The sequence below is a fragment of the Equus quagga genome, chromosome 7, assembly GCF_021613505.1.
Source record: "Equus quagga isolate Etosha38 chromosome 7, UCLA_HA_Equagga_1.0, whole genome shotgun sequence".
NCBI lineage: Eukaryota > Metazoa > Chordata > Mammalia > Perissodactyla > Equidae > Equus > Equus quagga.
Window position 1 is genome coordinate 6887948 of NC_060273.1, and position 72089 is coordinate 6960036.

A 72089-nucleotide genomic window follows, 5' to 3' on the forward strand; every position below is an offset into this window, starting at 1 on the left:
CCTTTGGTTCTTTGTAAAAGTCCTATTGATTTGCCCTCTAGGAAATCTGCATGTCACCCCCGAAGTCCCCTGAACTCCTTCCCCAGGAAGCCTAGAGAGATTCTGTGGATGATTTGTCCAGACGTCCCCACCACGCCGATGAGGCCCCCACTGTGACCCTCATTATAGCAATCATAGTACTTAATGCTCCCACGTCATTGCATTTTTAGTTCACTCATTCTTTCAATAATTATTTATTGAGTGCTTCCCAAGCAAGGCGTTGCCTTGGCAATGGGGAATAAGCAATGAAAACAAACCAACAGACGTGGAGTCATGGGCTCCCCTACTGTTATGAACTGGTTTGAAGCCCTCGGTCGGGAAGCATCTCTTAGCGAGCCGCATCCTGACTCAATCTGCCGGCCAAAGCAGATTCTTTGAGCTGATGTGCAGCTATATAAACAAAGCTCTGTGCTTGCACTCTAGTTCCCTCCACTCTGGTTAATTTCCCCACTCCATCTAGACTGGCCCCATGACCCGGCTTTACCATTACATTTAACGGTGATAGTGCCAGTGAGAAGAGACCAAATATCGAAGCAATTACTACATTATTTCACTGTAATTAAGTAATGAGTAGTGCATTTTATTTTTAAATTCTTGCGTTCTCTGCTTGAGGGCAGAAACCAACCGCATCTGTCTTATCTACCATCAGAGCCTAATATTGCAGGGTAAAGACGTATTGAATAAATAAATAAGCAAAGGAATGAATCCCCGTGTTCTGGGGCCCTCAGCCCTCCCCTGACTCTGATGCATCTCTTCTCAGCTAGGGTTTATTCCATTTTGACCCTGACAGCGAAGATCCCCAGAACCTTATTCATTGCATAGGGAGCGACAGGGCTGGTGCAAGCAACAGCGGCCTGTGTGTTGGCAATGCCACTACACACCGATGGACTTCCATATTAATTCAACATTATTATGTGTCAAATATAATTTATGGTTTAATACAAGGCCAGTTTTATAACTGCGTTATTGCTATATATTTACATCCGGAAAAAAAAATAAATCACAGCGAAATTTTCCACTTTGAAGGACTTCATCTGGGATGAAGTGCAGAACCAACCAAGGCTGTGTTTTCTCAAACTGAAACCAGGGGCAGCTCCGGGCCTCAAACGCAACCCAAACCAGTTAATTGCTTTCTGATTGTACCCATTTTTGCAACCCATTTGCCATCCTTTTATCTTAAATTTCCCGAGTGTGCCCGGGCATCTACCCTCTGCCTTTGGGAATTCGGGAGCCCTGGGAAAGCCCACAGCTCTTCCCAGAGATAGACACCATCCCTCTTGATACTATAAAATGATGAAGAAATGCCCAAACATTATCTAGAGGGTCTCATACCACTCACTCTTCTGTTAGTTGTGGTCTTGTGTTATTTTTTGTGGTGGTTATTTATTTGCTTATTTTTCAGCCAAAAACTTATCAGCGTAATTTTTCTATTGCAATAAATGTGGATGTATATCATTTTAACATAGGTGTTTGATTTATGGGCACACTATAATTTATATAATTCTCTGCCCCATTTGCAGGCATTTTAGAGTGTTTCTAATTTCTCGATAGAAACAACGCCGCAAAGAACATCTTTGGACAACGGTTTGCACACTTGTGCAATTTTTATTTCATTGAGGAAAATTCCTAAATAATAAGTAAATAAATTTCAAGGTCAAAGAGTCAAAAATAAAATAAAATAAATTAAAGAAAGAACCTACCCTCCAGCAGTCTTGATTGACACAAAAACTTCAATTCAACTTCTGACACCCACTCAGATGTCACCTCCTCTGTAAAGCCCTCCTTGATTTCCCAACTGCCATACCATTGGCTTGCTATGTGCTCATATAGTGGAGAGCAGAGAGACAGCAAGGAACCTCTCACATCTCTTCTTACAAGGGCACTAATCCTATTAATGAGGGCTCCACTCTCATAACCTAATCATATCCCAAAATCTCTACGTCCTAATACTATATCATTGAAGGCAAGAATTTCAACATATGAATTTTAGGGGGACACAAACATGCAGTCCATAACAGGCACTTAGCCAAAGGCCAAATATAAAAATATACTAAGATATAAAATATAATGCTCTAAACAAAGCTCTAGTTTCCCTTTATTGATCTCAACTATTAAAAACCATACCACATCTTTGGGAAGGTATCTGACGGCTGACCCTCCTTACAATGACCATTAAGACAGTCTTTCTTCTCTATCCCAAACTCCCCATGCCATGCTTTAAACATGTTTTATTATTTATTATGTCCATAAATTGGATGCCATTCAAATACATCACCTCATTTTGAAACAATATAAAAAATCATCTTCCCTGGGGAGGAATGCAGGGTTTGATCATTTTCATAGTGTCTTTTCTTCAATGTCACAAATGAATTTCACTCCGGATCCTGGAATTTGAAAGTTAGAAAAGACTTGAGAAAGTATCTGGCGCAGCATCATCCTTTTTCCAAGAAGGAAACAGGATCAGAGAGGGAGAAGGGGAAGTTTAGGGACACACAGCATCCACACAACAAAGACTCTAATCCAAGTCCCCCCAAAGAGCACAGCGCTGCTCCCCCCCGCTTTGTCTTGCCCCTCTGATAGACATATAATTGCCATCACTAATTGGAAGAGACATCAGTCTCATTTTATGATGAAAAAGGACAGAAAGGAGACTCGTTGTCACTGCACAATTTATGAGGTCGTTGTTAGATTCATTACTGGGAGATCAGTGGGTGTAATTAGTGACCCAAATCCGAGTAGATAAAACAGTTTGGCCTTTGTTTAAAATCTTGTCTTAAAATTGAGTAATTTCCCTACTCCAGACACAGTGCCTTTGAGGGTCATATTTAATGATCATACATCCCAGTGTGAAGTGACCCCGGGAGAACAAGAGAGGACTTTGTAAATGGCATTCTAACTAATTTGCCCATTAGTTGGCATTTTCTCCTCCACCTTGCACATTATTTTATGTTCTGTTAATAATGACTCCTGTATTTAAACAGCATTTTGCACTATCCAAAATGCTTCTCGATATACAACTCGTGCCTGGGACACAGCGCTTGATCAACCAATGTTTGTTGAGACCATTTGAATGAAACTCTGAATACTATCTCATTTAATCATAACAGCAGCTTCGAGTGGTAGTAAATAGAGCAAGTGTTAAATTCTCTATTTTGCATCAAAACAGGGATTGAAGAGTCCTTGGATTCTTAAACCTTGATTTTCAGATTTTTATCTCTGGTTTCTAGTCCCTTTTTCCTTGTTTTCTCCTGGGTAGTGAGGTTGAGCTCAGGCTATTGAATTTCAGAAGAAAAAATGTGAAGCAATACTTTCTCCGAAGAAAGAACATATAACCCCTGCTTCCAATGTCCTTCTACACGACGGAAAACTTTTCAAAATAATTTTGAGGGTCAAGCCGTCTATAAGAGAAGCGCCTGACGTGTTCTCTCGCCAAAACAATCTACAGGCAAGACTGAAAACAGATTTCTCAGAGATGATGAGAAGACCCTGAGGGCAGTCACTAATTCATAACATTTTAGAACTGGGAGAGAATGGAAGATCTAGAAGGTGCTCCGGTCTTCTTGGGTGATAGGTGAGAACTTCGAGGTCCAGAGAAGTTCAGTGACTTAGAAAGCCACGTGAGTTAGAGTCAGGGTTGGACTAGAACCCGATCTCGGGACATGCTTTCTTTGAAACACCTTCTCCCCTTCCCCAGATATATGTCTCGATCAGGGTTTCTCAACCTTGGCACTACTGACATTTGAGGCTGGATAATTCTTTCTTGAGAGGGACTGTCCTGTGCATTGTAGGAGGTCTAGCAGCATCCTTGGCCTCTACCAACTAGATGCCAGTAGCACCCCTCCCCCCAGGTGTGACAGCAAAAAATGTCTCCAGACATTGCCAAGTGTCCTTGAGGAGGTGTGGCAAAATTGAAAACCCCTGGGAAAGCTCTAGATGGAACACTCCCTGGTGTATTTCCCTGTGTGTTGGCCACCACCATTTCTTGAGTCTATTCTTCTATGAGATTCCCAACAGTGGTTCTTCCTTGAGTAACACAGTCGCTCCTTCAGAGTTGCAGAATAAATCTGTTATGGTTAGTTCCACTGGAATGGCATAGAAATAACAGAGCCAGAGTATAATGGAGAAACAGCCTGACTACTCGCCTAGACAGAACCTAGTGTTTTTAGTTCCCAAACTCACCTGTGAGGGCACCCAAAGGCGCCCTGTCTCCTCAGGACCAGATTTTCGAGAGTTTGATGTAGACGCCAGATGTCAACGTCTTCTTGTACAAGGAGAAATAAAACTTTCCACACCTCATCACTGAATGCTAATTAAGCAATAAGATTACAAATCAAAAAGTTATTTAAGAAACATGGAATTCATGAGGGGCCGATTTTTTAAGTCATCTTAATTGCTTGTGCTACTGAACTATGACAGCTTGATATCTCCATCTCCAATCTAAAGATCCACCAGTTCATGATCCCAATAGTCATTCTTTCATTCATTTACTGTATATGAATTGAACTCAGTGGATGCAGAAAAGGAATGTGGTAATCAAAAGGACAGCCATGGTCTCTGACGTCATGACGTCGATCAAGTTCAGTCAATTTTGCCAGCAGAATCTCTCAAATCCTCCCGTCTTCCCCATCCCCATTGTCTTTATCTATACCCATATCATCTCCCACCTATAATAGATGCCTCTCTGATCCTCTCTCCTCTCCCTCTCCAGTCTTCCCCTAAGCCAGTCCCTAAATAACCAACACAATGAGTTTTCTACAGTATGAAATCTGATCATGGAACACCACTGTTTTAAACCATCCAATGTCTTTTCTTTGCCTCTGTAAAAACCAGGCTCACAAGCTTTTGTACGCACTGCCCCACCTTCCTCAAACACCCTCCCCTGCTCTCTACGGCTTACAAACCTCTAGTCTTCAATATTGATCCAGCATCTCTTGCCGCCCCAGTAGTTTTGCTACCCCCTCTGGCTTGTTTATATGTCCCTCTTCTATCTTTCTGAATACAGCACCCGGGGCTTACCTCTACGATACCATGTATCAGACTGTCCTGTAGTCATCAACCCAACTCAACAAACGGCTCTTTCCAAGAAAGCAGATCTACACAAAATCTTTGATGAAGAGCCAAGAGCTAGTCATTTAAAATAAAGCCTGGGAAATACAGACTTGTTATAGATGCTTCTACACCCACCTTTCTGTTTCTCCTTTAGTGGGCCCAAGATTTCTCTTTGTTAGGAGACCCTACCACTGATGAGACCCTTTCCAAAAGTTGATGTGGCAGAAGCAGTAAGAAGACTTAGGCACTTATTACTACCACTGCTCTCATCAGGAATTCACTCTACCTTTGAGTCAGGTAGTCACCTGTGAGCTGCGGAAACCAGACAACCTAAGAATAGGAAAAGAGAAACCAACTCAAGTTCAGGAGTAAGAACAGGCGCTTAAACAAGAATCTCCTGGGCGTCCATTTAGAACAACAGGGTAGACAATGTTCCAATTATCTAGACTGGGAAAACAAGAAGGGGCAGAAGGTTTGGGACGGGGAATGAGTCTCTATATACTTAACTTTATAGCTCCATTTTATGTATATTTTAACTGTATTGTGTTAAATTGCTCATGTATGCCTTTGCTGGCTGCCCAATGCCCTCTGACCTCACAGAGGGTGGAGGTCCATTCTCCATCCTCACATCCATCCCAGTGTTATGTACATAGTACTGAGATATGTATTGAGGTTTGGAAGTAAATTCATTAGCGATGCCATGTTCACACATGTCTAGTCAACTGTAACTGGGTGTCGGTTTGCTTGCAGGGGTCTTTTATTTATTGCAGTTATTATTTTGTTTCTGTCTGTGAAATGTCAGCCTGGAATTCCTCTTGCAATTTCCTCTTCATAGACTGGCAATCTTCATCAGGGGTCACACTGGGTCAGGTGATGATTCTTATAGGAACTCTCCTAAACGCTATGCCTCATAGTCTTTGCCTGAGCACAGATGTCTGACAGATGTTAACTTTTTATCCACACTGAGGGAATGGGGGTAAATGATGAGGGTCCTCACACAGCACCCTCCTTGAGAGTCACTCCTATTTTTGGACATCAGGAATGAGATGCTCAGGAGACAGGAGGAGGAGAAGGAAAAAGGCTATACAGCATGGCAGTTCTGGAGCCTGGCTTGAATTCTGAATCTGCCGCTTGCTAGCTATAGGGTATAGAACAAACTTCTGAGCCTCAGTTTTCTTATCTGTGAACTGGGGACAACAGTAGTACTTAGCACACAGTAAGTACTCAAATTCTAGTTTCATTTTTCCTTAGAAGATGCAGATTGTGATTGAAGACACTGAATCTCCTCTTGACACTTTCGGAAGTGAAAATTTTATATGTTTCCCATTTCTGACTTGTAGCATGAAGTGGAGGGAGAGAAAGCACCAAAGAGAAATGGCTAATGAAGCAGGCCTTTTATGGAAAAGCATTAAAATTGGTACAATATCCTCCTCCCTCAAAAAAAGAAAAAGAAATGGTGAATTCTAGCCACTCTGTTTAGTAGCTGTGTGGTCTTAGGAAGCGTATGGCACCTCTCTTACCTCCAGGGTTCTCACTTTTCAAAGGAGGGTAAAAATGTCTACTTCACAGGCATGAGATGGGGCTCCAACAAGGGCTCACGTTGGAGGCACAGTACAGAGTGTCAGGTAAATAGCAGAGTCTGAACCAAGAATAGTCCTGCCTGCTATGTGATGCTCTCAGCAAGTCACTCAGTTCTCTGAGCCTCAGTTTTGGTAAAAGGGGAAGCATCCGTATTTGTCAAGGAGATAGATCAATAGATAGATAGGATAGATAGATAGATGGATAGACAGGAAGACAGATAGAAAGACAGATAATAGATAGATAGACAGACAGATGGGGAAAGATAGATAGATAGACAGATGGGGAAAGATAGATAGATAGATAGATAGATAGATAGATAGATAGATAGATAATAGATATAGATGTTATCTAGATCTTATCTGTATAACAAATTATCCCAAAAACGCAGTGGCTTCAACAGCAATCGTTTGTTGTCTCTGCCTCTGTCGGGCAGGAATCTGAGCGCAGTTTACTGGGTGTCTTGGCCTCAAGATCTCTCCCAAGGCTTCAATCAAGGTGTTGGTCTGGGCTGCAATCTCATCTGTCGGAAGTGGGAGGATCCACTTCCAAACTCTCTAACATGGTTGTTGCCAGGATTCAGCCCCTTGTGGAGTGTTGGCCTGAGGTCATCCGCTCCTTGTTGCCTATTAACAAGAGCCCGCCCTCAGTTCCTAGCCACATGGGCCTCTCCATAGGGCAGCTCACAACATGGAAGGTTGCTTCCATCACGGTGGACAAGGAAGAGATTCTGAAAGAGTGCTCAAGAGAGAAGCCACAGTCTCTGCGTAACCTATTCTTAGAAGTAAGATCTCATCATTTCTGCCATATCCTAGTGATTAGAAGTGAGTCGCGGGGCCAGCTCCGTGGCCGAGTGGTTAAGTTCGCGCACTCCACTGCGGCAGCCCTGGGTTCGGATCCTGCGCACGGATGTGGTACCGCTCGTCAGGCCATGTTGAGGCGGCGTCCCACATCCCACAACTAGAAGGACCTCCAACTAAGATATACAACTGTGTACAGGAGGGGGTTGGGGAGATAAAGCAGAAAAAAAAAAAGTAAAAAAAGAAGTGAGTCGCTAGGTGATGTCCACACTCAAGGGGAGGAGATTACCCAAGGACATGAATACCAAGAGGCAGAGATGGTTGGGGAACTTAAAGGCTGCCTACCACAATACCAGGGAATATGAAAAAGGCTTGTTACTCTATCAAATTCATTGGACCCATCTTTTAACAGCCCATTCTTCTATGTCTTCCATTTTAATTGCATATTTGATTTTTATTCCCATCCACACCCATTTCCTATGGCTTTGGGGTGAGGCAGGTGAGGTAGGATTGGGAAAGTGTGCACAGCAGGAAATAAAGGAGAGCAGTGAGCTTTGGATGATTAAGAAGGGAGAGGTAAGCCCTTAGTGGTCCTCCTATTACTTCAGCATTTCACACTGCATATTTTCTCCAAGCGTAGGTGCAAGATGGAGTCACCACTTTGGAAAATTAAATTTCATAGAAAGTTGGCCATGGTTCCACTTCCCTCTCCCTACGGAAGCAGAAGATGGAAAGATCTCTGACTTGTCACAACTGTTGAATCATTTTCAGACAAGATTTTGGAGGACCCCGAGGCCCTTCTCTAGAGAAACTCCCAAATGCAAGGCCTTAAAAGCAGCCGAAATGAGGTTAAAAGCTTTTGAGAGTAGAGTGATAAAATATCCACGTGATTTGTATAAAGTGCAGATAAAGACACACACAGAGAGACACAAGCAAACAGACAGAAATGAGATGCTTTCCAGAAATTATGGGGCAATACTTTCCAGAGGGAACTCTCTCCCAGTGAAGAGCGGATTTAGTACCTTGACCCTGCCATCAGCCCTCTTGGATGGATTCCTCCATTACTTTATTGAAATGCTCATAAAATAAAGGTTAGTTCCATCCTAAGGACATCTTCCACCTTTTCCAAACCATACTATTAAGTTGTATTAGCTCCTTGGGGTTAGGCCACCATAACGGGGAGAATGTGTGCTAATGTGGCTCACCTGGAGTTCAGCTCATTTAAAAATCTAGAATACCGTGGAGAAATTTCCCCAGGCTAAGATAAGTTTAACGAATCGGAATCTCAGCAATGAATTCACCTCCAAAGTTTCAGAAATAATTAGCCCGAGGAAGGGCGTTTGTCCATTCAGTGCCTTGGGTCCAGGCCCCACCCCCATCTCAGTAATCTGGATGCTTGAGAATTGAAAGAATGGAGAATTTGTATTAACCTCCTCATTTCTGTACAGTTGAAAGGCAAGTCTCCACATACACTCAAAGGTTTTTATACAGCCGTTTTGCCCAATGCAGAGGGATAAAGAGCTTTATCTTCAGGCTTTGTGTATAGTCAATGTTCTGGTCAGCCCAATATCTCTCCCTCCTTTTAGTAGCAATGCCCAACTCTTCTTTTAGGACCCACACCTTGGCGATTCCACATCGTCCCAGGAAACTGTTTGTCATGGTGTCCCTCTCTGCCCTTCCCCCACTAGAAGATGGTCATGCAGCTCAGGCTGACCAACCAGAGGACTCCTTCCTTGAGAAAGAGTTTGGATCCAGAAAGGACATAACTCAGGCCAGTTCGGGTCTTCCTTCAATGTTGACAGATGAATACTGTCGGGAAAATTTCTCCTTTCCTTTTGGATTTTGAGCCGTGAGGATGTAAGAGTATGGCTGCCAGTGGCCCTTTTTACCACCAGGTGAGGCGAGGCTGCCTGAGAATACAAGCACAGAGCATTCAAATGAGTAAAACAGGGCCCTGAGTGTATTGTGTAAGCCCATGTATCCAGTTGCAGACTCCCCAGTTAACAGTCAAGTTCTTTTGCTTTCTTAAGCTGGTTTGTGTTGGCTTTCTGTCACTGGCAATCAAAAGCATCCTGACCAGGACTGTGATAAATACTGGAGCCATTATTAAGTGCCAAGCACTGGGGTTACCAAGACAAAGGCCATAATCCCTGCCCTCAAAGGGCTCTCCTTCAAGGATTTATGGGTAGTTTAAAACATGAACATTGGCGTCAAACAGACCTAAACAGTTTCACCATTTCCTACTTGTGTGTCTTTGGGAGGCAGAATTGTAAGATGGCCTGAAGAATTACCCCACACCTACCCAAGTATATACTCTGGATTATTCCCTCCTCTTGAAGGTGGGCAGGACCTGTGAAAATGATGAAGTGTCACTCCCATGATTAGGTTACATTATATGGCAAAAGTGAAGGGATTTTAAAGATCTAAATAAGATCCTAAGTCAGTTGGTTTTGAATTCATCAAATGGGATAAGTATCCTGGTGGGCCGGGCCTAATCATGTGAAGGCCTTTAAAAGAGGGACTGGGCCCTTTCTGGAGAGAAAGGTACTCTCCTGTTGGCCTTGAAAAATCAAAGAGACTTGTTGTGAATGCTTAGAGGGAGGGGCTGCCTCTGGGAGCTGAGGGCTTCTGCCCTACAACCACAAGAAACTAGATTCTGCCAACATCTTGGGGAAGCTTCGAAGGGGACCTTGAGTCACAAATTAGAATGGAGCCCTGACTGACACTTTGATCAGAGACTTTTAAAACCCTGAGCAGAAGACCCAGCTAAGCCATGCCCAGATTCCTGAGCCGTAGGAACTGTGAGATGATAAATGTGTGTTGTTCTAAACCACTAAATCTGTGGTAATGTGTTATGCGGCAATAGAAAACTAACACAGTGTTCCTGATCCAAATTAAACTCTGAGCCTGAATTTCCTGGTCTAGTAAGTGGTAATAGTAGAAACAACTACTTTTATTGGTTCTTGTGAAGATTAATGGGTAGTTCCTATATATTTCAGTGTCTGACCTCCTGTGTAGTTCAGCACCTCTTAATTGCCAGCTTAATTCTTCACTTTATAAGTGTGTGTGCACATGTATGCATGTGTACCCATGTGGGGTACCAGGTATTTGTTACATCCACCACCAAACAACCAAGCATCAGGGAAAGAACTCTGCATCCTCAAGGTCATCTTGTCTAACTTCTTGCTCTCATAGCAAAGGAAAACAAAGTCTATAAGGGAAAGTGACTTACCTCAGGCCACAAAACTTGTCAGTGGCCATAATGTCTTCCCTCCCAACCAGGTCCTGCCTCAGTCTCCACCCTCCAGACAATGGGGCTCTTCTTGCCAGACGTTACAGACATTCATACAAGGCCAAACTGTTTGAAGGATCCAATACTTTGTCTGTTATCTATCGCTGTGTAATGAGTTATCCCAAAACTTAGAACTGAAGAAAACAAACCTTATTATCTCATAGTTTCTGACAGTTAAGAATCTGGGTGCAGCTTCTCTGTCTGCCTCTCCTTTGAGATGTCTCATGCAATTGCCCTTAAGCTGTTGACTGGGGCTACAGTCTTCTGAAGGCTTGACTGGGGCTGGGATCCATGTGCAAGCTCACTCATCTGGCTGATGGAAAGAGGCTCCAGTTTCTTACCACATGGGTCTCTCCATAAAGATGCTCACAACCCAGAAGCCAGTTTCTCCCTGCATGAGTGAACCAAGAGAGGGCTTGACCAAGATGAAGATTGTAATATCTTCTGCTTTAACCTCGGCAATAACGTAACATCGCCTCTGCTGAATGCTATTGGTCACGCAGATCAACCCTGGGACAAGGTGAGAAGGCACTCGGAAATGTGTGAATAGCAGGAGGGGCGATCATCAGGGGCCATCTCGGAGGCTGGCTTCACATCTCTCTTTATTGCCTAAGTAGCCACACTGCTGACAATCTGAAATGGAGGCTTGCCAGCAAGAAGATAGAATGACTTTGTCCCAGCCCTTGCGGTTAATAGAAATAGGAAGACCGTGACTGTGGTATTCGTGCCAAATAGCAAATGAAAATGGCATTTGAAAACTGCAATTAGTACTCCTTTCACTGAGCAGGTCTGTTCTGCTTAATGATCTGCATATCAGTGCATTCCAAGTGGACGTATTAAGTGGCTTAGGCTACGCAGACACTCTGCAATGTTATAGCATCTTCAAAAGATATCAGCGAAATGATCGTTATTCAAATTGGCTATAAGCAAAGCTTCAGAAGGTCCAGGTGGCCTTGAAATGCGGAGCCTCGTGGTGGCAAGAGGGAAGGGCTGTGGTTTCTAGAAGTCTGCGTCCCTTATTAGGAACAGGCTCTGCACTCTCCGGCCCCAACCCAGCTCTCCAGCCTCAGCACCCACCTTTCCCCACTGGAAGCTTGTGCCAGGCACAACTGAAACCCAGCTTCCCAAGAAAAGAATCATCTCCAGCAAAGTGCCTTCACAGTGAGTGGACAGCCTTGCCTCTGTGCGGTGACCTTGGGCGTGAACATTTCATCACATCCCTGACTTTGCTGATGAGGTTGGCAAAAAAAAAAAAAAAAGAGAGAGAGAGAATAAAAGGAGAGTTTGTGTTATACCCAAATTGATAAAGTACTGCAGGAACCTTCTATCTGGTCGTCTTGGATTTATGATTGCCCCCTGTCTGTTCTCCAAACTGTGGACAGATAAATGGTTCCGAAACCTAAATCTACTGAGGTCCCTCTCCTGCTTTAAAACACTTTGGAGACTTCTCATTCCTTCTGGGGGAAAATATAAAATGCTTAGCTAGAAGCACCAAATTCTGCATCTGACACTTCTCTCCCTCCTCCGGGTGCCAGTTCCCGAGTCTCTTGATGCGTCAGCTTCCTTTCGCCTCAAGACCCTCCCTGAGTCCTCCTGCTGCCCCATGCCACCCTATTCCCACCTCTTCACCTGCACGTCTCCAAACCCCCGTGTCTCCTGCGACTCACTCCCATGGCAGCTTGCGCTTCTCCTTCAGAGCGCTTGCAACAATAGCAATTAAGCATCTGATGGTATTACTGGTTACTTATTATCTGTTCCCCACTATTAAACTATTAAACTAGGGTCCATGAGAGCAGGGACCGTGTCTACCCCATTGCTGTACCCCCAGAGCCCAGGACGGTGCCTGGTACAAGGAGATGCTCAACAAATATTTGTTCAGTGAATAAAGATGGATAACGATGGACCAGACCAGGTGTTACAAACTACAGCCTGTGGACCAAATCCAGTCCACCACCTGTTTTTGTAAATAAAGTTTTCTTGGAACACAGCCACACCCACTTTTCTTTACCCATTGTCTATTTCTATGTTCATGCTACAAAGGCAGAGTTGAGTCCTTTCCACAGAGAACATCTGGCCCACAAAGCCTAAAATAAATATAAAATATTTACTCCCTGGCCCTTTACAGAAAAGCTTATTAATCCCCGGAGTAGATTTCAGTGTTTCTCAAGAGGGAAGACAGGTAACCTGAAAACAGGAAAGTTTACTGATCTAAATGCATTTTCCTTCTGTACCCATCCTATGTCCAGCAGGAGAATGCAGATGGGAAAGGAGGCTGTGTTTTGGAAGCTCCAGGAACTTGAGGTTTGAGGGTGTTGAGGGGGAGGCACCGTTGACCAAGCTGCAGTTAGCACTACGTATAATGAGCCAATACATTGATTGAGGCGTTTAAGTGACTAGAAATGAGAATGTGATGACTTACGGTGACCGCGTTCAAGGTCAAAGTCAGAGGCTGAACTCCGGCCTCATCACAGGCATCACGGATGAGGCAGGGCCTTGACTACTTGTCATTCTTGGTCTTAATGCACTGTAATGGATCTGTCACCTTCCAGGGCTAGGTGGACCCACGGCAGGCTGTGATTGATCGTCTGTGTCATCTCAGGGTTTCTCAGCAACATCAGCCCATTTGTTTTGCACTAAATGGACAAGTGCTCATTGACGTCCATGAATGAATTCATCAATGTGCAGAGCAATGGGGCGAGGTACACCAGGAGGCAGTTGGATTTGAGAGCTCAGCTAAGCAGCAGGGTTCTGGGAGGTGGCAATGAGGGTCCAGCCTGGGCTGGAAGGAGCTGGCAGGGACTATCCTGCACATAAGCACACAGAGCACAGAGCCTCGAAGACAGCGAGAACAGTGCTGGGGAACAGTCAGTCTCTGAACCTGGGGCAACATCTCTAAAAATAAGGTCTGTGGATCGCCAGCCTTCTGCTCACAGAGCTTATAAAAAACTTGGACTTCTGGGGCCATCCCATAGCCAGTGAACCCGAATCTCTTGGGGGAATCTGGAAATCTACATTTTTAACAAAGACCCCGAGTGGTCTCCGTGCCCCTGAGAATTTGAGATCTACTAAACTAAGACCACGCTATTTCTCTCTACCTGAGTTTACACTGCCCATACTCACAGGCTAAATGGCTGAGGAAGGAGGAAGATGTACGTAAACAATTCTCTTTGGAACAAGAGGCAAAATGCTGGGACAACTCACATAAGAGAAGACAGGTTTTCTTATGGACTTCACTGGGAAGACCATGGTGTGTTTGAATGAGCTGTTCTGGCCGCATGCTAGGTCCACTCGAAAGCATTGCCTTACTTACTTATTGCACCAGCCTTGAGTCAGTGATAGTCTTTACCAAGAGGAAGTTGAGACCCAAGTCGGGGAAGTAATATGTCCAAGATTAAACAGCTGGAAAGTGGCAGAACTGGAATTCAAATGCAGGTTTGCTGATCTGAAATCAAAGATGCTTCCCATTGTCCCTCAATTGTCTTCCTACAAAGAAAGCATTTACTCCTTCCATCCTCCCTTCTTTCCTTCCTTCCTCCCTCTCTCCTTTCCTTCCTTCCTTCCTTTATCAGGGTGGGTCAATAGAGTGTCTTAGATGGGTCACTCAGAAGCAGACCCTGAACCAAGGATTCAGTACAAGTGATCCTTAAGGAAAGGATCCAGGAGAAACCAATAAAGGAGTGGAGAAATTAGAACCAAGAAGGGGAAGAAGCTAACCAAGGTTGTCGTTGTAGGTGAAGTTCCAAATTCAGCTTGAACTCATGGCTGTCTCTGGACCAAATTATCCCCAGGCCTTGAGGCAAAGGCACTAGCCTTGTGTACTTTCCCACCAGCCATTGGCAGCAGCAGTTGGGTTGAGGGGTGAAATCCCCAGATGTTTCCAGCTTTCAAGATGGAATCTTGGGAAAGTTCCATATCCAAGGGCATTTCTCAGAAAGTCCAAAAATTTGGAGATATTCCACAATTCCTAGTCTGATGCCCTTGTTCTAGCCTTTGCCTGTGTTCATGCTGGTGTCCAGGACCCCAGAATGTTGATGTACATTATAGGACTTACGATTATAGTAAAGTAGAGGAAACTTATGGGCCAACAAGGGCGTCTTTTATTTTACTCCGCATCCTTTCTATTCCCTTGGCCAAGAGTGTGATGCTCGCCTTAAAGCAGAAAGGTTTGAATATCCATCCATTTGCATACAAATTTTCTTTTTGTTCCTTCCTCAGCCTAGCTCTGCCTCATTTTTTTAAGGACTTTCCTGCTGATTCCCCATAACCTTCTTGCTTCTAGTTGTTTACAGCCTTGATGGGGACCTGAATTTCCCTCTGGTCTGGAAAAATTATTGGACTTGGGATTGTCAAAGACAAAATGCACCAGACAATTAGAGAGGTGATTTTACTCAGGCTATAGCAAGAGGGAGAACATACGCTAATGAGAATGTCTCAATGGAAAGGAAAGGGCTCTGGGATTTCGTAGAGTCAGCTAGGCAAGGAAGTTGTTTGCAAGTCTTACGGCAACCATGAAAAGGATGAACACCAATTGTATCTGGGTCACTGAGGAAAGTGGAGGTAGGTCTTATCTTGCAATATGTGAGAGTAAGGTGGTCCTTTGTGGTTAGCCATTTCTCTAGATAATGAAAGGATGAGGGTATTTCTTAAGCATCGCTGTTCTCCGAGGTGTACAGGCTCAGGTGAAGTTCAACCTTGTCAGGATCTTCATAAACACGACACAGGAATTAGCTCCAGAAAGTTGGAAGTGATTCCAAGAGAACTTTTGCCACAGATATTCAAGCTGGAAAATATTAACATCCTCACCTGCAAAGCAGTGCTGTGCATTGAAGAGAAGGGGCTGCTGGAATCCATACAGACCTGAGCCAAAACTCTGTCCTTTGAGAAGAGTTGGCATCATCACTTGATCTTCCCCTGGAGACTCCTGCCTTGGTGAGGATGACCTCTCAAGTTTCCATAGCTTTGGGTTTGGCTTTTATTGGTCTGCCTGGGAGTAATTGAAGACGATCACTAAACAGAAAGAAGCCCAGGGCTATAAGGGAGAAACCATATGTGGAAGACCAGGGGCCAGAACACAAAACACCCACTGATTGCAGCCACCATGAACAAGGACTCCTACTTCTATAAGCAGAAACCTTGGACCTCTTTTTTATGGCAGGCCAGTAACCTCTTATAACTACTCAGAAGTCTAGACAAGGAGGGCAGTGTCTGAACCATGGATAGAGTAAAACTTCTCAAGGAAAGAAACTAAACCCAAACCTAGCTTGAAACAATAGGCATACAGCCAGCCCTCGACCTCCCAGAAAGTAGGTGCCATCAACCTGCATCTCCAGGCTGGCCTTTGTCACCTGTTCTTTGTCCTCACTCTAATTGCTGGCTCTTTCTCTTGCCCCTTCAGGACCGTAGACTCAGTTTCTTAATTACGGAGGCATATATTTATATCACATTCCAGAGTTTTCCCAGCATTCCATCACGCTCGATCCTCATAATGAGGGAAAGAATGTCTATTTCACTATGCCTATTTGTAAGGAAGAAGCCAGGAATGGGAAGTGAATTGCCCAGGGTCACACTGCTGGTAAGTTGCAGAACTGGAGAAACCCAGGTCTCCTGGGTGACGTTCCTGAGGTCCTTCTCATCTTTGCCACCTTCCTCCCTTGAGTTAATGGGAGCTGGAGATGAAAATATTCTTCTCCCTAATCGTGGACTTCAACTACTCCCGAAGGGATGTATTCTATGCTCCCTCAGTTACTTCACCTCTGGCAAAAAAGGCTCCAGTGGGTTTTTCTAGCCAGGAATGACGCCCTTATCTGGCAAGGATGCTACCCATGGAGAAATCTTCTTTCCATTCTCCCCAAAGTTTCAAGAGAAAAAAAAACGGAAAAAAAAAAAACACCTTTTAATGCTATTTTCATTTAAATAGCCATGAGAATTGGGAACACAAGATAACCAATCAGTCATTTGCTAGTGGAATTTTCCTGGTAAGGAGAAAGAGCTCTTAGACCCAAAATGTATACATTTCTTCCGAAATGTCATTCAACATCTATCTCTTTCGCAGATAGTGACAAACGCTCCATGTTCCTGTCAAAATGCCAGCTTTTAGCACCAACCTTAATAATAAAAGCCAGATCCAAAATCCAGCAGAGAAATTGCAACTTTGCCAGCAGAGAGTTTATCATCCCATTTTATTTTGAGGTGCCAGGCTCACTTTTTAAAAAAATTCTTTACTGTGTTCTCTTAATTAATATTTTAAAAAATCAATTTATTCCTTTCAGTTGAATTTCCTTCCTGAGAAGCTTTCATTAATACACATTTTTTTTTCTTTCCTAAAATATAATTGTTGGGATGTTTCAAAAATAATTTGATAAAAAGAATACCCCCACACACAACGCTTGCGATTCTAATTTGGCTAAAGCTGTTAGCAACTGCGTGTTACTAAATAATAAACAGGATATAGAAAAATAGACAGAGAATTGCAATTATTTAATTTTTATTTGAGATCGAAGACCCATTTTTCCCATTTTTTCCCCTGATTTTTCTTTCATCTTTTTTCACCCCCACTCCACTTCCACCTGAGGGGGCAGGAGGAGCTGATGGCCCGATAACACAGCCAGGTTATTCTAGAAGCAGTTGTCAATATTAGTGAGATAAAGATCGCCCACCTTGTTTTTGCACCTTTGTGAAGAGACTCGGAGGATCGCAGCAATGAGACTCATGGACCTGAATTCAAGGTGGGGCATCAGGATAAAGTGAGGACCCTGGAGGGGTGGGATGCAATAGAAAGGAGGTGAGAGACTGGGGGAAACGGACTCCTGTAGAGGATGTATCAGGGATTCCTATGTCCCATGCACAATGCTAACTGCCTTACACAAATTATTCCATTTTAACCTCATAAAAGCATCTTGAGATGGACATTAATACTATCTCCATTTTACAGATGGGAAAACTGAGGCTGATTGAGGGTAAGTGACTTGCCAAAGTCACCCAGCCATAAGTGACAGAGCCAGCAATCCAACTTGGATCATGTGACTCCAGAGTATAAGCTCTGAAGAGCCCAGAATGTTCCAGAACATTCTGTACCATGCTGCATTCTTACTCAGAGACCTTTGCTTTCCCTGTCGTCCCAGGGCAGCCCGCCTAGCCCCACCAGGGTTCTGGAAATCCACGTGCTCTAGAGAGATGGCTGAGCTGTGGTAGGCGGTGTCACACCCCTCCTCTTTCTCCCAACAGAACCAGGAGGCGGCTGTCTCTGAAACTGTGGAGTTGGAGGCTCTCCCTGTGACTCCTTTTGGTCACAGGGGCCTGCTATCCTGTTTCCAGGCAATTCTGTACCTTCATAGCATACCAGTGTCAATTGCTTAAACCAGAAATCCTGCAGCCGCTGTCCTGGCCCCTCCTTGGCCCCTTGCCACTGTCATCCAAGACCCACACAACCATCCCAGCCTCTGGAAGTCTCCCACCTGGGCTGGTCTGTGGTTCCTTTGGCCCAGCCACAAACTCACTCTTCAGCCTCCTTTCCTACCAAACACTGCCCCACCTAGTGTCAAAAATATGCACCCGGTCCAGGAACCAGGCTCGGCAGTCACAAGCACTGCCCCATTCAATGCCCCCAGCCACGCTTTGACGCAGGGACTGTCATTATCTTCCTTTACAGAAGGGGAAATAGACAAGAAGGTAAGTCACAGAGCGCGGACCTGACCCAGGGATATCAGACCACCGAGTCTTACCTCTGTGCTAAATGGTTACAGGGCTGTTAGTAACAAGAACAAGGACAAAATAAGCGTCTGATGTCATGTTGGAAAAGAGAGAGAAAGTTCATAAAATTAATTCAACTCTCTGTGAGCAGGTAAGTTCCAGGAAGGCATAGGGCTTATCTCAGGAGCCTAGAACAGAATTCAGCACATAGTAGATGCTCAATAAAGAGCTTTGGCTGAACGACTGAATGAATGGTTTGTAGATGCACCTGGTTCTTGTAGTCTTTCAACAAACACATACTATGTGTCAGGCCCTAGGCTAGGCGCTGGGATGACAAAGATGAGCAGGATGGGCTCCCATCTCATAAGGGGCTCAGGGTCCAAAGTAGGAGACAGGCATATCTGGCACAGATGTCTAAGCCAGAAGGACATCCAGAGAGATGAGCCCCACACTGGGCTCCTTGTAGTAACAATAGGATGGGTCTCTAATTCAAGCTTTGACTAGCAAAGGTTGTCATTCCCCTGAGGAAATGCACCCTTCCTTTCATCATGGATTGCAGGGCAAACAGTGACTCCAGGAATTCCAAATGATCCAAAAGACATCCCAGGATCATCTGTACAGCGAATGGCTGCGCGCGTCAGATTTAATGAATCTGGTAGATTGCTGTTTACAGGCGGCCAAGAATTCTTCAATGGCTGCAGCAGGCAACAGCTGATAAACAGCCCTGGCTTCCCAGACTGTGATCATATGTCAGGGCTTTGCCACCTTACAAATTACATAAGAATGGGCAAATTAGCATAGATGAGGAATAGATACACACAGACCCTGGAGCTTTCTTTTTCTTTAAGTACCTGCACTGGAAGAATTTAGAATAGGCAACAGGCCATCAACTCCTGGACTACGGGGAAAGGCAGGTGGGGGAGGGAACCCCCAGTTTACAGACTACTGAAGTGGGGAGATGCCACCTGGGCGGGGCAGAGGCGAAAGACCTACTCGACTGTGTAGCAGGTCCCATGTAACCCTTACTATTAGCCTTAGATTCAGACATCCCTTTATTCAGATTCACTGAATTCATTCATTCATTCATTCATTCATTCGATGAATTCATTCATTCACCCATTCAACACATAGTTGTTTTCTGAGCACCTCCTGCATCCCATGCATTGTTCTCTATGCCTGGGGTGCAGCAGCAAATGCCTTTGGGGACTTACATTCTGGGGGGGAGACAGACAATAAAAATAAAAATAAACAACAATAAGGAGACGAGCAGGTGGTGATATCGTATGCAACAATTAAACAGGGTGATGTGATGGAGGAACGGTAGAGGAGTGGTGTGCCATTCTGTTTAGGGACTTCAGGGAAGACTGATGGGGTGACCTGTGAGCTGAGGGGTCGCTCTCCAGACCCGCACTGTCCGGCCACGTGTGGCCACTGAGCACTTGAGACACGGACAGTCCAAATGCAAGTTGCCATCAGTGTAGCATCCACACCGGATTTCGGAGACCTAGTATGAAGGAAAGATGTCAAATATCTCATTAACAATTTTTAATATTGATCCGATGTTGAGCTGATCATATTTGGGATAATTGGGGTTAATTAGAATATATTGTTAAAATCTCCTATTTAAAAAAAATCTCTTTAATGTGGCTACTACAAAATTTACAACCTCCTACAGGGCACACATCGTGTTTCCAATGGACGGCGCTACTCCAGGCAGAAAGAAAAATGCAAAGGTCGGAAGTGTTGGGGCAGCGGAAAGTCCTTGTCCTGAACCTCCCGCTGGTTGGCTGTGTGAACTTGGCCTACTTGGAGCATCTTTGATGCTTTAAGGATTCCGTCTCTCCTGCTGCAGGGTAATGAAGTCAAGTGGGAATGCTGGGGATCCTGTGGCCATGGCGCACGTCTCCTTTTGGAGAGTCAGGGCATGTCTGAAGTAATCGACTGGCCTTTCCTGGCTGTCAGCCCATCTCCCCCTCAGCCCACGGTGTGTGTGCATTCCCTCTGGTCGCCCCGGCTCCCCGGCACCCAGTACGGGCTCCTGCCGGGAACAGACCGGTGCTGACTCCCAGGCCTTCCCTCCCACACCAGCACTTCCTTTCCCAGCTGCTGTGGGTCCTTTCTAGGTCTGAGCTCCCTGAACAAGACAAAAGCCCGTCTTCCTCACAGAAACTTGGGTGGTTTTACTGTTGTATCGATGTCTGGCTGGGAACTGAATGAGCTTGTCCAGCCTCGCTTGAAATTGGCCATTCTGAACCAGCTGATGTGAGGATGAAAGGACAGTTCCATGGAGAGACTTCAGGCTATCTCTCTCACAGGGGAGGAGGCGGGGACAGGGGACAGTGGCCTCCCACAGTCACTTCTGCTGTGGATTCAGAATCGACTCTTTAGATCACTGCTTCTTTTTCTGCTTGAGAGTTTTCAGTCTTTGTGGCAGTTGGCAAGATGCAGGCAATAATAACTGATGGGGTCGTTGCGAGTTTCAAATGAGATAATTGTGGATGCTTAATGAACAACAGGTACTCAATGCATCCTATTTTTATTTTATTTTTTCATTATCTTCTTCACTTCCTGTGTCTTGGGAGGAAGGTGAGACCCAACTCTGATGGCTCTGCCACTGAGTGGAGAGAATCAACGTAATTCTCTGTAGCATCAGGAGCTCTGCCCCAAGCCCCCTCCCTCATCAGAAAATATCAGTGGCCACCAGTCTCCAATGGCTTTCAATGCGGGGGGACACTGTACCCTGTGCTTTATAGACGTTATCTGTTTATGTCTCCATTTGACAGAAGGAAAAACTAAGCCTCCGAGATGAGACATGATAAGTTCCCATGAACAGAGAACTGGCAGAAGCAGGACTCCACAGCAAGCCTTCTAAACCTTCCATTCCTGCCTCCAGAATTGTCCCGGAATGGCAGGTTGTTCTCTATTTAAAACTTCTGGTGATGGCAAACTCACCACCTCACAGGACATTTATTAATGAGCATCTACCGAGGATGGCTGAATGCCATACTCTATCCTCAGGGCTCCCCACACACTAACTCAACCCATTCTGATTCCACTCCTGGGAGGCAGGCAGTATTATTGCTCCACTTCCCAGGTGAGATATCAGAGTCTTGGTCCACCAACTTGTCCACAAGCTAATAAATGACAGACCAGGACCCGATATGACTGATACCAAAGCCCAGCCTCATCACCATGGCACCCTGTTGCCTCTTAGGAACCAACCGCACAACCTGTGTGCCCACAGGGATCCACGAGAGAACAGTGGGTACACCAGTGCACTGGTCCTTGTATCCAGTGGCCATGGCGACTGGACATCCCCATCGCTCTCCATTCATTAGAGGTCACCTCCAGTGCCTGGAGCTGGGGAAAGCATGTTTCCTGTGGCTCCCACCCTAGAGATGCCTCGGCCCCTCTGTAGAGAAGATAAACCCCAGCCCAGAACAAAAGCTGTCTGTGAACGATCCATCAGCTTTCCTTAAGTAGGCCATGCTGCTCCCTTCACGATTGCCTCCTACCATACGTGATCAGCTGTGACGTATGGTGTTCATTTCCCGCAGAAATATGGTGGGCACAATCAATTTCCCTGTTTGTTCTCTGACCCACTGTTCCTGGGTTAAGCAGCCTTTTTTGTCTACATTTGTCAGTTGATACAAGCTTCTCCCTGCCATGGGCACCGCTATTGATGACCGTCGTCAGAATATGGAGCCTTGAATAATGTATAAAGGATTCGACATGCAAAGTCTCCCCAGGAAGGGGAGGGGGTGGGTGGGGGTGGGGAGAGGGAGTGTTATATGTTTTCTCTGTTGGAGCGCCTTCATTTACAAAGCATATTTGTCAAGTCTTTTGCTAAGAGTAATGCCACGGAGCAGCCTCCCATCATTCTTGTTAATGGGACTGTCTGTGTGTTACAGTAAACAGCTATAACTCTTCCGTTGGAGCCATTGTGCAGCAGGCGGAGTTTTTTCGGCATCCAATTAAGGGTGTCTCCAATTTGCCAGCCAGGATCATGAGAGCTGTGACTCAGCCATCAGGCAACCTGGGCATCTTGGAGCCTTAGAGTAGAAAGGGAGCAGGGAGGGCTGAGCTGCCCTTCCTCCACTCGGACAAGGAGTCTGGAGCCCAACTCTGACCCTGAACAACCTCTGCTGTCCTTTGAAGGCTGCTACCATGACACCCCAGCTAAGAGTTTAAAGATGTTAGTCTGGTAGTCAGGGTCTTTCCAGGCTTTTGTAGAGATAGGAGAACATGTGAGCTCTGGAACAGGTCTCTGTGGATTCCAGTCTCAGCTCAGCCACGTACTAGCTGTGTGACCTTGAGTAAGTTACTTAACTTCTCTGAGCCTTGGTCTCTAAGGTGTAAAAAGGGACAAATCATAGCTCTTGACTTATAGGGTTGTTCTGAGAATCCAATGAGACCGTGAGATGCATAGTAAGCCAGCACCACCATCATCATATTGTCATCTTATTCATTTCCTAGCCTCAGACATGCCTCATTCCTCACCTCTCTGTGCCTAGTTGATCAGTATCCATTTTTCATGTTTCATCTCAAATCCCCTCTCCTGATGGCTGTAGTCAGCAGAAACTCTTCCCTCCACTGACAATCACAATGGGGAGGAGTTTCTACGTACCGGGTCTGTGCATCACAATTATAACTACCCTACAGGGCAGATTCTATCTCCCCGTTTCACAGACGACAGCATTGACGCTTGGGGAGTCTCCATGGATTGCTGGAGGCCTCTTGGCTCTCAAGGGACAGTGTGAGGACTGGACCCCAGGCCTCCCTGGATCCAGAGCCCTCTGCTCCCCACTTCCCTCAGGTGTAGGCAGTGAGCCCTGGGATCAGACCTGCCGTTCTGGTACTAATTACAACGTTTAATGATTGTCCTCTCACACCTATTAGTCCCAAGGAAGATTATGAAGTCCTCAGAACCCCAGAATGTCTCATTTTCATTCTATCACTTATTTATTTTTTAAAGGTCTGAGATGCTAAGAACCTGAGAGATCACTCCACCCATCCTCCTGCATTTTAGGGACTGGAAGCTAATGCCTTGCTTCAGGAGATCACAGAAGAGCACTCACAGAGTCTATGGCCAAAGCAGGATTCGAACCCGGATCCCCTGACTTTTAATCCACCCCAAACATGCAGATAGGTGATCTTTACAAAGATGCTTACTTGTTTGTGTTGGTTTTTGTGGTTTGGTGGGCAAGGACTGGAGGGTGTTGAATCACTTCCTCCTGTCCAGTTTGCATGCCTTCCATTGCAATCCTGTCTCCTCCTCCCAGTGGCTTTTTCCAGAAGGATGGAGAGCGGCTAGTGCCTTCCTGCAAGAGGAAATCCTTCATATTCGCTCACTCAATGTCCGGCAAGCTGTCTGAGCATCAGGTTTGTGCCCCATCTTACTGGGATCTGGGGAGTCAGAGATGCACAAGGTATGGTCTCTGTTTGCAGGATTCTCATAGTGTGTTGGGTGGGAAGAACAGTAACCAGATATACACAATACAGAGGGATGCAATGCTGCAACAAGCACCACTGACAATAAGCGTCGAATGCGTAATTTGGTGTTGTGTTCTTCTAAGCGTTAGGATACACTCACCCATTTGCTCCACAAAACCACAGACAAGCCGTTTATCATTCCTTTTATCAGATGAGAAAACTAACACAGAGAAAGGCTTTTAAAATGTTCCTTAGTCAGTAGAAGTTCACGCAAAGTGCAAGAGGACCATAAAAGAAAGAGTGTCCAAATTTGGGAGGGATTTCCAGAAGAGACCTGCTCATGTTGGAGATAATTCTTTTTAAAAAGGGAGAGGGTTTCCAAGAAAATGGTCGAGCAGTGAGAGTGGGAGCCCAGATGAGGGGTGCAGGTGGCAGATACAAAAAGCTCTAAGATACTTGGGCTCAAAAGAGCACGACTTGTTTGGGGAACTATAAGGATCTCTATGTTAGGATGCCTAATGCATAACGGAGAGTGTTTCAAGACAGGAACAAGCAAGGGCAGCTCTCTACATCCCCTTCCTCAGGGCCATTTGTCCCTGTGGCAATTTTACTGAGCACTGACTGTGTGTCAGGTTCTGAGGTGACAGAGGTAAATAAAACCGAGCCTCTGCCCACAAGGAGCTCCCACTCTAGGGGGGCAAGGAGATTATTATAAGGATAACAGTGTAAATGCTTGACATACACCTGGGGCACTGTGGGATTGCAGGTGAGAAGCAATGGAACCAGGACAACCTAGAGAATGTGGTACCTGTGCTGCATCTTAAAGTCCGACCAGGAGTAAGCCAGGCAATACCTGCGTTTGGGGTCAAGGGGTGACAGAAGAAGAAGATGTGGCGGAAAAACACACAGCATGAGCAAAGGCGCATAGATGAGAAAAAGCTGTCGCATGCAGCAGCCTCTGCTGCTCCAACAGCCATCCTCCCCTTAGCTCTTGTTCAAGTATCAACCAACAAGGTGTTCAGGGAAGACAGCCCCAGCCCCAGCAAATGAATGATGATTTACCTGAACCAATCAAGGTCATGTCATGAGTGGTTAGTTTAGGCATGTGGTCCAGTGGGGTCCAACGGGGGAGCTTCTGGGGACGATAATCTGCGCATCAAAATAAATAGACAAGGAAAGAAGTCTTCTTCCCTCCAGTGGATATAGCTGTGGAGGACAGGATATCTGAAGCAGTCCTGGTTTCTTACGATGATAGGAGACAGGTTGGGAGGGGAAAAAAAATTGCAATCTAGAAAGGGTAGGGCAGACAGTTTGGAAGAATTTGTGTCCTTGTGGACGTCATAGTGCCTCCAAACCAACCAGCTCTGGAACTCGTCACCTCTGGACATCTTATTATGTGAGATACTGAAGACCTGTGTATTTCAAAGCCTCCGTTGGTTTGAATCGTCTCTTCCTTGCAGCCCAAAGTGTCATCACGTCTATCAAAGTGTGGCTAAAGTTTAAGGCAGTGGTGGCCAGTGGGGAAGGAAAGATGGGCCTGGTGTGAGGGAAGTTTCCACACTCAAGAAAAGTTTTATCACAAGGTCAGCAGAGAGAAGAGAGAGAGAGAGACAGAGAGAGAGAGAGGGGAGTGTGGGGCTGCAGGAAATGGAGGTTTAATGTTTGTGTAAATTGAAAGAAGGAATCTACTTGGAAATGAGAAAAAGCAAGATTAAAATGGAAAACACAGCCCCAAAGCTATTAATACCCAACAGATCCAAATTGAAAAATAAAAGCGATGGGTGAAGCATATAGTTCTCAAAATGAATTCGTGTCATAAACCATTAACATCAGCTCTACCTTATTACCTGGAATTCTGGAGAGAGGGGCTGCAGGCAGCGCAGGGCAGACTTCTGATGGAGATCAGCAAGAGCTCTTCTCCCAGGCCAGCCCAGGGCCCTCCTTCTGTGACCACCCTGCTCCAAGGACCCTCCTCTCACCCCTTTCTGAGGCCCAGTGAAACCCCAGACTGTCCCGGGGAAGACTTCAAGCACCCGCAAATGCTATTGCTGAGAGATTCTGGAATAGAGAGAACTCTTGGTAAAATCATTCTTTCTTTCCTCCTTTACATATCCCCCCAGCAGGCCTCCAAAATTGCCCATCCATATTAACACACATTAGTGTTGAGGAGAAATGTATCTGCTCTGATCCACCTTTGAGTCTCAGTCAGTTAATGTCACCTAAACCTGGGCCACCTACAGAGGAGATGGGGGCTGGAATGGTCTATAATGTCCCTAAGGATCCCCGAGGCCTCCCACCACCAGCACCCACACACATCACCACCACTCAGAACCCTTAGCCTCTGGCATATCACATAATGCTGTGGTAATAACTGCTTGCCTTTTGGACACAGACACAGATTCAAATTTTAGCTCTGCCACTTACCTGCCATATGACCTTAGACAAGATCTTAGAATCACTGAGCTTCAGCTTCCTAGTGCTCAAAATCGGTGTAAGCATGCCTAAGGCTCGTGAGGAGCATGAGATTAAATCAGAATATGTAGGGGAGCATCTAGACCAGTATGTAGCATGTAGTAGGAGCTCAATACGTGTTCAGTTTCCCATCCTGGTCTCCCAAGCTATCATGACCTCTTCTGAGCTTATTCTTCCTGCTCTCGAAAGGGTTTGGGCTCTGTAGGGTTCTGGAGAAGAGATGTGACATTCACCCGTGGCCAGTTTTCACCCTTGAAAGTTTAGGTCCTTTGTGGGCTGGGAGCGTCCCCGGGAGAGGAGCATCTCCTGAGATCTTGAAGACCATGCGTTGTCTGCACAGGAGACTCAAGGTGGACCCACAATACCTCCCATGACTCTGTCCAACCATCGAAGGCTGACCCTCTCTCAATGCCTGTGTCCACCACTTCCTTCACCAGCGAACGACTCCAGGGTACTGTTCAGCTAGGAAGGATCTTCCGTAAGCAGCCCATCTACAAAATATAGCCCAAACCCTTCACTGCAGCCATGCTAACCCAAGCCACTCTCTTGCTTCATGTGGAAAACCAACAGCTCTTGACTGGTCTCTCTGTTTATCCTCTTTCCCCAATCCATTTCCTCACCACACAGCAGCCAGAGCCATACTTTGTCAACCCACAGCTCAAGACTCATCAACTGTTTCCCATTACATTTAACCAGAAATCCAAAATTCTTAATTGACCCTGAAGTTCTTATATAATCTCCATCTTACCTCTCACTGCTCAACTTGAGTGCATTTCTTAGCCTAAGTTGCAGTTTCCTCACCTGTGAAATAAAGATACTAGCTGAGGCTGATGGAAAATTAAACAGGGTAAAACACCAGAGGCAGACCGCGCCAGCCTGCACTTTTCTCGTATGTTATGGGATTTTTGAAAAGGAGCTCCTTACCCAGCATATGGGCATTGTTTTCTATAAGTGAGTGCCCCCTCCTCTCCTCAAATGGGACTCTCTTGGCACCCATTTCTCCTTGTCCCTGCCAACCATGCTACTCAACACACACACACACATGCACACACCCCTAATAGACAGCCAGACATGCTAGATTAGCTCCAGGAGAGTTAAGAGGAGCTTAAGCACCAAGCCATTAGCAGCAAATGAGTGCTCCTTGCACAGAGATGCAGAGCATATTAAGAGGCTGCCACAACCCCCAAAGTTCCTGTGTCTCTCCTAGGAGATCTTCTACTCCAAGGACCTCTGCCTTCTTCCACAAGCCCAGCTCCCACAGCCAGCGCAAGGCCATGCTTGCTCTCCAGCTGACTCCACATTATCCTCCAGGATACAGAACCATGGCTCTCTGGACCTCCTGGAGTGACCACCAACAAGGTGCCCCGCATCCTGGGCAGATTTTTTGGCTCAGAGTCCAAGTGCCTCAAATAAGCCACAGCTCATTGATCATCAGTCTTCAGATTGGAAGAGCTCTTTAAGGCTTTCCACAACCTCCCCACCAAATTCCAAGTCCAGTCCTCTCGGAGGGGAACTCTTCACATTCAGTGTATCCATTCCAGCTCCAGGGACTTCTTTCTTTTAGACAATTCTTCGTAATCACCTAAAATATATTTCTCACTGGGGCAACAGAACAAATCTAAGACTGAGATAGAATGCCTCTAGACTCAGTGTCTCTCTATCCCTTGGCGTAAACCTCATGGGTTTGGGCCCCTCTTGTCATATCATATTACACTACCTAGTGTACATTGTCATGCTTGTTTCTTCTAGCAAACTTTGAGCTCCTTGTAGACGGAGGCCACATCTTCTTAATCCATTGTTCTGTCGAATGAGAAAAAAAGAACATGGACTGTGGAGCCTCACAGGTTTGAGTTCAAATTCTAGACCTTCCACACACTAGCTATGCAACCCAACTTAATTTCTTTGAGCCTCCTTCTCTTGTCTATAAAATGGGGACAATAATCCTTACTACACAACGTTGTTGTGTTTTAATAAAGTGTTGTACATAAATGGGAGAAAGATAGAAACTAGCAATTGCTGAATGTTTACTATTATTCCAGACACATAGCAGATACTCTATCAAAGTTCATTCCCCCTCATCTTGTGCACTCGCTCAAGCTGCACATGAGAGGTGCTCAGTACCCATTCATTCAACTCCATCCATTGCGCTCCTATCAAACGTCATGCATCACACGGAGTGCTGGGGATGCAACCAGGTACACTCCCCATATTCAAGGATTTTGCAGTGTAGTGTAGGATACAGCAAAGGAAGCAGATAAGTTGTTACTAGTGTTAGAGATGAGCATAGCATGTTGTGGAAGGACAGAAGTGAGACCCCATCTATACCGGATATTCAGAGAAAATGTCTCAGAGGAGAAAATAGCAGAGATATAACTGAAGGTTGAGTTGGACTTTGCCAAATCAAGAAAAAGACTGAGGTATGTTCAGGGGACAGCAAAAAGTGTGGGATATGAGAAGGCAGAGATGAGCAGAAACCAAGTCACGCCTGACCTTGCCAGCTATGACTATTGGCCAAGAGTGTTTTGGTTGCAAATGACAAAAACTAAACTCAAATTAGATTAATCCAAAAAAGAGGAGAGATTTGTTTATCTCGCCTGAAAACATACTAGTGTAGCTGCAAAAACTAGAAGAAATAGCTTCAGGAAGCAGGGCCTCAATGCCTGGAATGCTGACTCAAAGTCAACAGGACATTTTCTCCCCGTTCAGCTTTCATCTTTGCTTAACTTCTTTCTTCAAAGAGCTGTGTCCAAGTGCGGGAGGAGATAACTCCATATTCTCCCAGCTTATCATTCCCAGCAGAAAAAAAAAACACACCTATTTTTCAATGTCCATACATCTTGGCCAAGACAAGATTCTGTTGGCTCTGCTCAGGTGACTCAGGTCTCCTTTACCAATTACTGTGGCCCTGGGATGAGGTGCTTTGATTGGCCAATTCCAGTTCATATGCTCAGGCTGTGCAGATAAAATTGGAGTAGGTCACAGTAGGTCACTTATTACCAAACCATGGTAAGAAATGTGGTAAGTACTGGGTGGCTGAATAGAAGGTTTAAAATTTCTGACAACTTAAGACATCATGATTGAATTATGCTTGTCTTAAGAGGAAAGGAGAGTTAGGCAGCTCGGGGCCTTTCTGGGGTCTAAAAGCAAAACATGCCCAAAGTGTAATTTGTATTTAATCTCCTGAAGACCTTTTCCTTGAGGGATCCAGGGCTGCCTCTCTGGTCTTGGAAAATACAACTTTCTGGAAGTTTCTGCTGCTATCATTCAAAAAGTAGGGGGCAGGGGGTCATGCTCTTCTCCAGATCCCAGAAATTAGGAGATTGAGTCTTGAATCAAATGGCTGTCAAAATTGAGGAAGGGCTAGCCGGTCACCTTTACCTGCGTCCTAACCTGAGTAGACCACAAGCTTTGCTTCTCTCTCTTTGCCAAGAGAAGAAAAGGCATTTATGCTCTATCCTCCCACATGGCCAGATTCCAAGGACTGTTTGTCACTTTTATAAATTTTTCTTTTCTTTTTTTTTTTCCTTCAAGCCATCTGGGGCTCTGAAAAAGAGTCTCACTCAGTTTCAAGTGTTTTTCCTTAAGGCAAAGAACGAATGCCTTGGGAAAGAAACTGGCCTGACTTCTCAAGGTCATAGGACGTTGGGACTCTAGGCTCCTGTGCCCTCATTAGTGGAGGTGTAGCAGATGGTGCCTGGTGCCCGCCGTGGTGTTTGTGTGGAGACAGACAAGGGGCTGCCTCTGCCCCAGAATCGCATCCCCCAAACCCTCAACAAAACCCTCATTATCTTCCTCTTACTCTCTTCTAGGCCAGATCACGTTGGACTAAAAGTCCAGACATGCAAATTCCAGCTGTAGAGTTGAACAGTCTTAATCCCTTCTGTGACCTTGGATGAGCCACTTGACCTCTTTGAGTCTATTTCCACATCTGGAAAAATGAAGAGGAAGAATAACACCACGCACACGTTATCACCTTGTTATCTTGTTATCTCTATTAGCAAACACTGCACACAGACTTCACTCCTTTCATATTTACTGAGCATCTATTTTGTGGCAGAAATGGCAGAGAGCAATGACAGCCAACAAGTATTGAGTTTTATTATATTCCAGGCATGGGGTTCTAAGTGATTTACACAGTTGAACCCATCCAATCCTCATGGACAACCCAATGATAGCCATACTGCCATTATCTGCATCTTACAGACAAGGAAACTGAAGCATAGAATGGCTGAGCAAGATGCCCACAGTAACACAACTAGTAAGTGGCAGAGCGAGGATTTAAACACAGATTGTCTGGTTCCACAGCCCATCATCACACACCCTTATAAATACCAAAACGCCTCTTGTTGGGGTTTATGGAGGAAGAATGTATAGCTTCTGCCCTCAAGTTTCTCTCCATCTAGGAGACAGGGAGTCCTTTGTACCATCACTGTTGTGTTCATTCTTCCATCTGCAAAGGCAGATTGCAGTAGACCCTTTCGAGGGAGGGCTTCAAGCCTGGGGTTCAACAAATATTTACTGGGAGAGAAAGTCACAATAAATATTTTAATTTTCAATTATGAGAGAAAAATCCAGAAGGCACACATTATTTTCAAGTTGTGAAATATGCAAGTCTCTAAACAAGAAAATAAAAAAAAAGCAAAGAGAATCCATCTGTAATAAACTATAAAAACAAAGTAAAAGATGAACAGGTTGGGGGAAATATTTGCAACCCATGTGATCAAGGACTATTTTGGTTAGTATATAAACAGCACCTACAAATCAGTAAGAAAGGGATATGACCACACAATTCACAGAAAAGCAAATATAAATGGCTTTTAATCATAGAAAATGCTAAATCAAGGGAAATTCTCATTAAAACTAAGAATAAGGGTAGAACCCAGGTGATCCATTTGGATGCCTCCTGATATTTCCTTGTCCCATTGGAAATGTGACAGGAGAAAAGGTTTCTAAGACAGGAGGAGGCCTGATTTTACTCTGTTCAGAGCCACGTATATCTCCTTTGCCTGTGAGCATGTGTCCAGGTGGTAACAAGTGAGTAAATAGATTTGGTGGGAGGAGGAGAAATATCTTTTTGTTCTTTTGTTTTTTCCTGACCAAATTACTTTCTTGTCATTCTTCGGGACTCAGCTAAAATTTTATTTCCACTGGAAAGGTTTTGCCAAATCCCAGCCCACTCCCACATCAACAATCCCTGTTTTCATGGTGTGTCCATGGCACGGGCACAGCTTCCTTACAAGACTCCCCATGCTATTGCACCCACATCGGTCTGATCTGTTGTTCCCACTGAACTGGGAGGTCTTCAGTGCATAGCTCAGTGCCCAGAACTTAGTAGGGACTTAATGAATGTTTGTCAAATAAAGTCAAAACAAGTAAGAAAGAAAATGATTAGTTTTGTTCAATAGAGAATTACTTTTTAATTTTAGGATCTCAATAAATGAATGAGTGTGCAAACTCTGAAAAAAAATTTTTTTGCATGCCCTTAGTTCTCTGTATATATATTTGTCATCTCCTAGAACTCAAGTTCCTATTCTTGGTCCTTCTGGTAGACAGAATAATACCCCCAAACATCTCCACATCCCAACCCCCAGAACCTATGAATATGTTACCTTATGTGGCAAAGGGGATTTAGCAGATGCGATTAAGTCAAAGATCTTGAGATGGGGAGATTATCCTGGATTATCCAGATGGGCTCAATGTAATCACAAAGGACTTTATAAATGAAAGACGGAGGCAGGAGGATCAGAGAGAGATGGGAAGATGCTGCACTGCTGGATTTTTTTATTAACAGCCTTATTGAAGTATAATTGCACATATTTAATGTTCACATATTGATGAGTTTGGACATACGCATGCACTGTGAAACCATCACCACAATCAAGGTTTTAAAAAAAAGAGAGAGAGGGGAGAGGGAAACACGAGGAAGCTTTTGGAGGTGATGTGAACTACACTGCTGGCTTTGAAGACAGAGGAAGAGATCATGACCCAAGGAATGCAGACGGGCTCTAGAAGCCAGAGAAAGCAAGAAAACAAATTCTCCCTACAGCCTCCAGAAGGAAGGCAGCCCTGCCAATACCTTTATTTTAGCCCAGTGAGGCCATTTCGGATGTCTGACCTCCACAACTATAAGGAAATAAATTTGTGTCATTTTAAGCCCCTACCTTTGTGGTCATTTGTTACAGCAGCCATGAGAAACTAATACGGTCCTTTTTCCAAACTCACTGTAAGTGTGGTTCTAACCCTTTCCCCCAAATTCAGCCAGCCTGTCCTACTCACTGGTTTTTTTTTCTCTTTCAGTTTATTCCCAGAGAGTTGTCAAGACTCAGTTCTCGTGTAATCACAATAATAGTCATGACACATTTCATGCCGGATACTACATTTTATATGAATCATCTACTGTAACCCTGCCAACCATACTCCAGTATCGTCATTATCATCCCATCCCACAGATGGAGAAATCGTGGTGTCGCGTCCCAAAGGGGATACGTGCTTAGATCTTGGGTCTATCAGACTCCAGGCCTCATCTATTACCCACTCGGCTGCATGCTCTATGCTGCATCCCCACCTTCACATGCTCCTTCCTGTCTCCCGTGGCTGCTTGCCTCTCGACTTAGCAGATCTGAAGCTAACATCCATTACATGGAGACCTGGGTGCTTTTTTATGCTGGTTCAGACTTCCCAGATGGTGGGATGACCTGGGAGATAACTTTCCAGAGCCTCAGTCTGGAGTAAGGATACCACGGAGACAGGCGAGAACTGCGTGGTTTGTTCTGACTCTGTTTTAATTTGGGTGGCTGGATGTACATCAGCGCTTCACATCTGACACCAACCACCACTGTTTGGGACAACCACAAGAGATTAAGAGAGGCGAAGAAACTTGCCCAAGGCCGCCAACTTGGGCAGAGGCTGACCAGGGAATTGAACTCAGGTGTTCCTAGCTGCAAAGTATCCCTGATCTCTGCATTTTATATAATGTGCCACCGCTGACACTGCACTTTCTTTTATATCAGTGGCTCTCTAATTGGCAGTTTACAAACCAGCTGCAGCAGAATCACAAGGAAGCTTTTAAAAGTATAGATTCCTCTGACCCATCTCTGAGACTTTCATTCTGCTTGTCTGGATCAGCGCCTAGGAATAGGAAGGGGTTTTATTTGTTGTTTGTTTTGTGTGTGTGTTTCATTTAAGTTTCTCAGGTGATTACAAAGACCACCCAGGTTTGGGAAACATGCATAGGAGGGAACATATATATACTTGCAAAGGTGAAATATACAGATACCTTGCCTCCACCTCTGCATCTCATAAGATCAGCAAGTCTCCTCTCGAAAGATCTGAGAAGAGAGTTCATCCCTGACACAGATGAAGTCAATAACTCACATGAAGGTGCTATGGAATCAGACGTGGCCATGGTGGGAGGATGTTCTGGACTCACTCTCCTTTCCGGGAAGTTCTCTAGAAACAAGCAGAAAGTCTTTACCTAGGGCAGCCTTTGTAAAACCCTCAATCATCCCTTAAAATAATAGATCTCAAAACTTAAAACTTTGATAATCTTAAGCATTGGTGAGCTGTAGGAAATGGGTATTCTCAAACATTACTGAGAGGAGAGGGGCAAAAACTGGTAACACCATTTGGGAGGAAATTTCAGATTATATATAAAAACTTTAATATGCGCATATCTGTGACCCAGCAAATTAGCTTCTACATTCCACTTTAGAGAGAAACTCACGTGAGTACAAAAGGAGCACATTCAAAGAGGGTCAGCTCTGAAAATTGGAAACAATCTAAATGCCCATCAAGAGTGTCTGGTTAAATAAAGTTAGTCTTTTCAATATACAGGGCCATGTAACAGAACGTGATAGGTCTGGATGAATCGACCTGAAGAGATGCCTCACACATATCACTTAAGGGAAAAGCAAATTGCAAACTAATACCAGTGGTATGCTTTTGACTATATAGATGAAGAAAGCGGTATATACACAAAGGTAAGTAATTCTGTATATGCATCTTCATATTTAAACGAAAAGACAGATTCTGAAATGATCTTCTTAAAGCTGACCACGTCTTTGTCTCTGGGAAGCAGACTGGACCAGCACACACGGGGGGTCAAGGAGGACTTTATTGATGGGCCATGAATTTTTTACTACAATAACATAGTCATGTTCATAGTTGCTAGATGTCATCCGGTTTTCATTGGAGCTATTCATCTCTGGGAAGAATCAGAAGGCTTGGGTTTATTTCGTGAATAGTCACAGCCTGGGTTAATGGGGAAAACTTTTTTTGTTGACTCAAGTATGCAAAGATTGACTGAGCACATCTCAGGTTATCAAGTACCAAGGGAAATGAGGACTTGACTTCCTGAGACACGTGGGGATCCCCAGTGGAGCTTAGAGAGGGAGGATCTGCAACAAGGAAAGATGTCCCATCCCTTGACACTTTCTGCTCCTCCTTCCCCACGTCTCCACCTTCCTTATTAGGAACTTGGTGTCAGAAGCAAGGTGTCATGAATTGATTCCAACCATCTAGCCATGGACCAGTTGCAAGAGGATTCCCCTGGAGGAAATACTTTAAAATCCAGATATTCTGATTTGGTAGGTCTGGTGTGGAGCTCCGGAGTTTGTCTTTGAACTAGCACCCCCAGTTTTCTATGGAAACAAGTGCCGGACATATGGCACCTTCACTGCTCAGCAGCATTATGATCTTACTTGGGCCTCATCAGCTCTCTGAACTCCAGTCTCCATCTTCACTGATGGGAGGGACTGTAATCCCTGCCCTCACCAACTCATATTTTTGAGAAAACTAGGGAAATAACAGATATGGAATAGGTTACTTGGGTTGTGATTATAACTTCCTTATTCTCTTTATCCTGCTTTGTCCACAGGGCAGGGTCATAGCGTCTCCATCTCCAACCTGTGAATCCCCCCACCCAGTATCCTCAGCAATCGAGGGTAGTCAGCACGGTATAGCTAGAGTTACAAAGACTTGAATTTGACTCCCACAAGCTATAAAACCTTCACATTGCCCTCTTTGAGCCTCTTTTCTCCTCAAAAATAGAGTAAGCATTACACCATTTACCCATTGTCATCATCCTAGTAGTTTGATGAGATGTGTGTGCAAGTAATGTCACTTTGTCCTCTTTTAAATCTCAGACTTCATCATTATGCCAATTATTGTTGTAACAATTCCAATATTTCAGGAGCCCCAAAACTAAACTCCCGCCCATAATCTGACTTCTAGGGCACGACCCCACTCAGAGACTTTCCCAGCTCATGGCTTCTTTCCCACATCCCCATTTCCATTCCAGAAAGTCAGACTTGTTGCATTTTAGAATCGGGCATCCCTGAGCCAGCAGCACGCAGACCAGCTCTTTCTGTGGGCTGTGTGCCAGCCTGGCTCCCAGCAACCTCCCTCAGCTGTCAGAACAACTCTCACTGTCAAAACTTTCTGAGAAGAGTCATTAGTTTCAGAGAGATGGGAAAGGAAGGATGTTTTGCCTGGGGCATCTCTTTGAAAAGGTCTAACTTTCTAAAATGGTAAATAAGCCAGACTTCTTTTCCGGGGATGCACAGAGGGCAGAGGGAGCTCAGCCTGGGTATGACCTCCGGGAGCCAGGTGGTGTTTGAGACATCATTACTTCCCAAAGTTTTATCCCTTCCTCCGCTGTGCTTCTGCAATGCAGCCTGGGAAGCGAGCTCTGAGAGCAGTCTGCACAGCTCTGATTACACACAGGCAGGCACTGCACTGAGGATTCTATTAGGTGGAAAGAGGGGAAAAAAAAAAAAAAAAGCCAGAACGCTAGCTGGGGGAGAAAAGCCCTTCTGCCTTTAGATAAAGGTGAAAATTATTTTATAAGCGTCTGGAGCAGGAAAGCTTGTGAAAGGTGAATATGCCATTCAGGCCCACTCCTAATCTCTGGCTTGCAGTACCCACATTTCTGAGTCAGCTCGTGTAGACTCCAGTGTGATCATGGAGAGTAAGATTAAGCCTAACAAGATATGACTGAAAGTCTTAGGTCGGCTGTGACAGCCTCCGAGTTCAGATTCCCTGGCTCGGCTCTGAGGTCTAAATTTTAGGGTCTAGTTACTTCTTACTTAAATCCCATGAACTCATGTTCCCTGGCATTCATCTTTTATCCTCCTGTTCTCCTAGAATAAAATGCTCTGGAGCCCAACAGCTTCACCCTTAGTGGCTTAAGATGAACTCCCAGCAGGTAATAGTCTCTTTTTAAGAAAAGGAAGCTGAAAGAAGGGGAAGGAAAGAATAATGAGGAGGGGCATCTGTCTTGCTGGATCTGTAAAGGCTGGGAGCAGAGCCCTGCTCGTGCCTCGACGACTCATTTATGTTGGCGTAAGTGCAGTGGGTACCCACGGGCTGATTACACATGGTGGCAGTTGAACTGAGTCAATTTCACGTCCCCGTTTCCTGTACCCTCTGCATCCGGTCACTAAGTTCTATTCACCTCACCCCTCTAGCCTTCTCCAACCCACACTCTTTCCTCCGTCCCCACTGCCATTGCCTCAATACATCCCATTGTCGTCTCTCATCTCAAGGGCTATAGTCATCACCCACCATCTCCCTGCATTTGCCCCCCGGCCCGCAACATACCTCAAGGCCATTTCCTCAGAGTTGCTGTGATAGCATCTTCCGATTTCCTCAAATATTTATTGATCAGCTATTAAGTGCCAGGCGCTATGCAACACTAGGTATCATTAATAAAAGCATGCATTGAGCATCTGTTATGCATCAGCCAGATGGGGCATTTTGGATGCCTTCATTCATGAATCCTCACCATAAGCTCATGGACGAGGGTACCACAAGCTCCATCTTATAAACAGCAACTCTCAGAGCAGTTCCGCTGCATCGTGCTTCCTCCTATTGTCTGTGACGGTCTGTTCTTTCACTCAAGCTTTGTTCTTCCTTGAACATAGTCACCAGACCTCACAGACATGGCTTTTGGGCTAGATGTTCTTAATTTCATCCCCAGGATGCTTGGCAGGCCAGGCTGGGGTGAGTTAAAACGCTGCTCCTCTCACTTTAAAACTCCCCTCTTTGCATTGTTTCCCGCGTGAAGCTAGGGAAGGGGAAGAGAAGAGGAACTTTTAAAACTTTAAAACGGCACAAAGATGCCATTGCCGCGAGCGCTCGCAGTCAAACTTCTGTCATGCATTTTTCATGCAGCCTCAGGATCGGGAGCACGGAAAACTTTCCCCTGGATGTAAAAGTCAACGAACCTCATAGAGCCCTGCTCCCAGCAGCCCAGCACACAAGAATATTAATTTAATTAAGTCTATAATGCCAGATTTTACAACAGAGTTCTGTGAGACCTGGAGGCTCCTCTCCTGAAACTCAGCGCCCAGCCTGGAAAAGGTAGAAAGCTATTACCTCCATCACCGGTGAATTCTACCAGGTTATTCAAGACAGAGGCTTGAGAGATAGAAGCCCCATTGGGGAAGGTGGGAGATTTATTCTAAAACCCTAAATGTGGCTGGAAAAAAGCACGGAAGACCAGGGTTCAAGTCCTAGCTATGCCTTTTGCTAGCTCCATGCGTTTCGTCAGTTGCTTAGCTTCTCTGAGGCTCCATTATCTCATCTGTGAAATGTGTATATCACCAACCTCACTGACATGTTGTGAGGATTAAATGGGATGATGGGTAAGAAAATAACCTGGAATACAAAAGGTTAGTAATTTTTGTATGCTTCTCACGTTTCATTTTCTTTGGTCTTTTTCTATTTTCTCAACTGAAAAATGAGGGATGTGAGGAGCTGGCCCAGTGGTGTAGTGGTTAGGTTTGGTATGCTCTGCTTTGGTGAGCCAGGTTCGGTTCCCAGGCGCAAACCTACACACCACTCATCAGGCCATGCTGTGGCAGCATCCCACATACAAAATAGGGGAAGATTGACACAGATGTTAGCTCAAGGACAATCTTCCTGAAGCAAAAAGTGGAATATTGGCATAGATGTTAGCTCAGAGCCAATCTTCCTCAGCAAAAAGAAAAAAAAAACCTAGAGAGTTGAACTCTGCACTACTTCTGACTATCATTCCAGATTTTACTGGTCTGGAAAATGTAAGAACATCCTTCCCTCTTAACTCACTATTTGCCCAGAAAGGGAAGGCCCAAGGCATGAGTGTGGAAAACTCACCATGCTCTCCTCCTTCCCACTCTGTCTTCTAGAGACTCCAGAGCTCTCTGTTTTCTATTCTCAGCCAAGAAGAACGAAAAGATTTTTCTTAGTCAAGCAGACATTTTCTGAGGACTTTCTCCATGCCCACCTCAAATAGAAAGGAGAGGAAAAGAAGATCGTCTCAGACCATCACATAGGAAGGAATTAGAGAGTCTGTCAAATCAAACTGGGAAGCAGTTAATCTAAAAGCAGAAAGTCTTGGAGTAGGGAAAATCAACAAGTACTAGGGCAGTCCTGGAAGGCTTCCAGAGGAAGAAAACCTGGGACGGTGTCGCAAATGGAGCTAATTAAGCAATAGTTTGCTGGGCACCTACTATGTACCAGGAACTATTCTGGACATCAGGGTTGGGTTGATGATAAAACCCAGTCCATGATCTTGTGGAGCTTACATTCAAGTCAAAGAGAAGGGACAAAACATGTACACAATCATTGAATGAGACCATTTCACATAGTGATAAGAAAATAGAATAGGAGGATGCACCATCCAAGAGCAGCAGGTCGGGGTGAGGAGAGTGACGTTAGGTTGGGAAGGATCTTTCTCATGAGACCTAATGATCGGAAGGACCATCCATTCAAAAATCTGAAGAAGAGTATCCCAGAAGACAGAACAGCATATTCAAAGGTCCTGAGGCAAGAAGTAACAAGTAGTAACACTGAAAGTCTGGCTGGAGCAGGGAGAGAAAGGGGAAGAGTTGTGCATGGGAATACAGAAATTTAGGATTCAGTGGAGAAGAAGGAGACATTAGGAAATCCCTAATTCCTACACTCCCTACTGTTAATAGCTCCCCCATCCCTTTAGAAACTTCCCTTAATGATCTTCGCCAAAGGACCGACTCAGTAAGATGGACCAAGAGCACAAAGAAGGCCAAAGAGGTGGTGCCCACCTTAAAAAATCACACAGCCGGGATGGGAAAGCAGCTTTCAACAAAGAGGAGGAAATAGAGCATCTGATATAACCCGGCCACGCGCCACACATTTTTAAAGACTCCAAAATGCTTGTCCCACAATTATCTCACTTAAACCTAAAACCACCCTGGGAGGGGGCAGTGATTGTTTCACTATTTTGCAGTTAGAGAAAGAGAGGAAGTGATCCGAGTGGTCGGAAGTCGGGTGTGGGAATCAGGACATGACCTTGAACTACTTTACTGCCCCGCACAAGCACCAAGCGAGCAAGATGACCCATAGTTTTCATAGAGGGAGAGACCAATGTGAGCCAGAACAGATGCAAGGTGGCTTTTAAACTGAGATTCAGCTGGACATTTATTGAGCGCCTACTGTTTGCCAGACACCACACTGCATGCTTTCATCTCTAGGTCAATGAATTTAATCTTCCCAGCCATTCCGGATGCAGGTATCAATATTCCCATCTTAGAGTGAGAAACCCCTCACCTAGTACCTAAGAAGCAGGATCTAGACTTCAGCCTTCAACCTAGTATGCTTCCCGCTGTCTCTCCCTGCTTTCACGAGCAGAAAAGATGGGCTTCCTCTCAGAACACATGGATGGCTTCCCCGGCCTGATCAGTGTGGACAGATGATCCCATCACTTCCTTCTGGCTCCAGAGGAAGAGATACAGTGAGTGGCTCCCAGCCGTGGTGTCCAGAGCCCCTGAGAAGACAGGCTGGTCAAAGGCAGCCCCTTGCTCCTCCCCATTCCCCCTGCAACGGGAGGAAGTGTCAGCCCGCCAGAAGCATCTCACCACAAAACAATTCAGACTCCTCTGAGGTGAAGACAGCAGACAGGCTGCCTCCAGCTCCTCCGTCTGTTTGCTGGTTTGCTGCAAAGTAGAACATCTGCTGAGGAAGACAGGGCTTATTGAAATAAATTCCAACATTTATAATCAGTTACGTGGCCCTGTCTGCAAACCACTGCTTGATTTAAGAACAATTTCAGCAGCAGCTGAAGAGGCAAGTTTTCATCTCCCTTTAATTCCTTCCTCCCAGAACTTTCTTGCATCTTTCCCAGTCTTTATGATCCCTCAGGACAGATCCGATTTTTTCCCTTCTTCTTCTTTCTTAAATGTTTCCCCAAATCCAGCAGATCATGTAGCTGCTGTCTGACCTTCAGGAATGTGGTCGAGTGGTTGAATTTGCTCCAAAGGCCCTTCCTCACAGCAGGTCTTAAAATAAAACCCTTCGGTTTTTCTCAGCACAAGCTTCCTGTCGTCTCTGCTGCGAGGCTTAGCAGACAGCGTAAGGATGCGCAGCTGAGCGAAAGGCAGCCCTGGGCCCGGTTCCGCCGCTCCTGCCCTCCAGTCCCTCCACTCCAGATTTGAAATGCCCACTCACTTTATTTTCTTTTTAATTTCTACTGTGGAACGGGAGATCTACTCTCTCAACACATTTTTAAGAGCATACTACAGTATTGTTGACTATAGGGACAAAGTTGTACAGGAGATCTCTAGCACTCATTCGTCTGGCTTAACTGAAACTTTATACCTGTTGATTAGAAATTCTCCCTTTCCTCCTCTCCCAGACCCTAGCAACCATCCTTCCACTCTTTGAGTCTATGAATTTGGCCCTTTTAGATATCTCATATAAATGGATTTCCTGCAGTGTTTGTCCTTCTGAGACTGGCTTACTTCACTCAACATAACATCCTCAAAGTTCATCCATGTTGTCAGATAGTGCATATTCTTTTTCAAGGCTGAATAATATTCCATTATATGCATACACCACACTTTCCTTATCCATTTATCCATCAATGGACATTTAGGTTGTTTTCAGACACACACACCTCAACACCATCTCTGTCATGCTCCAGGGGTCACTGGAACTAGGATGGGCCTGAAGCCCTCCCACTGAGAACTCTTCCAGAATCTTATAAGAATAAACTCTATGGATAAGGGGAAATTTTAAAAGAAAAATTTTAATTTTTTTCCTTTAAATAATATAAAAGAAATGAAAATCAATGGGACAAAACATGGAATAACGATAATGATCATAAAATTGAACATTGACTGAGTGCTTATTAAGTTCCAGACCCTGTAATATACAAATTACATAGATTATCTCATTTTGTCCTCCCAAAAATGTTAAAATAAGACCTTACATGTTCTGATCTGCACCACTCTCTCCCACCTCACCTCTATTACTCCCCTCTCCCCAAATCACTAAATTCTATCCACATGGGTCTTTTCTTTCAATTCCCTGAACACTCCAAGCATATTTCCACTTCAGACTCTTAACCCACTTAGTTCCCTCTTTCTGGAATTTTCCATCCCACCAACACTACTATCGTCACCAATAGCCCATCTCCCACTTTCTCATTCCTTTGGTTTCAACATAACTTCTCAAATCTTCTAGGACCACTGTACGTGAAAAATCCCCACCTACTCACCCAGCCCTCATGATGGTTTCTCTATGCTTATTTAGGATACACTCTAACCTTGCCGTGGTTTGGGGTTTTTTTTCTCTTTGCCTGTGGGTGTGTATTTTTTTTATTTGCCTGTTTTTTTGGTATATGTGTATGTATGCCTTCCCCACTGAACGAGTAAGCAATTCCAGGGGAGGAAATATGCTTCATCAGATTGCCTGGGTTTGAATCCTGCCCCTTTCACATCCCCAGTGCATGACCTTTGGTTCCAGTTCCTTCTTCTATAACAAGGCAATACTAATGGCACCTACCTCATGGGTCTGTGCAAAGCTTCAGTGAATTTTTAGACGAGAACTTGGCACAGAGTAAGCGCTTTATAAGTGTAGGTCATAGTTGTGGCTGCATTTAGGGCTATTTCTCCTTAGCCCCAGCCCATGGCCTGGTATCTGGCATATAATAGTCACTCAATAAATGTCTGTTGCATGAGTTCTATTCTTTTGTACATATTGTCTGTACAGGAAATTGCCGTAAAGTGAAACTTGCTTAATTGGCATTGGTGGAGGTGATAGAACGTGACCAACGCAAACTAAGATAAACGCAGAATAATTGCCTCTTAGAGAGTTGGCTTCAATGGATAGATGAGAATGACCTGGAATCCCCTACCTCTTCTTCTTTCGTATGGGGAATAATGAATCCCAGGTGCTTCCGAATAATTTGTTCTCTTAAACACTGTAAACATCACTGGGACCATCTGTATGCATTATTGATTTTCCCATTTAGCCCATTCTTTTTAGACAGAGCACAGGCGCCTTGAGCTGAAAAATCCCCCACTCCCAAAGTAAAGGAATCTAAGTGCACACAGCCTCAGGATGCCCCTTCTGGGCCCATCTTAACCAGCCACGCTGACCACCTTTGGAAGGTGGCTTTGTGGTCATCAGAAGAAAGGAGCTTTCCTATCTGAGCACCGAAACTGACAAGGATAGGACTGTCTCTCACAGATTGCGGTTCTGGCATCTGGAGCCTGGGCATAAATCCAGTCTCCACTATTTACTAGCTGTGTAATCTTGGGCAAATGACTGAATCCCTCTGAACCTCAGTTTTTCTCATCTATAAAACGGGCATAATCATGATTTCTGCCTTACAGGCTCACCGTAAGCTAATGTATGGAAATTGTCCGGCACAACACCTACTCTAGAATACGCACTCAATATCTGTCAGCTGTTACTATTTCTAAAGCAAATAAACATGTTAATAATACATGACCTAGTGGATGAAAATAGAAGACTTTGAAAAAAGAGTCCAATCACAGCTCTGACACAAACTTGCTAGAAATGTGTCTTTGGGCAAGTTATTCAACACTGACGGACCTTAGGATCACTCATTTCACAGTGCTGAGAGTTATGTCTACAGGGAGGGGTTGTCGGAGAACTAAGTGAAACAACATATGTAAAGGTACACGGCGAAGACACAATAATTGAAAGTGATCAGCAGGAGCGACATGCGAAGTTACATGAAGTTCATCGATTGCTTGAAGGCAGATATTTCAGTCATTTTACAAAGGAACTTCCAACATACAGGGTATAAACATTCAAGAAGAGCGGACAGCATGCGACAGGACTTGGTAAACATCCGTGGAGTAGCTGAGCAAACGCATAAACGCACGACGAAGCTTTTATCCCCGTTGTTGCCCGTCGGTGGGTTAAGAGGAAGCCAGCCTTTCTGAGGTTGGTGTGGAGAGGTGGGGATGGCACAGAGGTTGGAACCTATGCACGAAAGTAAGCAGTGCAGTTTAGCTGGAGCACAGTGGCCTGGGTGGGTGGGAGAAAAGACTGCCAAGGAAGGTCAAGGGTAGTTACTCATGGGTATTTGCTGGGGAGGCCACCAGAACGTTTACGAAAAACTTAACAAAATTTATCCTCATTTTGGAGTGAGGAAACCAAGGTACAGTCATGCTAGGGACCCGCATGGCCACACACATAGCAGAAGCCTCAAGCCTGATCCATCTGCTTCTGTTCTGGAGCTCCAGCCATACTGCCTTTCTTTCTGTTCCTTCAGAACATCACCTCTATTCCCACCACAGGGCCTTTGCACATGCTGTCTCCAACACCTTGAACACTCCTCCTCATTTCTCTAAACCTACACTTGGTTAAACTTTTTCTGCTCTGGCACCACCTCCTCAAGGATCTGAGCCCCCAACCCCGAATCCCCCTATTATATGTCCTCAAAGCCACAGGCTCCTGATAGTAATCCTTGCAGTTGCCATTCAGATTTATCTGTGTGATTATCTGATGAATGAGTCTGCACACTAGGCAGTCAGCTCTGAAGGTTGGGACCCTGCTAGTTCTTACCACAGTTCCTGGCCCATAAAATGCATTCGATAAATATGTATGAAATGAACAAACAAAGAAAAGGAGGAATGAATGAGTGAATGAGCAAATGGATGATTACAACACCTGTGCACATGATTAGAAGAAAGAAACCAGAAGCCAGGGTGCTGGACCCACCGTGAGGATCTCCCGTCCTTGGCAGCGCTCAGCATATGCGCTGGGGTGCTTCGGGCTGTTTCCTGGAACTCTGGGGGTTCGTGCTGGGCCAGGCCAGGGGCAGGAAGGAAATGTGTCTGACAGCTTCTTCCTCTGGGGAAAGGGGGCTGGCGGGGTGGAGGGCAGAGGAGAGGGGAGTCACAAACAATTTCTGCTTTAATTAGAGCTCTGTCGGCTTCGGTTAGCCTGGGTGTTTGTTCCCTTGTGCGTGTCAGGGAATTTGGAACTGACCCCAAGCTTGTGAAATAATTAGTACAATAGTGCCGATCTAGCCATTTCTGAAAAGAGTAATTTACTCCCAGCGTAGCCTCCCGGCAGAGCCACTCATTAATCAAACCAGGCCACGAACATCAAAGCGGGTGCCCCTTTCCACCGCGGCATCCATCATCCAGCCGTTAGGAACCGCAGAAGCCTGAACCAATATACTGCCTTTGTTGGGCTGAGCCCACCTCCCGTCGTCACTGGCTGCCTGAAGCAGAGGGAGCACAGCAACCAACACTGGGGTGGGAGGGCAGGGCCCCTGTCCCTCCGGGTTTATGGAAACCTCGCCTGTATGGGAAGTAACCCAAAGATGGTTTTCAGCAGTTATCACCTCCTCAGCGAGCTGTCCTCTTTGACCACCAGAAACGAGGAAATCTCCTAGCTTTCCTGATCCCTCATTATCTCTTTCCCTTCTACTACCTTATCTTGTTCATTTGTTTATTTGCTCTTCATTTTCTGTCTGTTCCTGGAGGGTATAAACATCAAGAGAAAAAGAACTTTGTCATTTTAGCCCCTGAGCCCAGCACAGTGCCTAGCACACAGAAAAAGTCTAATAAATAGTTTCTGAATAAATGAAAGTTCAACACCCTTAGTTAAAGGGGCCTTTCATCCCAAGAATCCCCAAAAATCCTTCCCTAAAACTCTGCTGGTCCTCATAACATCCTACCTTGTGGTAGGTTATTCATTTACCTTTCTTAGTTTCCCTGTTGAATTGTGAGTTACTTGTATTAGTTATCTGTGGAAGTGTAACAAGTTATGCCTAAACACAGGGGCTTTAAAATATAGACACTTTTGTTTCTCCCCAAAGCCCCTCTATATGGTTGTATATCCTAGTTGTAGGTCATTCTAGTTCTTCTATGTGGGACGTCACCACAGCACGGCTTGATGAGCCATGTGTATGTCCGCATCCAGGATCCGAACCGGTGAACCTGGGCCACTGAAGCGGAGCACTCTCGGCCACAGGGCCGGCCCCCATAGACGTTTATTATCTTGCAGTTTCTGTGGGTCAGGAATCTGGGTGGTCTGCTTCACAATCTCTAATAAGGCAGCAATCAAACGTCAGCCGGGGCTGAATGTCATCTGAAGGCTCAACTGGGAAAGGATCTGCTTCCAAACTCACTCAGTGTTGTTGTCAGCATTCAGTGCCTTGAGAGCAATTCGACTGAGCACCTCAGTTCCTTGCCCCATGGATCTCTCCAATGGTGTTGTGTTTCAACAAAGCATGCAAACTGGGAAGGCAATAGAAAGAATCTTCTAGCAAGACGGAAGTCAGAATCTTTTGTAACCTAGTGACCGAAGTGACACGCCCTCAACATTGCCACATTCTTCTGGTTAAAAGCCAGTTACTCAAGGTGAGAGGATTATGCAAAACCATGACCACCAGGAGGGGAGAATCATTGGGGGTCACCCCAGAGTTTTGCCTTTCGTAAAATAACGAAGATATATATACATGAATGTTCATTATTGCTGTTTATAATAGCCCCAGACTGGAAATAACCCAAGTGCCTCTCAAAAGGGAAGAACTGAAAGTAAATTCTGAAGCTTCCACTGTATTAGAATGTTGTGCATTAAAGTGAAAAAGAGATACTAAACGGAAAGCTCACGTTAATCCAAATTCTGTAAGCATTTAAACATATAAAAATAAACTTAAGGGTGAGGTGTTTCCAATCCAGGCACAAACATTAAAAAAAAGAAAAGAAAAGATTTCTTAGAATATTTATCAAAATGTTAGAAATGGCCATGCACTGGTGGAGTTTCAGCGAGAGGAGGTTTGAGCCCCTTGCTTAGAAACACCTCATCGTTTAGTTTATTTGACTCCTCCACTTTCGATCATGTTCTCAGCCCAATTGGGATTTAAAACGCATTTGGTATTGTCTCTTTTTGTTGCTTAACCAGGAAAAATAAAAATGGAGATTCATAAATTATATAGACTCACTTTCACAGTGAATAATTCTATTTGGTTTCTGAATGGATGGATTTTTTTCCCCCTTGTTGGATTCCAGCTTATTCCAAGAATCAATTTAGCTTTGTCCTCCTGTGTCCTCTCTTTCGGCTTTCACTGTCCTTTCATGCCCCAGTGTCTGATGACCATAATCGTGACTTATTTCTTCCTCTTATCTCCCTGCAGTCTAGTACAGAATTTGGCACAATGGGAGGAGATGAGTTGGAACCTGCCCGATTCCAGACATTTCGTAACTTCGCCCTGCAAGTTTTTAACTCGACTCTCCACGACCAAGTTAGAACCGAAGTTAACAATTTTAACTGATTCAGATACTTAGTGGGTGCCTACCATGGCAATGTATTTTTAATTTTTTTAATTAAATGAGGATGTTACAGTATGTGTCTCCAAGGGGAAAGGGAAGAAGGTACAAAAATTATTAATCATCCATTGTATATTGTGCCTTGCATGAAATATTTACGCACTTTCATTTAATCCTCGCGCAGTCCCAGTGGTATAAGTACTGAAATATGCCGCACTTTACAGATAAGAAGAAGGGAAGTTCATGGTGATTAAGCACTTGTTCGAGGACACTTAGCTGTCAAGTGCAGAACAGGAGCTTTTTCTCCAACTCCAAGGCCCAAGTCATCATATTAGCATCATTTTGTATTTTAATGGTGAGAGAAATGAGTCTATTTTATGAAAAGAAAATCCTGTACTGGGACTGAGATGCTGTGTTCAATATTCAGTTGACCTTAGATGCCGTTAAACCAGGATTTCTCACCGTCTGCAATGTCAACAAGTGGGGCTGGATCACTCTCTATTGTCCTGTGCACTGTAGGATGTTTTGCAGCATCCCCGGCTTTCACTCACTAGATGCCAGGAACACACTCATCCACAGTTGTGGCAACCAAAAATGTCACCAAACATGGACAGATGTTCCTGGGGGGGAGGGGGAAGGGGTACAAAATTGCCCCCAGTTGCGAACCACTGCTCTAAGAAGAATAAAAATGCTTTCTGTAAAACTGAGCGTGAGCTGAAAAAAAATTAAATATACCAGAACGTTTATATATTGTTGCATTCATAGTTCTACAGAATCTTAAGATAAAGCTCTCAATTATACTTCATAATTAATCTAGTCAGTTAATTCAAGAAGACAACTCTAATTTTGACCAAAATTATCTTATAGTCATGACTATCCATAATTACCCCAAATGGAAGAGAAGCAAGGTTGACATAGACATTGAAGTCACGTTTGAACCTTAGCCCAGCCTCCTGGCGGCTGTATGACCTTGAGCAAATCGCATGCACTCTCTGAGCCTGAGCTTTCTCAGCTAAAGTGGAAATAATGGTACCTGTCATAGATTTTGGGATTGTGTGAATCAAGATCATGTGAGGAAAGTGTTTCACTTAATGAGTTCTCGATACATGAGTTGTCTTGCCCTCCATCTTGTTCCCTTCCCACTGCCTCCTTGGACCGTGCAATAGAATCTTGACTCCACTTGGTAGCAGTGTACTTATACTCAGTGAACAGTTACCAAACGGAATAACGTAACTCTGCTGACAGCCACAGCATGGCAGCCGATAACTCTCAGTCGATGCTCTACCCGAGGTGGAGCCAATTTGTGAGCCAGTTTGCTGAATGTTTCAAGCTTGTCCATCAGTCCGCCCAATAGTATATTATGGGATCAGTTTAGTTTTAAAAGGATGAATTCCGGTGTGGAAATAAATGAAGACCATCTAAATGAGAGCAAGCAACGACTATTTATTCAGAGCTTGCAGTAGCAAAGGAGTCAGCCACCATCACTTACGTTTGCAGAGACTCAAAGACAGGCGGCAGAATGAGAAAGCTTTACAGTGGAAAAAAGGGAAGATGTCGGGTATGGAGAATTTCCCCGTGGGGTTGTCAGGGGGAAGCTGGAGGTGGGGTAACTAGAAGCAGAACGTCCTATGCGATAGGTTAGGGGTACCTATTTGGCTTTCTCCAGTTTATCCCAAGTTGGAAGTGAAAACAAAATCTAGGGAAGCCATCAGTTATTGACAAATCCCGGCCACTTGGGGCCGATTGCTGCAGAGGCTGTGGTTTGGCTTCCTGGGCTAGTCGCTGCCAGTTGAAGATCAGAGTTCTATTTTTACATATGGTCTGGCAATCATCCCTTTGCATATTCAATCTCTCATGAGAGAGAAGCCTGGGGGCCTCATAATGAGCTCTCTTGTTTTCTTTGTAAATTTCCCAAGCCTCCTGGGGTGACTTTCTCTTGAAAGGAAGTTTGATACTCTGGACAAAAAGGCTGCCTTAGAATCAGGGGATCCTGGTTAGTACTGGAAATCTTCCACTGATTTGTGGGGTGACTTTGGGCAAGTTTCTTTACCTCTATGGGTATCAGTTGTAATTTGGGGGTCTCGTCTGTAAATTGGAGTACATAGTGATTGCCTCGATTATCTCCAATGACCGGTATTAGTCAGGGTCCCAGCAGACATCGAATATCCAAACTGGGTAATGTTTAATAAAGGGATAGTTACAAGAGAAGGGGCAGGATTTATGGATACCAGGAAAGCATAGTCCAGCGGCCTGAGGATAGATACAGAAGGAGATGTTAGTAAACATAAGCCTATAGGGGGAAGTGAGGGAGGATATGAAAGAGTTGCCTGATAGGAGCTGTGGCCTTCAGTAGGGACACGGGTCCAACCCACAGTGTCTTGGCAGGGAGAAAACCTGGGAAATAAATACCCCAAGTTTATACATCCTCAGCTCTCCTACCATTATCTTCCATTAGTCAGACTCAATTAGAAGCTACAGCACAAGGGAGCCAGTTAAGATAATACCTGGATGTCAGCTCATCCCAGGTCCCAGAGTCAGGTAGAGAGTGTGAATGGGCATGTGAGGAGGGAGGAATGGAATACAGCCATACAGCCAGCATGGGTGCCCATCTTGTATTAAAATTATTTGAAACACTTTGTTCAGAAAGATGCAGCTTACAAAGTGTTTTCACTATCGTTTTCTCATTCTCAAAACATTATATATAATGAGGTGTTATGCCCCATTTTACAGATGACAAAACTGAGGTCAGAGCAGTTCAATGAGCCGGAGTTACAGTGAGGAAGTGACAGAATCTGCATTCAGTGCACTTTTAACTCTTTGTATGCCAGTGGCCCCACCCAAGCAAAAGATCCATTGAGGTTTCCCACACAGGAGCCCTCCCCAGGAGGGGCAGTGTGATGCCAGAGACTGAAAACCCAGAGACACAACTTGGATTCACCAACTTGTTCAATGACATTTCGAGTTTTTAGACTTTCGAGTTTCCCCAATATTCAATGAACTTTTAAGGCCTGAGTACTTAATGCCAAAAAGCTGTCATGAGGCCCAAACAAGGGAAAGCCAGACATTATCTCATTTTAGATGGCCCGTGAGTCCCTTGGACTCAACATAAACCTTCATTGGAGACTATGACAGAGCCACCCGGCCCTACTGTGTGGGTGAATTCTGGGGTATGCTGGGCCCCATGCTAACATTTTATATACAAGGGTGGACTTCCTGGAAAGAAGTGGTTCTTCCTTGCATCAAGGTCTGCACAAATGGATGTGAGACTTGAGAAATTAAACCTCTCTCAGAAGGCAAGTCCTAGTTAGGATGGTAGAGGTTATTCCCTACCCTTCTCCTGGCCTTGCGGAACTGCTAGATTTCTAAACAACTGAACTTAAGCGTTGGTGTTGGGAGATAACTGTGCAACTAAAGCTCAGTCTCCTAACCTGTGAAATGAAAATACATCTGTAGCACCTAGCTTGTAGCGTTATGAAAGTTAAATGAGATAGAGTGAAAAGCTAACACAGTATGTAGGAAGCCTTCAATAAACTGTAACTATGGTGTTGCCGTCTCTGTTACTACCATCATCATCCCCATCATCTCCATCTTATCATCTTGACCGTCATCCTCATCATCACCATCGTCACCTTCATGATCATCATCATCATCATCACCATCATCCATCATCGTCATTATCATCATCGTCATCATCATCATCATCACCTTTTCTGCCACATTTAGAGGTCATCTAGGTGGTAAGATTTTTAAAAAGTAACCAGAGTTTAAACCACATCTCAAAAGCCAGATTTGCTGGCGTTATTACTGTTGTTATTATTGTTGTTATCATATTATTGTTATTATTATCTACTTATTTCTGTCTTGGTATTGCAGAGTCTTTAATGGGACTTCATTGGACTTTCTGACCTGGCCCCAGCCACATTAGGAGTCACAAAAGAAAGATGTCCTTTTTTCACTGCTGAACCATTGTTCTCCATTAAAAGAGAATAATTGAACTGCTATTTCCTTCCCAAACCCAACACTGTGATGACAGCAGTATTGAACTCAAGGGTGAACATTTATTGCTTACAGTCTAATAAGCTCTTTGCATACATTCATTCACTTGACCAGCACAATAAGCCAATGAGGAAGGTATGATTGCAATTCCCATTTTCCAAGTTAGGAAACCGGGGCTTTGGAAGGTTAAATCACTTACTCATAACGCTCGTGAGGATGTTGCCTGGCACACAGAAAGCACTCCAAAAATCCTGACAGAGCAGGACAGAGAATTGGACCAGGCGTTTCAACTCCAGAGCCCAAGCTCAAAACCATTTTTGCTATACTGCCCCCTGCTTAGCAAGAACTCCCTCAGGGAGACGTGATATTGTCATCCTTTCAGTGTGTGGGTGTTATTTTTTATTAAAGCAGCTATTTCTTTATGGCCACAGAAGTCTTTCCTCACAATCCCCCTGGCGCTGTCTTCATCAATGTTGAGCAGCGATGGTCATCTCCTCCTCCATGACAAGTCCTTCACGGATACCCAGGTGGTACCGACAACGGTCCAGGTGTTCTCGGAGCTTTATCATCTCTCCCCCTTCCTCTTCACCTCCCTCACCACACAGTCTAAATGTCTGTTTCCCAGAACAAGCACGTCTTTCTCAAAAGCACTATCCAAGGCACTGTCAATCAACAGGACACACAATAGATTTTGAAAGATGGTAGAAAAGACTTTGGGATGCTCAGTGAGGTGTGCAATCAAGGGCTGCGTCATTCCAGGTCGGAGGGGAGAGCACACCTGTGTAGTCCCTCCGTTTCCTCTCCTTTAGAACTCATCTCTATTTCTAAGCTGGCCAACTAACATCTGCATATTACCAGGTAAATATTACTTTGAGGGGAGCAGAGCTACCCAATTAAGGGCTCCAGGTGAAAAGAAGGCTATAAAACGCTTCATTTCAGCAGGAGTGTCTTTATGGAAACGCCAGAATGTGTTCACTAGTTGCATGTAAATGAGATGCGCAGGCACCATAATTACATCACCTGGCCGTCTTGCTTCAGTGCAGGCGCTGATGGGTCTTTGGTTTGTGGACACTTTGAGGAAGAGACCCCCTTTCGTCCCCCAAACCAAGAGGGTGTGATCCCAACAGGGTAAGCTTAGCTCAGCCTCTGAGCCTGCAAACCGTTCATTATAAACCCCAAACTGTCACATCGCTCCCCTAATGAGGGTGTACATCTTTGGCAGCCTCGGGACAGTAGTAACTTATTTCATGACACATTCTGGGAGTTTTATGTGCCTGCTCCATAAAAAAAGAAATGCGCCGTTTCCATAGCAATGCGGGGTCTTTCGGGCAGCCCCGTTGTGACAGCAAGAGCCCCCGCGTTCATCTGGGAACTGTTTTTTTTTGTTGTTTTTCTGGAAGCTCTTAAATTGTCCCCCAAGCTGTCTCCCCTGCCCCCACTTCAGAGAAGACCAAATGGCGCACTCCCAGGTTTGCCAGCCTGATGATTCGGCTTAGTAATTCTCAAAAGCGCTCAGAGCATCCATTACAGACCCTGGCGAACCTGAAGAAGACGGAGTTCATCTTTCCTCTTGGATTAGCATAGACAACGCCTTGCAAGGACAAACACATTCAATTGGTGGGCGATATCTTATCCTGTAGATGGATGCATTACAGAGCTATGCTGGGAAAGGGCTGGGGGTCAGAAAAGCCCAGTTCCATTGCTGGGTCTGCCACCAACTCTGAGCACAGTGAATGCTTCAGAGCCTCATTTTGGTTGTCACGCTGACTTTGAGTTTCACAGGACCTACTGCTTACCCCGCTGGGTTGTTGAAATGATTAGAAGGGATGATATATATAAAGCACATAACCAGGCACTTTATAAGCAAACCCATCCATGTTAGCTATTACTATGCCATCACCTTGAACAGGTCCAACAAGGCCATCCTCCCTCCAACCATTACTCAGTACTATTAACTTTCCAAGCTTTATCCATGAGTTTGCATGTAGCTGTAGATAAACGCAGGCTGATGCACGAGCGGGTGCAGGGTGGACCCAGAAGCTGTCTGTGACCAGGGAGGCACATCGCTTTATTCAATTCACTCCGTTAATCTGCATGCTACAGCAACCCCAGCCCAATCCCGGGCTACTGCAGAATGTAGTGGGAATTTTTTTGTACCCTAGATGGTGGCCAAGTAACATTCCAGTCATTTCCTAGATGCGAACAGTGCTCCTAGATGTGGAACTGCCCACTGAGCCATCACTCAGACTGGTACTAGTGAGCCAAACTCAAGAGAGGATGCCATTTTGAGGTCCACTTTAGGCCATGGGGTGACCACTGCTGCCCTTGTCTGCCCATCTATAAACGGGCATGATTATTCCTTGCCTTGCGCTTATAATTACTGCCTACTCTTCTCCCCCCAAGTCCAGACGCCTATCATCTTACCTGGAGCACTTTGACACTTTCCTCAATGGGATCCCTTCCTCCCCTCCTACCCACCTCCCATCCATCTTAGACAGTGCGCCAGAATATTGTAATGTGCCAAGCTGGTCCTGTCGCTCCCCAGCTAAAATTCTCCCAATATTTCCCCCATCAACTTCTGGAAAAGAGTTTGAAGACCTCACCCTACAGCATCTGGCCCCTGCTCATCTCTCAGCCTCACCCCTCCCTCTCCTCCTCCTGTCTCATGGCTTTTCCTGCTCCTGCATCCTTGTAGCTCCCTGTGCTTACTTTGGTCCAGGACACTTAACCCAGTGCTCTTTCCTGGGATTGCATGTTAAAACCACTGAAACCACTAAAGATGGCAGCGCCCGACCCAAAATCCGGGAGAGTCTGATGTCATCGGTCTGGGAAACCCAGGTGAAGATAATTAGCAGCTGGCATTGAAGGTTGACTCCATCACCAGATTGTAATTGCCCAATGGGTTTTTGGTTTATGTTTTCTGTGTTGCCGGACTTCAGGCACAGAAGTTTGAGTTCCTCAGACTCCTCAGTTTGTGACGCAGTGTCATCATTGTGCTCACACAAGTCTCTCTTTTGCTTTCTTGATTTATTCCTTTTATTTCCAGTCCCAACATCATCCCTGGCCCTCTCCTTAGGCAGCCATTCTACTGTGTTTGCTGTGTGTCCTTTCATTTTTTTTGTGGCCCTGCCAATTGCCTATTCTTGGTTTGTGTACACCATTTTTAATTTCACAGATGGTAGAGGGCTATGGCTTTCATTCTGTACATTTTCTTTTTTGCACCCAACACCATGTGTTGCTGCTAAAATACCTGACCATCGTTCTAACGATTCACAGAATTCCACAACGTGCATCTCCCATGTTCACCTGTCTCCTCCCCCAGGGACCACACCCACCTGCAACCCTCACCTCACAATGTCAGTAAATACCGCTGTGCATAGACCTTCAGGAGCCCAGCTGAGAATCTCTTCAAGATACATACCCAGAAATGCAATTGTCAGGAAATGAAGCATATATATTTTTTATTTTGATCAACCAAATGTTATCAAACTGTTCTCCAGGATGGCAGCACCAATCTATAATCCAATGTTTTGGGGCTCAAGGATTTCTGAGAATCTGATGAGATTCTTGAAAACTTTTCTCCAGAAAGAGTAAATACTATCATAATAATCATAAAAAATAATATTGACTGAGGAAAAATAACATTATTATTTATTGATCCAGATACATGTATTAGTTCATTTAATTTTTACAACAATCCTTAGAGGGAAGTATTACCATTTTTTGAATTGAGATAACATTTATATAACATATAGTTAACCATTTTAAAGTATATCATTCAATGGCATTGGATGTGTTCATAATGTTGTGCAACCACCATTTCTCTCTAGTTTCAAAACATTTTTAATTTTAATTTATTTTATTTTATTTTCCAGCTTTACTGAGATGTAATTTTTTTATTAAAGATTTTATTTTTTTCCTTTTTCTCCCCAAAGCCCCCCAGTACATAGTTGTATATTCTTCATTGTGGGTCCCTCTAGTTGTGGCATGTGGGACGCTGCCTCAGCATGGTTTGATGAGCAGTGCCATGTCCGCGCCCAGGATTCGAACCAACGAAACACTGGGCCGCCTGCAGCGGAGCTCACGAACTTAACCACTCGGCCATGGGGCCAGCCCCAAACTGAGATGTAATTGACTCATAATGTTGTGTAAGTTTAAGGCATACAGTGTGTTGATTTGATACATTTATAAATTACGCAATGATTACTACCGTAGAATACTATACTAACACTTCCATCCCAGTACCCCAGGGAAACACTCTGTACCCTTTAAGTAATCACTTCCATCCTCCCTCCCCGAACCCCTGGCCACCAGTAATCTGCTTTCTATCTCTATGGATTTGAGCATTCTGGACAATTCATACAAAAGGAATCATATGGTATGTGACTTTTTGTGTCTGGCTTAATATTTTTACAGTTCATCCAAGTTGCAGCATGTAACAGTATTTCATTCCTTTTTATGGCTGAATAATACTCTACTTTATGTGTATACCACGATTTGTTTATGCATCTATCAATTGATGGACATTTGAGTTGTTTCTCCCTTTTGGCTCTTACGAATAATGCATTTATTTACAAGTTGCTATGTGGATGTATGTTATCATTTCTCTAAGAGTGGAACTGTTGGGCCATATGGTAATTCTGCGTCTAACTTTTTGAGGAACCAACAGTTTCGACTGTGAAATGGCATCTCATTGCGGTTTTGACTTGCATTTTCTTAATAGCAGGTGAACTTCTTTTCATGTGCTTTTTGGCCATGGTGTATCTTCTCTGGCGAAATCTCTATTCAAGTCCTGAGGTAGATATTACTATTAACCTCATTTTATAAAGTAAGGAATTGAGGCCAAACTGGGATCAGAACCCAGGTAACCAGATGGGAGAAGCAGTGAAGGGAAATGCCCCATTTTGCATTAGTTTGGAGGGGAGGAAGTTACTGATACCCTCCACCCAAGATTCCACAGACTTCAGGTTCAGAATTCTGCACTGGACAGTGAGTCTAATACAAGATGAGCTGTCTGACTCTCAGTATACTTTTGAATAAATGAATAAAGTGACGCCAAGTCCCTTCTGGGCTTCCCTCCACTTCAGAATATGCCACTTTCTCACACAATGAGCCCAAGACTCATAATTCAGCCTTAGATGCTATGTACACCCCAGGACAGCTCCAGAGCGCCCCCACCCCACCCCTGGCAAGCAGAGGCTGCCTGCATCGTGCCTCACGGGCACCTAGTGGAAGCCTGTGCTAGAGGCCTGGATGTCTAGTCTGGGGTGTTATTACTTCTGGATCAATTCTTAATCTTTCGGTTTAGCTTTGAGCTGCTTGGTGACCTCCGACAGATCAGGTATAAATCATTCCACCCCACCCGGGTAAGAAGAGTCTCACCAGCTGTGGCCCCCATGACATTTGAGACTTTCTTGGAGGCCATCCCTCCTCTAAGGGCAACGTGTGGCTCTCAGCCGTGACCAGTTCAAAGGCGGACTGATGCAGGGGCTTTAGAGAAAGGTGAAATAAACAACGGCGTGTCAGCTCCGCTTTAGGTGGAAAGAGGCCGTGCATATCATCCACCAGCACAGTACCTCAGTGCTGAGAGTGGCTTTCTGGGATGCCACGAGGCCGAGCTACGTTACTGAACTAGTGCAGAATTTGCTCTTTCAGAATTCAGAGAGGCAGTCAGTAAAAAGCGAAAACGGGAGGAATGAATATTTCGCGATCGCCTCCTATGGGCTAGGCATTGGCGTCAACACAATCACACAATAATCCATTTCATCTCTCCGGCAATCCCGTGAAATGATGATTATTGTCACCATTTTACAAGGGAGGAATTATAGTTCCAGGAGTTAAATCGCCTTACCAAGGTCATATGGCCTGTAAGGACTGACTCCAAGATCTAAGATCTAAATCCATCTGACTTTCATTCCTCTGCTCTTTATCACCTCAAAATCTCGATGAGTCTTTATCCTCTGCCTAGGCCTTCCCACAGGTTTCTCCCTCCAAATCCACGTGGAAGAATGGGAAACGCTCTGTAGCTGACGAAACCCCAGTTCAAGTACTATCTGAGCTAATACTTGGTGAAAATTGCTTGACTTCCCTGCATCAGTTTGCTCCTCTGCGAAATGGGATTGTCGTGAGGTCAACCGAGTTAAACGAAATGAGTGCAATTCGAATATTAAGTGTCTTATGGTTGAAAACTCTCTCTAATGAAGTATTCACATTTTCAAGGAGGTTCTTAAACATCACACAACTTTAAGATCTAAAGGGATACATACCTAGGGGTGACGTTTTAGAAACCAGGACGGTTCCTTAAGTGTATCATAAGGAAGCACCCTCAATTACCTCTCATGGATAACCTCACATAACACATGGGCAGATGACCATGTGATAAGGTTGGCAGGGGCCTAATCCCTGAGGAAAAAGGATTTTTAGTTTGTCTTGTGGGTATTCTAGTATCTCAGGGAAGAAGGGGAAATCTTAGCATTCTATCCGCCAGGACTCATTACCAAAGCAAAGGAGGGTCTAATTTCCATTTGATTTGTTTTCTTGGAAATTTATTTGACCTTTCTGGCTCCTGAGTCAAGAGAAAGCTCTTTTTGGCCAGCTGGGACTAAGAGAACCTGGTCAACAGAAATAGATTTCCCTACAATGTCCCATCAGACACACAGATCACATTGAAGGCAGGATGGAGAGATGTCAACAGAGCCTTATTTTTCTGATGAGAAACCACAACGCAAGTTTCCTTTTCTCTTATATTCATAAACATTTATTTCTTCTTGTACCAATTTCTCTTAATTTTTGATGTTTGCATCAGTTTGTCAATCGGCAAACCAATCAGTCTGCAGGGAAGTGGTGTTGGGTAATTGTAGCCCTAGTGGTCGTGTTAACAGCACTGGTGGTAGCAGGACTTGTCGCAATAGTAGTGACATAATCCCACTTGAATGCTTACTATGTGCCAGGCACTATTCTAATCTACTAACATTTTTACCCATTTAATTGTCGCAATGATCCTGACATTGATATTATTAATTTTCTATTTTTCAGACGAAGAAGTTGAGGCCTAAGAAGTTAGGTGATTTGCAAAGATCACAAAGCTACTGAGGGGGAGCGTGGATTTGAATCCAAGCAATCTGGCTCCAGAGCCCTTGCTCTCGGGCACGATGCTGTTTTGTTAAAAGTAACAGCAACCACAGCTTACTTTTACTGAGCGCTTATTCTGCACCTGGTTCTCTCTCGTCTACACCTTCAGGGCCAACCTAACTCTCCTGGGCAATAACAAGAGCCATCAAGAACTTATCTTGCGGCAGACTCACATTGCTCCAACCCCATGACAACACAGAGGCCCACAGGACAATGAGCTCAGCTCCTCCCCAACACAGAGACCCTTCCAGATAACCGCGTGGACATTCAGAACAAGTAGGGCAACAAGGATTCATGAACACTGGGTTTATTGGCACTAACTGGGACCAAACCTCACGGAAAAGCACAAGAGGCCCAGTAGCATCTATAGCACTATGAACTCATGGATATATATTTTATTCTTTGGGTTATAATTCAACATTATCATTATTTATTTTGTTTGAATTATTCCAACTTCAAGACTAGAATCTCTCTCAGGTCAGCTCTTAGGTCCCTTTAAAATGCCCTCATCCTTTTATTTTCTTCTCTTTTTTTTAGCACTTCCTTACTTTCTGACACTACAAGATGCTGCAGATTCAATTTCTATCATCTCTGCCCCAGCCCTAGATTCAGGCATTTCTCTAGGGAAATTTGGTTCTGTCGTTGGAGAATAGCATTTAGAAACCAACATCTGGCCATTAGTTATGCTTTAAAAATTCTATTTCTAATAATAATTCCTGTATATTTCCCTCTTCCAATAAAATTACTGCTTAAAACACCACCCCAAACCAAGCCTGGTGCTAATCTTTTCATATAAATACGTACATTGTCTCATTCAATCCTCAACAAATTCTAAAAGGAAGATCCTAGTACTTATCCTCATTTTATCCATGGAGAAAGCAAGACTCAGAGAAGTTCATTCATTTTTCCACTGTCACACAGCTGGTAAGTGGTGGAGTTGGGTTTGAACCCCGGTCTAAGTCCAGACCCCTCACTCTTGCCCATTCACTCCTGCCTTGAGAGATAAGATGAATGGATTTGGAGTCAAACCAACCCAAGATCAATCCCTGGTTCCACCACATCCTAGCAGTGCGATCCCTCTGAGTTTTCTCATCTGCAGAGTGGCATTAAGAAAACCTATCTGTGCAGGTTGCTGTTAGCACGAAAGACATATACTACACACCTACTACTGAGCACGTACTGTATGGAGGGAGGACCTGTGCCTTCTATTAGGTGGTACAAGCTTGGTGGGTAAGAGAATAGACTCTGAGGTCAATATTTACGGTTCAAATGCTGGGTCCACCACGTCCAGCTGCTTAGTGTCCTTCTGTGCCTCAGTTTTCTTTCTAAAACTGGAGCCGTTCTGTAACGAGGATTATAGAGCATGCCAAAGGCAATAACATCTTCAAAGCATTTACTACAGTGTCTGATTCATAGGAAGAGCTCAAGCAACACTGATTGTTATCAATATTATTATTTGAATCCTAACACCTAGAAGAGTGTCTGGCTTGATTTATTTGAATAAATGCATTTGAATGAACACTAGGCTCAGCAAGGGCAGCCCACAGAGCACTCTTTTCCACTTCAGGATTAATATATGCATCCTGCCCATCTCTCTGGATGCCTCCCTGATGTTACAGTCACCTGGCTGCTCAGCTCCCCACAGCTCCTCATTTCCCTAGAACACTGTCTTTGTGTAGTGCCCCCATGAAGAGGATGCTATTGTGATGGATGGTTCTGTTGGAACGGCAGGGCGTTGACAAACGCCAGCCTCATACATCACAGCGCCATCAAGACTGGCGCTTTGATAATGTATTATGTGAGTACATCATCAGAACGCTGTCACTCTGGTGACGGATTCATCAGAAGATGGGGCTGTCGTAAAAGAGAAGGAGAGGAGTATGTAGGAGGAAGGTAAATCCTCTTCTTAATGAGGAGAAGGTCCTAACAGTGAGACACAGTGTCCCAATCGTCTAGCTGATAGATGCTAAGAGTGACGTCGAAGCCGGAAAGATGGCAGAGTACTGCAGTGAATGGATTATAAGCCTGGTGACCTGGAGCCTTGGGGTCCAGTCAGGACTCATCTCATGACTTCTACTATGCCCTCTTGACCGTTTTTCCTCATCTACAAGGTGAGTATGCTAGCCCTCATCAGTGTATCTCAAAGAATGTTCCGTGGGGTGCTAGTCCTATGAGATACTCTCTGGAAATTCTGAGGTTAACATATTTGCAAAGGTTTATTTACTCTGAAACCTCATAAAGACAGACATACACCGATGTTAATGATGGTTGCTCAATAGGAGATACAGTGAGTGCCTTGTCTCAAAATTATTTGACCATGAAATTCTTATTTTTGACGTGATACATATAAACCCATTATTCTAAGATAAGTCTGGATTCAATGCTCTCCAAGACCCCTTTCTGTTCCAGAAATGTAGTGACATGAGCACAGGTTTTGGGTCCTGACAGACTTGGATCCAAAACATGGAACCTCTAAATATGAACTTGATAAGCTTGAGCAAGCTGATTCACCTCTCTATACCATTGCCTATCCATCTGTAGTGCAAGAGAGAGAATCTGCTGCTCAGGGTTGCTATGACGACTGCGCAAACATTGCCTAGTGCTCTGCCTGAATTTAACTCATAGTCACTAATCAATAGCTTTTATTATTGACAAAAAGAGGCAACATTTATTGAGTACTGCTAAAAAGTGAGGCACTGTACTAAAGAGATTTATATCAATGATCTTATTTAATCCACAAAATTACTACATGATACAGGCATTGCTAAAATTATCTTCAATATACATACCGAAAACTGAGGCTTAAAGAAGTTAAATGACTTGCCCAAGAACAAATACACGGAATACCAGGTTCAAACACCAAGTGCCAGACTCTGAAGCCTATAGGTTAAACCACCATGTTATTATAACCCCCACCCAATGTAAATTAAGAGACTCGACTAAGGCTTGATCCCATTACAACCAGTAGACAAGACCACCCTGAGTACTAACTATTGAATAACTGGCCATGCCTCAGCTTCTTAAAGATGGGCAGACTCTTGAAAAGCCTGATTTTCTTGGAAGTTTTCTCTGCAAATACAAGGAATTCATATGTCAGCGTGCTATGATGGTATTATTACAATGTCTTAGAATGTCATCTTCAGCAAATTCTCCGTAACGTTCATGTCTGGCATTGAGTGCTGATGGCAATGAAGGCAGAGCATATTAGAGCACTTAGGGAAAATATTTTTTCAGTGTTCAAACTCCTCACCTCCCTTAGGACTTCTACAGCCAACCAGTTTGTTCCTAGGGAACAAGCTATAGTTTTCCCAACTGCAATAGTAGCCAGACAATAAGTGAATTAGAGCAACCTCATGTTGTAGCTACTTACCCATGAAGAATAGGAGTGGCAGAAGGCTAAATGATCTGCAGAAGGATCATGGAACTTGAAGTCAGAATACCTGGCTTATTGACTCACTAACCAGCCTGTGACCACAGGCAAAACATTTTTGTTTCTCAGGGCGTCAGTCACCTCATCTTTAAAAAGGAAATATCTGAGTTGAACTGTCTCTGAGGTTTCCACCAATTCTGCATTCTGTGACTCTCTCAACACCTCACTTGCAAAGTTCCAGACTAGAACAAAGGATACCGAAACACTGGCGGAATGAAGTATCACATCAAGACTTACCCACTGGCAGACACAAAGCAAAAACGCTAACACCACAGATTTGGATATTCACCCTGTAATGGTGAGATTTAATTTCAGCAGAGAGCTTCCATATCACATAATGGTGCATCATTGCACTATGTTTTACTTCCCCTAGCAAATAAAGTATACAGGAAAAAAATTGAAAAGAACATACATTGTTTTATTGTCTTGTGAAATTGCTGGGTTTCAAGCCAATAGAATGCCTTAATGCTCAAGTTCTCAAGGGTGATACAAAGTGCAGAGCATCTCTGTTTGTGAAGCTAAATTTAATAAACAGAGTAATCCCCTGGCAGGCTCTGGGATTTTTCTAATATCCTGATGGTGTCAAGGGAGAGGGGCTTGATATGTGAAAAATAGCATAAGACCTTACAAGCAAGACTTACTAGAAACAATTGCCCTTTAATTGAGGCATCTGCTTTCCGCGTGTTCTGGTGCTGAATTGGAAATCACTTTAATTGTGTGTGCATTGTCCACAAGCCTTGGGGAGTGGTGCTGTCCACAAATCGTGGCGCTGAACCAAAAGTCTCAAAATCCAGGGTGGCCCATCCCAGTCTTAGGACACAAAGACCACTGTCCTTCCTCAGCTATAAAGACATTCTCATCCTACCCCCCCTTCAGGGTATTTTAAATATGCTCTGATAAAATTTCTGGTGAGACATCTTATCAGATTACAGCAGCAGCATCTTGCATTGTATTGTATACAAAATATACAATTTTTTGTTATATTTTAGTACTGTAATAATGCCCTGTGGAAAATACCGTCTGTCCTAGATCAAGTTCTGTAGGAGCAGAGCCTGAGTTGGGAGATTCTTGTGCAAGTGATTTATTAACAGCATACTCTCAGAAGAGGAGTGAGGGAAGAAAGGAAGGGTGGGGGAGGAGTAGGGTAGGGAGGAGAGAGAATCAGTATGATCCCATGGGGAGCTTTGATGCATAACTACATCACAGATTTGATTTCTCCTGGAGACAAGGGGAGGGACTTTTAGTACCCGCGTGTCAGTCAGTCGTTCGCTCTGGACCGCCCAGAGGAAAGGATATCTCCCAGTTGAGGTGGCTCCCATTAGGCCCAAGGCAATTCTCCAAAATGGATCAACATCTGCCACACACTGAATCTGGGAGATGGGTATGCCAACATGGTGAGGAGAATCTGAACATGACCCCAACAGCATCTACTACACCATTAGTGCTTCGCTCAGATTCTCAGGTTCCTTTTACCATTTCCTTGTGCCCTGTTCCAGTTACTGCTGCAAAACGAGTCACCCCCAAAACTTTGTGGTGTAAAACAAGAACAATCCCGTGTTTTGTTCATGATTCTGCAACTTGGGCAGGGCGGGCACAGGCAGGGAGTCTCACCTTGGTCCCATGCAGCGTTAGGTGGGGTGGCTCCACTGGAAGATCTGCTTCCTAGAAGGCTCAGTCACATGGTTGGCAAATTAGCGCTGGCTGTCAGAGGGAGCTCAGCTGGGGCTCAGGGCTGGAGTTCTTCATTCCTCCCTGCATGGGTCTCCAAGTGGTCTGAGCTTCTTCAAAGCACTGTGGCTGGGTTCTAAGGGCAAGTGTTCAGAGAGAGAGAGCTGTATAGCCTTTCATGATTTAGCCTCATAGTTTACATGGCATTCCTTCTGCTGTTGTCTATTCAGCATGGTAGTCACCAAAGCCTCAAGTCAATAGAGTATATATACCTCCTGAAGGGGGTAGTAAGGTCCTTGAAGAATTTACAAGAGGGGATCCATTGCTGTGACCCTTTTTGGAAAGTACAATTTTGGAACATACATCCCTTCACCAACTTCTGTGTGCTTTTTTTCAATGGTTGATACTTGTACTCTCTTTGGAGAACTACAGAGAGACCTAGAAGCATCCAAGAATGTAGCTCTTCTAAGGCAGCCCTAGCCAATGACTGAAAGTTCCTCGTTGAAGTACAGTCAGGTGTCACTTAATGACGGGGATACATTCTGAGAAGTGCATCGCTGGGCAATTTTGTCATTGTGTGATCATAGAGTGTACTTACACAAACCTAGATGGCATAGCCTACTATACACCTAGGCTATATGGTACTTATCTTATGGGACCACCATTGTCTATGCAGTTGGTCATCACTGACCAGAATGTTGTTATGTGGCGCATGAGTGTAGAGGCAACCTTGGAGATGTAACTTGCATTCCAGACCTTCTCTGCAGGATTAGGCCAGGTTGGGACTTCACTGAAGTCACACCCTTGTTTGGCTTCTTCCCCTGCCCCACTCTGCTGTCCCCACTCCTTCACCAGTTTCTCCTGGGAGCATTTCCTTAATCATTGGCACAGGAATCCTCGTCTGAGAATCAGCTTCTGGGGAATCTCACCTAAGACAACCGCCCTCTTAGGAAGTCATAACACTTATTCGCTATGTCACTTATCTAATATTTAGACAAGTATCACTTTGTAATCTCCTGTTTTATATTGTTTCACAAACTTTGATATCATCATTTATCTTTATGCTTGATTTCCCAAGCACTGGATTGTGCTGTATCTTATTTATCTCTATTTCCTCCAATTTCTGAAAAATAACGTGGGAAGAGAATGAAAACTGTTGAACACTTACTAGGGTGCCAGCCACTGTTAACCTCTTTGCAGTCATTATCCCACCTAATTCTGAAAACAACCATTACGAAGAAGAAAGATAGTGTTTTATCATCCTCATTTTATAAATGAAGTCTGTGATGTTCAGAGACAGGGAAATTATGCTACACAACTCCAGTAGGAGCCACGAACAGAAAATTCTATGGGAAAGCACTCCCAGGAATTCGGAGTGAGTGGTGCCACCTAGAGTTGTTCAATATATTAGTCATTCTCAAAGGAACAAAGAAACGTCCCTAAGATTGCTCAGCTGGGGAGCAGCAGAGCATCAGTTTGACTCTTGGCCTGGTTCTGAAGTCCTTGCCCTCTGTACTAAGCCAAGATGCCTTCTGGCAGTTAAGATTTGTACATTATTTTAAATCTCTTTCTTTTATCCCAAGTAGGTTTTCTAAGATTGTATGATGATGAAAATATTTTTAATAATAGTAAACCCTTGATCACATGAAAACAGCCCACCCTATTCTGTGGTCAAAGCCTGAGGGGAGGGATATCTTCACAAGGTCCAGTGGTCTAAGGAGGAGGCTATCTTCCAATGGAAGTTGAGGGTGAAGTTACCAGGAAAGGGATCAGGCCCCGGTGAACCGAAGAAAATACAAATTGTCTGCCAAGTGAAGCATGTTTTTCTTTTCTGATTTTCTAGATGGCTGCCTCACTCCCTGCTCTCTTTGCAACGGGCACCTCCACAATTGTGATGGGGGATGACATGCTCCAGCATCATGCCACATCTCAAGTGTCAGCCTCCCAATCTGAAAAATTGAAGTTTCAGTTCCAGAAATTGCTGTTTTCAGAAGTGACATGGTTGGAACATCGTGCCCTTGCCAGAGAAAAGAACCCCAAATGAATTTCCCAGAGTAACTGACAGGCCTTTCCAAGTTATTAAGAGCCTGGGTATTGGGGCCGGAAAGACATGGGTTTGCTTCCAGGCTCCAACAACCTAAAAGTTGTGTGACTTGAACTTTGAAGGCCTCAGCTTCCTCATCTGTAAGATGAGGACTCATTTGATTGTTGTAAAGATAAATGGAAGAATATGTACTAATCATCTGAGAATTTGGAGCGCATCGAGCTATTGTCATTTTTGCTAATCATCGTTATTATTGGTCACAACGCTGTGCTAGATTCACAATCATCAGTGGCACTTTTGCTTAAATGAAAAGTCCAAATTAATCTGATTATCCCTTAAATGCTTGGGTTTGCCTATGACTTTTCTTACCCCTAAGAACCTCTCACTTTACAATACTCCTCCCCCTAATAAACACACATACACGTCAACTTGTGGACATCATTAAACCATATTGTCTAAGCCAGTCGTCAGAGTCCACAATATTTCCCAGGTGGGCATTACAGTAGCCAGTTAGTGGCAGGGCTAGAGTTAAAACTGCAAGGAACTCGTTGCCTGAAAGGCAGCACATGATTATTTTTTGAAATGATTGCAAGGCCTCACATCTCCATGACATGTTACCATTTATCATATTTCCTTTGACATGCATGATATCACATGACCTTCTCAACCATCCTATGTGGGACGTATAATTACCTGGCAACATGACTTGCCCAAGGTCACGTAGCCGGCCTCTAAGTGGAAAAGTTCAGGCTCAGACCCAGTTGAGTTTTCCTCCAAGCCCGGTGCCTCTTCCCCTTTACCTATTTGCCTCCCCGCATTGTTTGAGCATTTAATAGCAGACACTTCTCCCATGGCTGGTTGATTCTAGGGCAGATAAGTAATAACCCAGCAGGTCTCACCAGGCATTGCTGAGTTTAAGATGCTGAAGCAGAAAGAGTTTGAGGGAGAGAGGCAAGTCCTCTCCCCAGCACCACTCCAGGAGCCTGCCACACCTCCCTGTGCTCACAGATGTCACCATTAATGTCCTTTCCCCAAGAAGATTCAGGCAGGGGATCTGGGTAAATCCATCATGGCCCTGAACATAATGTTGATGAATGATCTCATTAACCTGGCAGCCTGTACCACGTCAACAGCGGCACTGATCCCTTGTGTGAGGCCAGGCTGAGCTTTCTCACTTTTCTTCCCTCATCCCTAATGATACTGCCACCCCCACCGCCTAGTACCCCAGCCCTACAATGCACCAGGCTACAGTGCCCCATTTAATTGCTGCCTAGCCCCCACACAAGCCTGGGAGCTGGTTAATATCAACTTCAATCATATAGACACAAACATTGAGAATCACAGGAATTAGGTGATTTGTCCAAGTTCCAAGGGACTTCAACGCACGTCTGGCTGACTCCAAAGCCCACTCTTGTCTCAACACCGTTGTCACTTTTCTAGACTTTTTAACAGTTTGCAAAGCCCCTTTTACCCGTTATTTCATTCAGTCGCCCAACCAATCCTGTGGGGTAGACTTTCTCACAGCAAGACTTTATAAGAAACTTGACAAACTGGTTGAAAATGTGTATAAAAGAATAAAATTTTGAAAACAACTAAGGAAATTTTGAGGTTAAAAATGAGAGAGGAGAGAGGGTGACTCGCCCTGCTAGATACAATGACATCTTACAAAACCATAGTAATAAAAACAATATGGTAAGATGCAAAAGTAAACTGGCCAATGGGGCAGAATAGACAGCATGAGACAGAGAGAGAGGAGAGAGAGAAGACACAGAGAGAGAGAGAGAGAGAGAGAGAGAGAGAAGTGAGCTAGACAGAGAGAAAAAGAGAGAGAGAATGAGAAATTTCATCCAAGAATGGAAGTAGAATCACAAATCTATGGAGGAAAATAATGAATTATTTTATAAATATTTCAGGTATTTGGCAATTATCACATGTAAAGTAAATTTATTTATACATGAGATTGAATCTCTACCACATCCCATTTACAAAAACAAGCTCCAAATACATTAAAGGTGTGCCTTTCATATTTAAACAAAAGAAAATGTTAAATAGCTTTGTGACCTCAGGCTATAGAGTGATTTCCTAGATGGAATCTCAAAAGTACAAACTTTGGGGAGATTAATGAATTTGTTTACTTTGTGACAAATTTAAGAAGTATTTTCAATGAGGGCTATCATTGACAGGTGACAGTCTAGAAGAAGAGATTCACAATATCACAGAAGGAGAAAACAAATTGACAAGAAAGTATATGATGAAAGGCTCCAACTTCCAGTATTTAGAGAAACAAAAATGAAAGCAACAAGGAGATGCCATTTTATACCCTTCAGATGTGCAAAAATTCCATCTGGGGAGGATATCTACCTGGGGAGAATGCGACTCTCACTGTGTCACCAATGACAGTGCAAACTCCTATAGTTCTCCAAACTGCATGTCCAAGTAATTCCATAGGCTTTAATATCTATGGTCCAGCAAACCAACTCTTGCTTATATATATCCTAGAGAAAGTCTCACAAAGGTCCACAAGGAAACACAAGTGAGAAAAATCATCCAGCCTTGCATGGGGTAGCAAAGTTGGAAAAAATCTAGTTGTCCATTACTAGGGGAACAGATCAATGTGATCTGAGAGACTGAAATACCAGGAAGCATTCAGAAGTAAAAAATAGATTTACATACGTAGCAAGGATGGATCTCAAACTACAACACTGAGTGAAAACAGAAATGAAGAATTAAAACACGATTCCATTTGTGCCAAATCTCAAATACACTCACCCCAAAGCAATGTCCAATGATCCACACATGTCTAAATAAACATATGGACAGTAGAGTGAGAAGTCATACATCAAGTCAGCACAGAGAGTGCCTACAAACCGGGGGGAGGAGAGGAGGGTGGAGATGGCAGATAAATAGGTGAATAACAAAATAAAATTAAAAAAAAATAAAGTCAAATAGGAGCCGTGCACAATCTGATTATAAAAGTATGTCATACATCGAGAAGCGTGATCAAGTTCATTGTGAAATATAAGAACGACATGAAGAAAAGGAAGAAGGGGAGTCTGGCTGGGGAGAGAGGTAAACTGGAAATATTAGATCCTCACTCCCCTAAGAAGGAAAGAGAGTGGAAATTAGGGGCTCAAGTGCTGAAATAAAGGAGGAAGAATGGAGACAGAGAAGGAGAAGTATTTTCAAGGCAGTTTTAGAAGTGTGTCGGAGAGAACCATACCAGTGGCTTGGGAGTCTGTCACTCAAGCTGTAATGACAGGAGCAAGAGCTCACTGACCATGGGCTGGGTCAGCGCGGAGGGACCTGTTGGTCTCTGGCTGGGATTATCCTGAGCAAAGCCACTGATAGAAAATCGAGTGTACTGGGAAGGAGATTGAAGAAAGCTGCTGGCACCCATGGAGCTTCCTCCTTCAGTGAAGTCAGGTCCATCCGTACCTGGAAGCTAAGTCATCAGAAGTTTTTCCTACAAGATGGACTTGGAACTTAAACGACTTTGGTTTGCCTCCCTACTCAATCACCTCCTAGCCATGTGATCTTGGACACGTTCTTAGCCTCTCTGAGCTGGGCCTGGATTTCTCGTCCACGGAACAGAGATAAATGTGGTTCCTACTCCCAAGAGTTGTGACGATTAAATGAGATAATGCATGCAAACATTAGCACAGTGCTTGACATGTAGAAAATGTTCAAAAAAGGAGAGGGGGTGGAATTTAAAGTTTTTATTTTTGTTACTATAACCACAGCTCAGTTGTTCAATGCTCCTGGAACCCCCTGCAATGACAAGGTAGGAGGAGTCCTGGATCAGGACTCCCAGCCTTCACAACAATTTTCTGGGAGGTCTTGAGCAATCCCCCTCAAACTCACGATTCTCAGCCCACTCATTGACCAAGGGGAGTGGCTCAGAGTCCCGGGTCTGCCAGTCAGAAGGCAGACTGTGGAGCAGCCATATTTTCAGGACAAAGATTTTTATATTGATATTTCCACGACTAAGTCAGGTGAAATTATTATAAAAATGCCATTTGCATTTGATGATCATTTCACACTTAAAACAACACTATAGGAGGTAGGCATTGCTATTATTTATTATTATTAATACTTTATTATTATTATTCCATTTTACCAACTAAAAAGTAAGGATCAAGAGATTTGATGGCGACTTGTCCAAAGTCATAGCTGGTCAGTATAAGAGCTGAAATTTAAAACCTGGTCTTCCAGACGTTTGAAGCCCTGTCCTTGTGGACGGAACTACGTTCCTGATGAAAGACATGGAGTGGGCTGGAAGCTGAGTCTGAAAATGCAGGAGAGCAGTGAAGAGTGTTTGAAAGGCCAGGATTGGAAAGCATGTGCTGCAGGGGCTCTTAGTGCCCTACCCATGTCTACCAGTTGATCTCTCTGAGAGGCGCTGCCTTTAGTGTCTCCCCCTTGTGTGCTGAGAGTAGAATGGGATCAATCAGAGACCTAGGTCAGACTGAACTGGTGATATGCAGAGCTGTCGTGTGTCATCCTTGAAGTGGCAGATGGCAGAGTAGTAACCCATCGTAGGTGAAAGGGGAACTTAGCCCAATGATGAGAGAAGGTGGTTAAGGGAAGGGAGAGATGACCCCACAAGTCTAGCAACCAAAGCCGCTCTCTGTATCTGCCCCGTGACCCTCCACCCCTTGTGCCTCAGCCCCATCAGCTCAAATTTCATCAGCACTTACGTCTCCAGACAACCCTCTTTGCCGCTTACTACCTATCTGTCCAGGGAGAGGTCCTTTATCCTCAGTCTTGGTCTCAGAATCCTTGTCTCCACAAGAGGAATATTAGCCTTGTCTGCCTCCTAGCATGGCTATGAGGACTTCTTGAGCAATTGTTCAGCACAACCCCTAGAACATAACCAGCACTCAAAAAAACAAGGTAGCTTTTACCATCGCCAGTGAAGAAAAGCAAGTAGCTGTGATCATGAATGACTCCCAAAGGTTGAGGTCACCTTGCAATGGGATGACCAAAGCTTTCTCTGTCCTGGAAGGAGACACACTGAGACCAGCTTCCCAAGGGACTGGTGAGCCCCATGAAAGACAAAACTACTCACGATGCATGTTAAAGAACTTCCAGCAGACTTTCTTCAGGGGGATTATAGAAATAAGTGTAAGGACTACAGCAATGGGGCTTTGCGGTAGGGGAGAGAGATTGGGCTCAACTCCAAACACAATAAGGAAACGTGGGAATTAATAGCCCAGGAGCAGAAGGGGGGTGGGTGGGTAGAAAATTACTAAGAGGAAGCATCAGGGGTCAGGGGACATTCTGGCTAAACTGACCTGGCAGGATTCTTGCTGAAGGCAGGCCAGGTGGTCAGACATCATCTAGGGGATGGGTGGGGATGAGGTCAGATATGAAGAGTAATCAGATATTGGGGGGGGTGGGGGGGGGGGCGGAGTGTGGCGTGGATTCTAGTGAAGTTGACTTAGCAGGATTCTCGTTAAAATTGGACAATGCAGAGATGAACATGGAAGTCCAAAAGTCAGGGCCTAGTTGAGAAGAGATATCAGAGGAGCCTGAGCAGAGTCTGGTCAAGAAGAGTCTTTGTCATTCTTCCCCCCCCCCCCCCCCCCCCCCCCACACACACACACACAACACTTTCCCCAGAATCCCAAACTCAACTTCACCCAAGGCATTGGGGTACAAATGCATACTAGGTGCGTTTGCCAAAATTCCCCACACGGCTGGCCTTCATGTTCTAATAATCTGCACCAATGCTGCTTTGTTTGACTCTTTGCTCTAAAAAATGAGAGTTCCACAAATTACTCCAAGCCATGATTTGTTCCTGCAGAAACTCAGTTCAACCCACCCTCTGGGACACCTCCGTGTTCAGCTCTCAGGGAGCCACTGCACAGAGACCGATCTGCATGGAAAAATTAAGCCCTTCCTCTGGTTGGATCCACAAACCCAGGCCTGTGTCACAGCTTGGAGTTTTCGTGGAAACCTGATTTAAAGTGCTGGACATCACTTAACAACATCAGGTGCTAACTTTTATCTATCTTTTATTGTACACCTGGAGCTGAGTAAAGGGCTTTACCTCGTCCTACTCATTTGAGCTCCAATCCTAAGAGGTAGATACTTTTGGTCTCTCCATTCTACAGATTAGCAAACTGAGGTTTGGAGAGGGGTGACTGACCCAAGGGGAAGCAGCCTTTAAGGGGTGGTGGTCCCAGCCACCTGCCCCTGGTGCTCCTAACCAATATGCTTTGCTCTCTGGTCAAGATATCCTTCACAGGATGTGCAGAAGTACCGAAAACAGTCGTCAGGAGCACCACTGAGTTACAAACAGTGTCCGGGAGAGAGAAGAAAAGAATTTGGGGGAGCCAGGAGAGCAATTCTTTCACTGCGAACTTCTTATTGAAGCTAAGATTCTATGCGCTGTCCCCTCTGGGAGGAGGTGTGACTGTGTGTGATGGGGAGTGGTACGGGTGTGGGGAAAGTGTTGAGGGGTTTGTTGGTATGGGAGAGAAGGGGGTGGTGAGAGAGATACAAAGGGCAGAATAGAAAACTTCGAGAGAAGTGAGTGTTTGTGGTGAGTGAGTGGTGAATGTGTGTTTGTGGTGGGTTCAGGGTACGAGAAGATGTGTGTGAGTCTATAAGCAGAGCTGTGTTAAATCTGTGATGAGTGTGTCAGGGGGCAGAGTTGTGTGAGGAGGCATGGCCTGTAGGGGAAGGATGTAGGTATGTGGTAAGAATGCGATGTTCATGATGGAGATGGGTATGAGGCTGTGGGCATTGGTGGAGCATGAGTGTCTACAATCGTATGGTGTGTGTGCATGAGTGTGTAGACTTGTGCAAAGCAGCCAGCATCCCAGCCTCCTTGGCCAACCTTGTGATACGACTAATCCCAAAAACAACCAAAGATTCTCCGGGGACCTGCCCCGAGTTCACAGTTATG